We start from the raw sequence: 67,469 nt of genomic DNA on the forward strand, positions 1-67,469 counted from the left end.
GTGAGAGAGCACGAGAGCAGGGTGAGGGGCAGAGGAAGAAACAGACTCCCCACTGAGCAGGGAGTCTGATGCGGGGCTCGACCCTGGAACCCCGGCATCATGACCTGAGCTGAAGGCAGATGCTTAACCTACTGAGCCACCCAGGTGCCCCATTCCTGTGATATTTTTAACACCACCATTAATAGTCCACTGTCTGGATACCTTCATTTATTTAATCAGGCCCCTATTTCAGGACATTGAGGTTTCCTGGGGTGTTTTTTTTTTACACTGTTGAACAGCACTGCAGTGAACCCTCAAGCCAAGATTTAGTGTTCTTCTTGGTTTGCCACTTGAGTGGTTTCTAAGTGTTATCCTACAGAAATCTTGTCCTCTGCCTACAGCTTGAGATTTTATCTTTTATAGAAGCAATACAGAGGTTACAAGGGAGCCTTTCATGGGGTGGTGGAAATGTTTTATATCTTGATTGTGATGATGGCTACATGAATATATACATTTGTCAAAATTTAGCAAATCTATACTTAAAATAGGTGCATTGGATTGTATGTAAATTATACCGTAATAAAATTGATTTATAAAAAAAGGACTACTAAACTTAGTAGTAGAATTTTAAAGATCTTTCTCCTCACCAGTAAAAAGGAAGGGGGCAGTTGAGTTTTTAATGAGGAATAGAGGGTGTTTATTATGTAATAAGGTAAATTTAAAAACTTAACACCAGGTACCTATTGAAACCAAGGACTACTTTTCAAAAAAGATGCTATATAAAATTCTCTCTTTTAGTTAAGATCACAAGTGACTAAACCTGGGAACCCTTCTGATGTTCTACTCAGTCTGATAAGGAGAGAAAACAGTTCCAGAGGTGGAATTCCATCATGGAAATTTTCCTGCTGCCCCTTGTCATCGAGGTCCAGCATAGGGCATCATCAGCCGACTGATCCCCATTCTGCCTTTTACAAACAAGGAGAATGGTTGATGGCAGTGTTGTGCGTATTTTCAGACTACGTGATCCATCCATGGTGGCTGAAGTTACCTGTTTGCTTGTGGTGCACAAGGCAGAGGGAGGGTCAGGTCTCACCCCAGGATTCAGGTGCAGCTTTACTGTTGTGCAGGCTTTTTTCCCAGTCTCCTGTTTCCATCCCATAGACAACCTAGGTGTCTGGATATCAGTGGCTAAGTTTTTTTGAAGTGCTTGCAAAATTGGCTTATTGGCAAGAATTTATCTTCAGGGTCTCCATCCCTTATTTTGCTTCATCCTTGAACTAATGTCCTGGAAGCAACAAATGGCACCTGCTTTTTAAAGTAGTCTTGGGCGGGGCGCCTGGGTGGCTCAGTCAGTTGAGCGTCTGCCTTAGGCTCAGGTCATGATCTCAGGGTCCTGGGACTGAGTTCCTCGTCGGGCTCCATGCTCAGCAGGGAGCCTGCTTGAGATTCTCTCTCCCCCTCTGCCCTTCCCCGCCCCCTCTCTAAAATAAATAAATCTTTAAAAAAATAAAATAAAATAAGGGGGTCTTGGGCCTCATGCTTGAAGGAAGTTGGAGTCAATGAGCAGAGGGGTGTGGCTCCATCAGCATTGTGGCCTCTTCTGGGATCAGCTTCTGAATCCACATGCCTACTTGATTACAGTTTGGGCTTCTCAGATCAGCCCAGTCTTGACCTGTTTTTCTCCCCTTTTAAAGATAAAGATCTGCTCTGAGCACACATGCATTTCCCTTCCGCTTACTTGATTTACCATGCTTTAATGTAAGACCATGTTTTACAGCATTTTTGATTTGAATAACCTGCTGTCCCACTTTTTTGTTGAGTGTTCTAAACAGTTATTTAAACTTTATTTTTAGTTCTGCTGGAGAAGACATAAACTGTTCATTCTGATGTTGGTTTTACTAGAAAAGGGAAGATTAAGATCACATGGGGTCCACCAGTCCCAGTTAATTCTCAAAAAAATAGATTTTATTTTCTTAAGAGTTCTTTGGTCATTGCTTTTTGTTTGTTTCATATGAACCCAAACTTAGCAAGCCATATTTTCCCTTTAACACATTTCTTTTATACAGATGTCTTTTTCCTTTGTCACTTGTGTTTTTAACTCCCAGCAAGTAAATAGAGCCACTTACAATCAGCGTCTTTCTTTCTGTGCATATGTCTCCTCACTGTATTTGTAGCTTTCAAGCGTTGCTGTGCAGGTGTTTCTCATCTCTGAGGGGCGTGGCTTTGCTTGCTTTCAGGCTGTGATAATGCCATCATCATTTGGAATGTGGGGACCGGGGAAGCCCTTATAAACTTGGATGATATGCATTCAGACATGATTTACAACGTAAGCTGGAACCGGAATGGCAGTCTGATCTGTACAGCTTCCAAAGACAAGAAAGTGAGAGTAATCGATCCTAGGAAACAAGAGATTGTTGCTGTAAGTATGCTTAGGACAAAATGCCCCATCTTGGTAGCACTTCAGTGAACTTTGCTTGTTAAAAGGCAGGCTGTAGAGGCCTTACCCCTGGTCAGTGGAGCCTCGTTGTGTGCAGACGCCAGACGCTGAACCGTGAATCCGAAGAGCCTTGTACAGGCTTCTGCCTCCCAGCCACTCTTCAGAGTTGTGCATTCCAGCATTTACACGAGTCTTCTCTCTCACTTGGGGACCATTTTTCACAAAGAAATGAAGTTTTCATCAGTTCACTAGAGTCCTTGAGAATTTGCAAGTCTAGATCAGCTAACCTAAACTATTAACTGCATTCCTGGGTTAGTGCTGAGGATTGATCCCTGCCCCTTCCTGCAGCCATCATCAGAGAACCTCCAGAGATGCCACAGGTTGTCTCTTCAGTTCCATGTCTTAGTTTCTGCCACTCAGAGTAGGCCTCACCAGGTCACCCATTGTGACAGAAGATGGGCATTTGGGACTTGAGCTGGGGTTGAAACGGCAGGTGCTGGATCCCAGAGTGTCTTGCATCAGCCCCGGTCTCTGGTCCTGCATTTGCGTCTCTCTGGGGTGTGCTGGTTTTTCGGCAGTTTTACTTCTTAAGAGTTGGGTGGCAGTCATGACTAGTGCTTATTGAGCACTGGGGACTTGCCCGGCCCTGCGCAAAGGGCTTTCTCCACTAGAACCTTCAGGGCTCACAACTAGTGCACTCTCAGTGAACAAATGAGATTAAGGAAGGGGTTAACTGAACTAGACTTCCTTCTGTCCAATGAATTTGGTAGAAACCGTAGGGTATATCCAACTTCAGGTTATATCCTCTTGAGAAACAGACATCTGGCAGAGTCCTTTCATGTTTTTTATTTTTACAGAGCATGGACTTGGGTTGGCAGCAGGGCATGGTGGAAGGAGTGAGGGTTTTGAGTCAACTCCTGGCATCCCCCCCCTGAGGGACCTTGGCCAAATTACATAGTCTCTTTGTTTTCTCATTTTGGGAGGACACACACACACACACACACACACGTGCACGCCTGGTAATCTGAATGGCATGGGGGGCATGGATTGGATCCAGGTATGAGCCCCCACTCTCCCACCCCGCCCCACCTTTACCGCAGTTTGAATATAATATGCCTATGATTCTTGGTCCCCCAGGAGAAGGAGAAAGCACATGAAGGAGCAAGACCTATGAGAGCCATCTTTCTGGCTGACGGGAATGTCTTTACCACTGGTTTCAGCCGCATGAGTGAGCGGCAGCTGGCTCTCTGGAATCCGGTACGCCCCTTCCCAGCCTTTCCACTGGCTTACATTTAAGCTTTCTCTTTTCTGAGCAGGTCTTTGGGTGGGTAAATGGATTATAGGATTCTTAGTGTAGTTTTCTGAACTCCTGCTGGTCTTAAATTGGATGTTACGTTCTTACCCTCACTGGAGACTTATTGCTTAAATGTATTACAAAAATGCATTCCTGATACTCTCAAGTAGTCTGTGTTGACTACGTTTTTTAAAAAGAATGCACAAAGAAGCCAGTGTTTAGAACTTGGGAAACAAGTTCTGAACTTTATTTTTATATGATCAAATGTTTGAATCAAAATAGTCATGCTTAGGAAAATGTCGAGAATAGAATAAGTGAAAAAAAATAACAAAACTGAATATACGGTATGATCTCAATCTGTGTGTGTGTGTGTGTGTGTGTGTGTATGTTGGAAGGAAGGAAGTAGACAAAAGCGGTCATTGTTTTTGCCACCCACTGGACTGTGGGATTATGGAATATGGGATGATTTTTACAGTCTTTCTGTAACTTTAAAGAATGTATATTTACAATAAGAAACATTTCTTTTGAAAAAGGAAATAGGGTGCCTGCCTGGCTCAGTAGAGTGTGTGACTCCTGATCTCAGGGTCATGAGTTCAAACCGTGCGTTGGGCGTGGAGCCTACTTTAAATAAATAAATTTTTTAAAAAAAGAAAAAAAAATCACAAAGGGGAAGGGCTGTCTGTCTCATCTTTGTCTGTCTTGGAATCACAGTGATGTGTACCTTGATGAGGTTGTCAAATTGACAGTTTTCATTGGTTTGGAAAATTGGTATTTATGTGTATGAATTGGTATTTACATGTATGAATATTATGTGTGCATTGTTCAACCTTTCATTACTCTAGGAAATTGCTCGCATAATTAGGGATAAAAGAATGATTCACCTTGTAAAAATGTGTGTGTATACAAATATATATATATTTGTATTTTTTTCCCAGAAAAATATGCAGGAACCAATCGCTCTTCATGAAATGGACACTAGCAATGGGGTGTTGCTGCCCTTCTATGACCCCGACACCAGTATCATTTACTTATGTGGAAAGGTAAACAGTCATTTTAATGTTTCATATTAAATTTAATCTTGTAAGAGGAAAAGTATCCTTCAGAGATATAGTAGATGGGCAATGCATTACATCATTTTAATATTTTGATTTATCTTATTGTGTGTATGTCTTAAGCTTAAATAAGGACCAATGATTTTAATGTGTTTTCGGTCTGGAGACTGGACCCTTTGAGTTTGTCATTTGTATGGTAATAACATTCTGTGTTCAGGACTTCTGACTGCAGCAGGGATGGGGATCTGATGTTGGGGCAAATGCTGACAGGGATATCTTTGCTCAGGCACTCTAATGAAAAAAAGAGGACACACTGATGTTCCTTTCACCTCTGGTGCCATGTGATCCAGGATTTTAGATTGCTCTGTAATGGTATGACGAGTGAGTAACGAGGTAGCCACATCTAATGCTGAAATCCACCGGGTAGCCCTATATTGGCATGTAGGTACTTATCACCACATGCCATGAGCTTTGTGGATAGGAGCTTTTGAAGGCCTCAGAGATTCTGCAGGGTGTTTTTCTTGTTCCTGGAGTTCCAGCATTAGGGCCCTGGGCTTGAAAGTACGTGGTCTGCCTAGTTTCAGGAGGTGACAGTTGTTACAGGAAGACCCCACACTAAAATCAGAAAGCCTACCTTCCTGCCTTATGATCTCTCTAATTACAGGGTTACCAGCTTGAGGAGGAGGAGGAGGAGGAGGATTTCATTTTAGTGGACAGTAACCTTAATGTTCCATATTCTTTTGTAGGTTCTGTTTTCCTTAGAATTTTTGTAGTTGAAATAAATGAATTAATGCAGCTGGAGCTGTTGATATATTTCCCCCAAACCTGTTAGGTAGCCCCTTGCTAGGTAAAGCCAGAGATGTTTCACTTCTCATAGTTGTCATAGATCAGTTGCTTAGAAACTGGGATCTTGTCTGTTTCCTTGAAAGTCATTTTACTTCAGATGTTCACAACTGCCATAGAGTACATCAAAACAAATAACAGGAGTGGTTACCCAGATATTATTAACCCGAGGTGGAAAGTTAGAGTATGCAGGAAACAGATAGTCTGTGTTTAGCTTTTTTACCATTGCTTTAGATATTTACACCATTGAAACGAGTGGAAACCATGCAAAATGAGAGACTTGTAAACAAGGCATAATACTGCCTGGTTATTTATATCTTACACACACACACACACACACACACACATTGCTTCTAGCAGGCAGCCTTGCCTTCGTTGTTCAGGTTGGTATAACTGTGTGACAGTTATACTTGGAGAGACTAGCATATGCTTCAGATCTCCAAAAACATCTGACTTTCTAAGCAAAATTATCGTAGAATTTGACACACTGCTGCGAGATAGCACTACCTTCTAAAGTTAAAGGATACTCATGTTTTAGTAAGTATCTTAATTATGAATTAAGAATTACTATGAGTTAATAATGAATTACTAATGATTAAGAACATTTATTCTAAATGTTTCTTAATTATAAAAATCTTACTTTTATTATCATCTGATTGTCCAGTGTTAGTGCCCTCGGGTCTGTGAACACCACCATTCCGTTGCCAGTGAGAATCAGCCATTGCCTTCTCTGCAGTCCCACTAGACTTTTGTTTGTTTTTTGAAGTTGAACTGCAATTGCAGTTGCTTGGCCAGAAGTGTTAACATTTTTGCCCTGACTCCGACTTGGTGTCTAGGCTCAGTGGAATAAAATTTGAGCCTTCAGTAGGAGGCAGAGGAGACCGTTTAAAGGACAGGCTAGCATCTGATAAGTGAGGGCTGGCTTTGCCAGGAAGAGAAACCATCGTATCCTCTTCCTCTGAAGAGAAAGCAAAGGTTGGCCACTGAGGCGGAGTCCCGGTTAATGCTGGGCTTAAAGGGGAGAGAGACCCCACTTCAGCCAGATGCTTCAGGTAACATCCAACGCAAACTTGTCTCTGATTTCTTGTAGGGTGACAGCAGTATTCGCTATTTTGAGATCACAGATGAATCCCCGTACGTCCACTACCTCAACACATTCAGCAGCAAGGAGCCTCAGAGAGGGATGGGCTACATGCCCAAGAGGGGACTTGATGTTAACAAATGTGAGATTGCCAGGTAAAGAATGGGTCTGGTGAAGTCTTCACATTGTTTGTGCCCTGCACACCACACAAGAACAGTACATCTACCAGTCATGCCGTGGAGCCAGTCTCTGCCCTTTGTTGTGGTGTAGAATTGGTGTCTCCTTTCCTGCCCACACTTAGGAACATGGAGTTTTATTTACTTTTTAAAAAGATTTTATTTATTCATTTGAGAGAGAGACGAGAAAGCACAAGCAGTGGGGAGCGGCAGAGGGAAAAGGAGAAGCAGACTCCCAGCTGAGCTGGGAGCCCGATATGGGGCTCGACCCCAGGACCCGGAGATCATGAGCTGAGCCAAAGGCAGACTACTCAGGTGCCCCGGGACATGGAGTTTTAGAGCAGTGAAGAACCTTTCAAAATCATTTAATTGAACTGTGTCCCTCCCTATTCTTCACACTACATAACCTGCAGTGCATTGGGTTAGCCGAGGCGTATTGCACACTTAACTTATATAGCAAAGCCTTCATCTCTTGTCTTCAGGCTGAGACTGTGGCCAGTGTTCCCTGGGAGGCAAGCAGGGAGGGCCTGCCCTTGGGATGGAAAGAAGAGATGGTTTTTCTGCCCTGTGGGGGGACAAATACGTTCCAAACTGGATTGTAGACCTCATGGATCCTAAGTTAGAGAAGCCAAAGACCAATAGCTGGGTGTTGGGTTAGCTTGATTTAGGAGGTTCAGCTGTGTTATATAATTCCTGCCTCTCTATACTACTGTGGATTTAAAATTCTATATTGCATAATGCTAGTGGTCTTCCTAAAGGGTAGGCTTTTTTGTCCTCCTGGTTAACAAATGATAGTTCATGAGACTCACGAATGACTGACCATTTCTTTCTTTTTTTTTTTTTAAACAGTTTGGTCATGTATTTTTTTTGTTTGTTTTAAAGATTTTATTTATTTACTTGACAGAGACACAGTGAGAGAGGGAACACAAGCAGGGGAGTGGGAGAGGGAGAAGCAGGCTTCCCGCTGAGCAGGGAGCCCGATGGTGGGGCTCAGTCCCAGAACCCTGGGTTCATGACCTGAGCCAAAGGCAGATGCTTAACGACTGAGCCACCCAGGCACCCCAATGACTGACCATTTTAAACAACAGAATGACTAGCACTATCAGGCCTAGTCATACTGCACATTTGTATAGCACTACATTTCTTTCTTCTTCTTTTTTTTAATTTTTAAAAATTTATTTTGTTTATTTTAGAGAGCGCACGTGCAGGGGGAGGGGCAGAGAGAGAGGGAAAGACAGAGCTCTCAAGCTGACTCCCTGCTGAGTGCAGAGCCCGACGTGGAGCTTGATCTCAGGATCCTGAGATCATGATCTGAGCCAAAATCAAGAGTCAGGCACTTGACCAACTGAGCCACCCAGGCGCCCCACAACACTACATTTCTATGGACATCTGCCTAACTATGCTGTCCTGGTCACACAAGTAATGAACACATCTTTAAAAATAAAAATAATTTTTTAGAAGCCCCTTTTTACATTAATTATTGTAAGTTTCTTTTTAAAATACATTCAGTTCTCTATAACTGGAGCAGTGAAGGAAAGAAAGCTGTCACAGATAATTCAAAATTATGGTGTAAACCAATCTCATCAAAATGTGGTTCAAAATAGACTGAATCCAAACTTAAAGATTGCCTCCAGTATTTGGGAAAGCCTTTATTTTACTGTCATCTAAAAGTTTAAGAGACTTACAAGCATAATCCTTCAGGATCCTCCTACGTATGAAGTGTTTCTTGAGCATTCGTTAGACACTGGGCACTGTGCTAAACAGGCCGCCACACGCAATCCTTGAGCTGGCTGTCAGTCCCGGTGCAGTCTGTTTTACCGCCAAGCTGGCTGCAGAGGTTCCCACTCTTGCCACGTTTTGGATAATTTCAAATTTTTCTTGAGTGTTAGACATGATGTGGTTTGCTTGGATGCCAACATTTTAATCTTAAGATTGTTTTCTTTTCCTTTTTAAAAATCCTATTTATGCTGACAAACGTTCAACTACCTCTAGTTGGCAGAAGGCCTGGCATCCAAGTCATAGAAGCTATTAATATTAGGTGTTTGTTCTCTCCTGCCTGCTGACTTGGTCCCTTTTCCAGAAGTGAATCATCATCGGTGGTGGTGTTTCCACCATGGCTGGTCAGCCCCCAGATGACTGGAGTTGGACCATCCTCAGAAGTATGAACTTCTGCTCCTGGTTCTTGTTTCTAGTCCACCATTTCCTAGCATGGTTACTCTTGACTTCTCTTTTCTCACCTGGAAAATGGGAACACAAATTGTACCTGCTCCCCAGGGTAGATCAGCTAAGGTTATAGGCAAAGCATTTTGTGTTCATACAGCAATGTAGAAGACTAGTGGTCAGTCATGAAGCCTGTTACCTGGCCTCCTGTTTTCACTTAATACAACTTTGCCTTTATTTCCCCCTTGAAGATTCTTCAAACTTCATGAGAGGAAGTGTGAGCCTATTATCATGACTGTTCCCAGGAAGGTAAGTGCCCAGTTTCCTAGGCAATCCATGTTTAAAAATATTTTTTAAATTCCAGGTCTGTCTTCTTTAACTAAGGATTTTCCCAAAATGTCTCTTGTAGTCCGACCTTTTCCAAGATGACCTGTATCCTGACACAGCGGGGCCTGAAGCAGCGCTGGAGGCAGAGGAGTGGTTTGAGGGGAGGAATGCAGAGCCAGTCCTCATCTCCTTAAAGCATGGATACATTCCCGGCAAAAACAGGGATCTCAAGGTGGTCAAGAAGAACATTCTGGATAGCAAGCCCACTGCAAATAAGAAGTGTGATCTGATCAATGTCCCTAAGAAAACCCCAGACATGGCCAGTGTGGTAAGGCCTGCAGGAGGTGGAGGGTGTGCTTGGCTGGCTCGGGGCTTTGATTTACCTTTTTTTTTTTAAGATTTTTTTTTTTAATGAGAGAGAGAACACGGGCAGGGGCAGAGAAAGAAGCAGACTCCCCACTGAGCTGGGAGCCCGATGTGGGGCTCGATTTCAGGACCCTGGGATCATGACCTGAGCTGAAGGCAGCTGCCTAACTGACTGAGCCACCCAGGCACCCTGGGCTCAGGGCTTTTAGTGAATGAGAACATGTACTATTTGTAAGGACCTTCTTGGTCACATGACATTTGTGAGCTTGTGGCCACTTTTGTCTCCTTTAGCTGTGTTTTTTTGTAAGGACCGGGGTAGAAGTCAATCTATTATCATCTCTGAGAGAAAGAGTGAGCGAAAGAGAGAGCGCACAAGCCAGGGGCAGAGGGAGAGGGAGAAGCAGACTCCTTGCTGAGCAAGGAGCCCGATGCGGGGCTCGATCCCAGGATTCTGGGATCATGACCTGAGCCAAAGGCAGACGCTTAACCGACTGAGCCACCAGGCGCCCCTGCTTCGGTATTTTCTTAACTGTTTCTCCCCAGTGTTTACAGTCATGTCTCACTGGGGTAGAAATGAAACACGAGAGTGTGGGGCCACAGGTGCTGGAAAGAGAGGGTCCCAGGAAGGGGAAAGAGTGATAAGAGGGTTCAGGTGTTGCTGAGTGTTCCAGAGACAAGTATCTGGTGGTGAGTGAGACAGCAGCAAAGATGATCTTGGGCCTCTTGGCAAGAACTGTTTCAGTGGAGTGGTGGGAACCAAAGCCTGATGTTGGACACCTGCATGGCCCCCGGGGGTGCTGCTGCTGAGAGAGCAGGGTCTAACTAGGGAGGACAGGGCATGGGAGAAGGTGAGTGGAAGGAAGAGCCAAGGTACCTGCAGGAGCTGGTGCTTTGGCCGTCATTGAGGAAGCCACGTGAGGCGCCGTGGCCTGTAGGGTTTCCAAATGAATTGCCTCCACCTGGGACAGACTAAGGCCTCTTTGGAAGAGTTAGCAAGCAGGGCAGGAGGGGTTAGCTTCTAAGAAGGATCCTCCCTGGGAGATGGTGGGAGCTCTGTAGCCTCTGGAAGTTCACCCCTGACCCAGGTCACATAGAAGCTACTCCTGATGGCATTGCGTGGGGTGGCTGGGCTGTGAGGCAGGCCTGAAAGAATCGGTCCTGTCCCACAGTTTGACTGTGTCCTGAGTCAGTCCAGGTGAGTGCACAGGCACGGGGAATGGGAGTAGCGCTGCGGGACCCTGGTTCTGCTGTGGGCGGCAGGTGGACTGACCAGCAGGCAGTACTTTTCTCGGAAGGCCCAATTTGGTGGCTGTGGCTTGCCACTTCCAAAGTAGAAAATTAGATTATACTGTGGTAAGCTTCGTTTATTGTGTTTTAATAACCTCTTCCCTCTCCACTCCCCCCTTTCTGGTTTCCTTAGCACAACGAAGCCAAGTTGGATGAGATTTTAAAAGAGATCAAATCTATAAAAGACACAATCTGCAATCAAGATGAGCGCATTTCCAAGTTAGAACAGCAGATGGCGAAGATCGCAGCCTGAAGGTCCACCCCCCCCACCCCCAAAATGGGAGCAGGAACTTGTGCTTGGTAGCTGGTTGTTGGCGTGGTCCCAGGGAGGGCGAAAGGGAGGCACTGCCATTCGGAGACATTCTGTGTCACATTTGTCAACCAGCGATAGGCCACATTCCAGTAAGAACTCAATTCGTCTCTCAAATTTGCAGAAACAAAATGTGATTTAAAATAGCTGAGCTTTTTATCAGAAAGCTTTTTTGATGTTTTAAGTGTTATGTGACTTGTCGAACTTTTAAAAGACAAAAGTGCTACTTTTAAAATCCCAGATATTCTGAATTTTAGAAAACCAACCAATTCTGATTCAGTGTCATGCCCAAGTACCTTTTTTTTATCAATAGGGACCAATGCCACATTGCTTTTTATATTTCTTTTTTTTTAATGTTGCCAAAACCAAAAGTAGCTTTCCCCCCCCCTTGTATTTTACTACTTTGCAGTATTTGTGTGTGTGTGTGTGTTTTTTTTCCTTAATTTGAAAGGGACAGCACTGTGTATGTTTATAAACTAAATGAAGATAAGATATTATTTTGTATACACGTTCATCTGAGAACAATCAGAGCAGTAGCCACATGGTGCTGGCTCGTTTGCAGCACAAACCTGGTCATCCTCATGACTGTACAGAAGGAAGACTTGAAAAATCACGTGGGTTCGCATCACCACCCTCTCCTTTCATGGAGTCTCCTGATCAAAAAAGCTCCTATTGTATTGTTTCCTTTCTTCCCTTTCTCTTTTCTAGAAACTGGGTGGTTGTACCAGAATGGAATTTCACTTCTTGGTTATCCTGTGCTTCAGATGATTATAATCTAACCTAAACTAGCATGTGTTTCTGCAGTTTTGTTATACACATAGAATCTATTGCATTGATCACTTTAAACATCATGTTTCAGGTTTCGGTCAGTACTTGACAAGGGTTCCCGGGACAAGAAGCCACAGAAACCACTGTGGAGTGCTCCTTCTTGCCCATTTCAGCAGCTTGCCTAGCTCTTGAGTACAGTAGGGGACGAAGACCTGGGGAACCTGGAGGGGAGTGCGTGCCCCCCGTGATCCTCTGCTCTCGCGCACATCCCATGCCGTTCCTGTGTTGTGCTGGAGGCAGGGGTGGTTCTCCCTGCGCCCCTGGAGCCCCTGTCCTTCCCGCGGTCTCATGGATGCAGCCGCCTCTCTCAGGGCTCCCCCAGCCAGTCCTTCTGTCCTCCCTGCCTTTCAGCCCTCCCCACATTCAGCTAAGAGGAGGCCAGAGAGTGCTATTGAATATTGAGGGTGAGGAGAGTGGTCTAGCATGATGCCAGACCAGGAGCGCAGGCCTCTGCTGTAGCTTTAATGTGTACTAACTCGTCCCTTTGTGCTCGCCACACAAACCAGCCTGCCGTGCCCCTCCAGCTCACACAGAGGCTCCCCAGACGCAGGGGCCAGCGACTGAGCTCTGAATACCTGTTCCATTCCTAGGTTAGCTCGAACTTCTCTCCCATTTCCATGTTCTCATTTTGCATGCTTGAGGAGCAAGATTTGAGCAATCTCTGGGAAGGGCTGAGTGAGTGTCTGTGTTTGAACATGAAACGTCTAGTGCCAGTGGGCCCACCCAGGGGCTCACGTGCCTGTTCCTGCCTGTGTGGGACAGGACTGGCGGGGAGCATCTGCAACAGGGAGCCCGGATGGAGGTGGAGGGTGGCGGCAGTGGGTTGGAGTGCACAGCCGAGCTGGGGCTAATGTCCGCATAGGAAAGGTACCATGTTTTTACCCAGTATTGGGATTACTGTCTACACAACTTCCAGGCATCTGAATGTTTGATGTGGTTTTGTGTGTGTGTGTGTGTGTGTGTGTGTGTGTGTGTGTTGGGAGTGGATAGTGAGATGTAAGGAAAACAATCACAGTGACTTATATTCAAACCTGTACATGTTTCTTTATCAACGTAATCTGCTGAGGATCTTCATTTTTAAGATTGAGAAATGTTTTAAGGTTCTGAAATCAAATTAAGTAAACAAAACTGTTGATGGTGGTGGAACACCGTAGGGAATGTGGTTCAAAGAGAAGACAGAGCAAGGAGAAATTACCCTGATCTTAGTGTGTAGCTTATGACTTATTTAATGAATGGATGCCCAGCCAGGCTCAAAGTCGGCGCCTGAAGCTTTGTGGATTATTCTTCCTGTTGTGTCGTTTTTTGTTTTGTTTTGTTTTTCTTCTTTTTCTTTTTAAAGCCGTGCTATCCCAGAGGAAAACCAGTGAATTACTCCTAGATCGGCTCTTATAGAGCGGCCATAGTCTTCTGTCAAAACACTTGCTTCCATTTTCAAAGATAAAAAATCATTGATTACAAAACGGTGTCCGTGTTTATTTCACATCTCAGCTGTCTCTGAGGCAGCCCACAGCCTCTCTGACTCAGTGGAACCCACCAGGCGGCTGTTGCTCTCTGAGGGTGAGTGCAGGGGAGGTGGGGGTGGGCCGCTGCGCTCCAGCACGGGGGAGGTCAGGCGGGGTATAGCGGAGGGAGGGCTACGTGCCGGGTTCGTGCCGGGTTCCAGCGGGCCTCCAGCCTTTACCAGGGGTGGGATCTGGGGCAGATCTCATCTTGAGGCATCCCTTTCCCTGCTTTGAAGGAGGGATACAAATCCCATGTCGTTGGGAAGAGGGATACCCGCACCTGGCCACACAGAGAGCTCTTGCTACTGTGCGTGGCTGACAGTGTGACCAGCTGAGTCCCTGACCGTGCCTTTGAAAGCATTGTTTTCTTCAGTACAAGCGCAGCCCTCTCGGCTTAGCTGTGATTTTTATTCCAACAGAGGGTTTTCAGGGTCATTTGGACTTCATGGTCTTTTTAGCTTCCCTTTTTACACCAAAATAGCATCTCATGACATTTCAGTGATTGTAGCAAACAATCCCCCACCATTTGGTTTTTCCAAAGGTTTGTAAACATAATGAATAACTGGCACAAAGCTCCCCCTCCTCAAGGACATTCTCCTAAAGTTGCTGTAGTCCGTGAGGAGGACGGCAGCTGGGTTTGTGGTCAGCCTGTGCGTGGCTGCAGGAAGTAGGGTGGGCAGATGCTGTCTGTGCCCCTCCAGGATGCCCACGGTCAGGGGGCAGGCGCCTGTGGGAGGTGCTGACGACCGGCTTTCTCTCACTCCGGCGGCCTGCCTTCTAGGCCAGAAAACCTAAAGGTCACCATGTCAGCCCCAGACGGCCAGCCAGGCCCCATTGAGGGAGGACTTCCGTTTTTTTTTTTTTTAAAGGCTACTTCCCTTGTCGTTCTTGGTGTTCTGTGTCCAGAAAAACTTTTTGTTGGCTCTTAAAAATCTGTTAACTCTAAGTGGCCCTTCTCTTTCTGCTAGCACGTTAGAATGTCCTGAAGCCAGCAGGGGGCTCGAACGTGAGCCATGGCCAAGGACACACACCTTTTCCTCCTTCAGACAGGCAGTGCTGGACAGTGCCCTTTGTTAAAGTCCTTTCCTGCAAGGCTGGAGGGGGTGTATGCTTATTGGCACAGCTTTTCCGGAGGGCAGTGGGACAAGATACATCTGAAGTCTTCAGCGTTCCTACCTTTTGGCCCAGGGTTTTCACCTCTGGGAATTTTGCCCCAAAGAAACCAGCGGGAGATCTATTCAGGAATTAGCAGAGGAAAAATTAGTTTAGCAGGGTTAATTAACCAGCCCAGGACAGATTGCTTATGACAAGCCCTCTTAAGGATATGAATACATACAGTATATATTCACTCGTTGAATGCAAGTTTTGTTGTTGCTATGTGGAGGTACCGGCTGTGGGTAATTTTTATCTAATAGATTTTACTGAATTTTCTATTTCCCATAAATGTCCTTATTCCCAGAGAGAAGTTATTAAAATTAATGTTTGAATGATGAATTAATGATACATTGAAACAAGCATCCTAAATCAGTGGGGGAAGGAAGTGGTGCAGTGACATTAAGTAGCTCTGGGGGGCAGGGACTCCTTAGAGCCGCCCAGCGGGACACCAGTGTATGTTCCTGATGGAGTTAGTAGTTAAATGGAAAGAAATTTTATTTTCAAGTTTAGAAGAAAAAGTCCTTTTCTATCTAGACTTTAGTTTGGGGGAAACTTTTTAAATCACAAAGGAAAAGCTAGATTGGCTCCATAAAAATCAAATTACCTAAGACTTTAAAATGTCAAAAAAAGTGAAGGTCATGGAAGCTGGGAAAGAGATTTTCAGCCAATATGATATAAAGCAATATACTTTAATATGCTTAATCTCAGTCCCAGCTGCGAGCTGTATTTGAAGTGGAGGTGATCTCACCTCCCTGGTGGGCTGTGTCCAGCTGTGAGGCCGAGAGGGCTGATGTGCCCCTATCGGCCTTCCTTCCTGGCCCCCAGGAGTTCAGTCTATCACAGAGGTGGAAGGAGATTGCTAGGCGACACTAGTCAGAATGAGCTTTTGTTCCCCGATGGCAAGTTTCTGGAAAAGGTACAAGGGAGATACTGCTCCAGATTCAGAAGTACTCAAGGGTAAGGTGGCTGCTAAGTTTGTTAGGTTGGCTGAAATGTGGAGAAAGGGGAGTTTGGAGAAGCTGCTAGAATCTGCAGTTCAGTGTAGCTTTACTGTATGTACGGAAATGCAGCCAGGTAAAACATGTTAAGGGCCCGAGTTAGTGTGGGGTGGGGGGCGTGTTTGGGTGAAGGGCACAGCTCGGGTGACCGGGTGACCAGAAAGCTCTGCCCATCCCCTGCCCAGGGAGCCTGGGGTTGGGAGGCAAGTGAATCACTGCAGTATGCTCGACTCAGGAGGACGGAAAACCAGGTCTTTTCTGTTACCAAAACCACGGGGTGCTTAGTTTTTTGTTTTTTAAGTGGAGAAGCTTTCTCACACTGGTCTTAATATTTTTGGAAAGGATGACAGCGGTGGGTTTGCAGCCCCGCTGGAGAGAGATGATTCAGACAAACGCCTAGCAGGCAGGTGGTGGGGTGTGGGGAAAGCTTTGGGTTGAATGAGACCAGCAGTCACCAGTGTTGCAAAGGGAAAGAGAAGGAGCTCATCTGGTGCCAGGTGCTGCGTGCGCTAGGACTTCAGATACAAATAAAGTACCTTTGCTGCCAACTGGTCTGGGCGATGCAAATAGATTACAATGTAAAGAGGTCACACAGTGCCTGGGGGCCCTGAGGGGCTGTAGGAGCTGAGGGGGTGGGTTGCCAGATGAGTCGAGCCTCACCTCCACTGGGTGCCTCTCTGGTCCCAAACAGCGGCCCTGCCTTCATTATAGTCCTGCTGTCTTCTCATTACTTCTCTCCACCCCCACCCCCACCCCCACCCCCTCCACACACATTAGTCATGATTCTGTCATCTTGGCATTCAGTGGGTAAATACTTATTTTTTCAGTGAGGGTATGAAAGTCCTGGAGAAAATTGTAGTTGAGCAAATGACCAAGTGGTCCAGCTGTGTTCGGTGTTAAGACTGAAGCTGTGTGCCCTGATCGAGAAATCAACCATCAGTATTTTAAGCGACAAAATCCAAGCTTGGGGGCTGCACTGAGAGATCTGAGAACTGGGAAGTTGCCCCATAAATAACAGGAAGTTGTTGCAGGTTCATTTCCGTGCCAAAATGATACTTGGGTTGTAGAAGGTAGAAAAGGCACCTCACGGTTAACAAACTGCAGGACTGCATACGGCCACCCTCAACTACGGTTCCCCAAGACAGTAAAATGAGTGCCCACCGTGGCCAGTTTCTGCTAAGGGCTGTGGATGGAAATGCCACAAAAGATGGCAAGGAAGAGAATCCCATATAGCTGTCTGGGCACCTGCCAGAAACTTCCCCTCGTAGAGAGAACAGACCATTGTCTGAACAGCCTTGTAACTGGTTCCTCTACCACCACCCACCTGTTCCCTTTTTTGCTTTCAGAGTAATGGTTTCTAGAACAGAATCTGTCAAGATCTCTGAGGGGGACAGAAGTGGGTCCCCTTGTCTCCAGGATAAAGTCCATGCTTTTCAGCCTCCTTTATGAGAGCCCCCTTGACTTGCTCCCTGCCTCCCACCCCACCTGATTCCCATCTCTTTTCTCATACCCCACCATGAGCTGTCAGCTACTCATGTTGGTTGTAGCTTCAGAATATGCACATATTCCAAATGCTGCTCACACTGCCACTGTTAACCCACTAGTCCATGTCCCTGTCATCTCTGATGTGGACTGAGCTTCTGTGTTAGGGTTTTCCAGAGAGACAGAACCAATAGGATGTGTACGTATATAGAAAGATTCATTATAAGGAACTGACTCACAGTTATGGGGACTCACAAGTCCCAAGGTCTCCTGTCAGCAAACTGGAGACCCGATGTTTCCATTTGAGTCCAAAAGCAGTGAAAGAAAACAATGATCAGGGATAGTCAGGCAAGGAGTTCCCTTTTAACTCCCTTTTTTTTGTTGTTCTTTTCTGGCCCTCACCTGATTGGGTGAGGCCCACCCACACTGTGGAGGGCTATCTGCTTTCCTCAGTCTAGGGATTCAAATGTTAATATCTGGAAACACCCTTACAGACACACCCAGAATATTTGCCCAAATAATCTAGGTACCCCATGGCTGAATAAAATTGACATAAAATGTACTATCACATCTTCCAGACCAAGCTTCCTGCTCCCTGCTTTAATCTGTTCTCAACACAATGGCCAGAGTGACCACGTAAGGTATTAAGGCAGATGTGGGCAAACTGAGGCCTACAGGCCAAATCCACCCTGCTGGAAGTGTCTGTAGAGCCCACAAATTAAGGATGGTTTTTCACATTTTTAAATGGTTGGGGGAGAAAAAACTTAAAAAAAAGAATAGTGACAAGTAAAAAGTATGTGAAATACAAGTTTTAGTGAGCATAAAGTATTGGAACAAAGTCATTCCTATTTGTTTACGCAACATCAATGACTGCCCGTTACACCTTCAGAGTTGAGTTGCAACAGAGACTATGACCACAGACCCTAAAATATTTACAATTTGGCCCATTAAGAAAAAGCTTGCTGACCCCCATATTTAGAGTCAAAACCCCTTATGGTTTCTCCTCCCACTCAGAATAAAAGCTGGCCTCCCCATGTTTGGCTGGCCTCACTGCCTCCCTGACCTCCTCTCCTTTTGTCCCCTTGTTTTTGGGAGGCTTCCTACCTCTGATATTTCCATGCACAGCTCTCTCCAGACCACCCATCCTCCCTCCTACCCCCAGAATCTGCGAGGCTCACCACTTCGCTCTCCCTCCCCTGCCATCTTCCCCATATCACCTTATTTCCACCAGATCTAGCAACTTCAATTGAGATTTTGACTGTCTCCCCCAAATTGAATATAAACTCCACAAGGACAGGATCTCATTTCATGCACTGTTATCCCCAGGATCTGGCAGGTTGTTTTTAAAAATATTTGCTAGAGTGAAACTTCTTGCAAGACACGTCTCTAAAGGCAAGGGAAACAAAAGCAAAAATGAACAACTGGGACTTCATCAAGATGAAAAGCTGCACAGCAAAGGAAGCAGTCAACAAAACTAAAAGGCAACCCACGGAATGGGAGATGATATTTGCAAATGACACTACAGATAAAGGGCTGGTATCCAAGACCTATAAAGAACTTACCAAACTGAACACCCAAAAATCAAATAATCCGATTAGTCAAGAAATGGGCAGGAGACATGAGCAGACATTTCTCCAAAGAAGACGGACAAATGGCCAACAGACACATGAAAAATTACTTGACATCACTTGGCATCAGAGAAATACAAATTAAAACCACAATAAGATACCACCTCACACCAGTCAGAATGGCTAAAATTAACAAGTCAGGAAACAAATGTTGGCGAGGTTGTGGAGAAAGGGGAACCCTCCTACACTGTTGGTGGGAATGCAAGCTGGTGCAGCCACTCTGGACAACAGTATGGAGGTTCCTCAAGAAGTTATAAATAAAGCTACCCTATGACCCAGCAATTGCACTACTGGGTATTTACCCCAAAGACACAGATGTAGTGAAAAGAAGGGCCATATGCACCCCAATGTTCATAGTAGCAATGTCCGCAATAGCCAAACTGTGGAAAGAGCTGAGATGCCCTTCAACAGATGAATGGATAAAGAAGATGTAGTGTATAAGTACACAATGGAATATTACTCAGCCATCAGAAAGGATGAATACCCACCATTTGCATCTACATGGATGGAACTGGCGGGGATTATGCTAAGTGAAGTAAGTCAATCAGAGAAAGACAATTATCATACAGTTTCACTCATGTGGAATGTAAGAAATTGCGTAGAGGATCATAGGGGAAGGGAGGGAAAACTTAATGGGAAGAAATCAGAGAGGGAGACAAACCATGAGAGACTCTTGACTCTGGGAAACAAACAGGGCTGCAGAAGGGGAGGTGGGTGGGGGGATGGGGTAACTGGGTGACAGGCATTAAGGGGGACACGTGATGTGATGAGCACTGGGTGTTATACGCAACTGATGAATCATTGAACCCTACATGTGAAACTAAGGATGTACTGCATGTTGGCTAATTGAATTTAAATTAAAAAAAATAAAAATATTTGCTAGGGGGGCGCCTGGGTGGCTCAGTCGGTGAAGCGTCTGCCTTCGACTCAGGTCATGATCCCAGGGTCCTGGGATTGAGCCCCACATCGGGCTCCCTGCTCAGTGGGGGGTCTGCTTCCCCCTCTGCCCTCTTCCCTCTCGTGCTCTCTGTCTCTCATTCTCTCTCTCTCAAATAAATAAATAAAATCTTGAGAAAAAAAAATAATACTCTATTGCATATCTGAAAGTTGCTAAAAGAGTGGGTCTTAAAAGTTCTCACAAGAAAAAAAAAATTTGTGTGGCAATGGATGTTAATTACTTATTGTGATTATTTCACAATATACACAAACAGTATAATTATTATGTTGTATACCTGAAACTAATGTGATATTGTCAATTATACCTCAATTAAAAAAAAAACAACTTTTTGGGGCACCTGGGTGGCTCAGTCGTTAGGCGTCTGCCTTCGGCTCAGGTCATGGTCCCAGGGTCCTGGGATCGAGCCCCGCATCGGGCTCCCTGCTCAGCAGGAAGCCTGCTTCTCCCTCTCCCACTCCCCCTGCTTGTGTTCCTCTCTCTTTGTCAAATAAAATTAAAAAAAAAAAATCTTAAAAAAAAAAGTAAAAACTAGAAACATTCGCTAAGTAGATGAATGAAAACAGACATTTTGGGGACAGGGACACCTACTGGCTTGTCTGCATGGCAGTCCTTTGCTTCCAGAATGTGACCCTCCCCTGGCTGGGCCAAGGCACCGTTTGGAGCAATCTTCCGGGGTGTCAACTGTGGGTTTCCCTTTACAGAGGCCCGGGAGTTGGGGACACTGGGGAGCAAGCAGGCAGAGCAGGTGTGCAGTGGTGGAGAAAAGGCTTCTGGGTCCCTTTAGTTCCCTGAATCCATGCATGAGATCCAGCTACGTTTCTTTTTTTTTTTTTAAGATTTTATTTATTTATTCATGAGAGATAGAGAGAGAGAGAGTCAGAGGCAGAGGGAGAAGCAGGCTCCCCGCGGAGCAGGGAGCCCGATGCAAGACTCGATCCCAGGACCCTGGGATCATGACCTGAGCCGAAGGCAGACGCTTAACCGACTGAGCCACCCAGGCGTCCCTCCAGCTACGTTTCTAACCTCAAATTCCATGAGCTACCTCAGGAATCCTATTGCCACTTAAGCCAGTTTGAGATGAGTTTGCACCCAAGGCTCCTTCCTCATGCCGGTATTCCTCCTTCATCAGAGCCCCTCGAGGTCTGAGATCCAGAGTTCTCCATCTCTGTACCATCAGGCCCAGTGGCCGTCAGAGGCATTGATCCTTCAACTGCCACTATCGGAAAAACCACTGAGTCGGGAGCACATTTCTCTATTTGATTACCCTCTGGCCTTCCAGGTCTGGGACCAGCCCCTACGCTGGCCACTCTCCAGCACCCACACTGACGCAGTGAGCCCCGGGGAGCCCCTGTTCTCCTTTACGCTGGAGGAGCAGCTTCACTCTGCAGGCCTTCATCCCAGAAGCTGCTCCCGGGGCTGCCCAGAGTGACAGCCAGAATCCAGGGCTCCCCGAGGTTCTGTTTCCATCTGAGAAGGGGAATTGCGTCCCAGCTGCGGTGGGCCCCATAGTGGCCATTTCCCCTTTAGATGGTTCAAATTGGCAAATCACAGCCTGTGAGCCCTCCCTTCAATCAAAGAGGATGTGTGTTTTGGGGAAGGGGGGAGGGCAGACCCTTGGGTATGACCCCTCCCCTACCACCTCCCTTTCATTAAAGCAGCTCTGTCCTCCATGAGATCTTTGCTTTCGTTTGAACAAAGGACACCCACGGTGGATAGTTTTCCAGCTGGACACCTGTTTGGTAGGAAGCTGTAGGTTTTGTGGTCTGGTCTGGCCAACCTGGACTCAAGTCCACCTGGGCCCTTCCCTGAGCCTCAGCTTCCCAGGAGGCAGAGTGGCCACTTTCGAGGGCAGGCATGATTCTAGGAGATGTGACCCAGTTTTTCCTACAGTTTTCCCCATTTTCAGGGAAATGGGCATCCTGGGTGCGGGGGGAGGTGCGGGCAGGGGCCACAGTGAGTTCCCAGCAAATTACAAATAGATGTTCAGATCTCAGCTATACCTAGCCTGTCAGGTGGAATGCACGGTTGACCAGCTTACGCCTGGTAAATACCAGGTCAAAGTTAAGCGTTGCTGGCTTTCCTCTGTCTCTACATGGCAGCGGTACTGGTCACTGGTGTGAACAGTTCCCTACTCCACTCCCCACGCAGAAGCAACAGAGGAGTGAAATGCAAGCAGACAGGCCCCCCGCCCAGCTGGGGTGAACACCCTCACATGGCAGCTACAAGCATTTTCACCCATCGGCTAAGGTAAGCAAAACTGCATTTAGTGTACGGACGACCATTTAGTAGTGTCCAGGTATAGGAGGTGGCAGATTGCTCAGATATCAGATCTTTGGTTGTCCAAGTGGGGGGCCCAGAGAGCTTTAAAATGGGGCTGCTCCAGCAGCAATGAGTTAGTGAACCCCCTCGGAGCCCATGTTTGCCAAAAGGCACCGGGGTCCATATGGAGAGGAAGCTACCCCTCACCGGCTTTGCTGATGGCCGTTCCAGCTCCACACCTCCACAGCGGTTCACATCCTGTTGGAGAGTGGTGGGGAGCATTGCATCCCCTTGGACCAATCGTAACGGGCAGTGTCTGCCAGGACGGTTTTTATATTTATTCAGCAAACATCTACTGTGATTCAGTTTAGGTTCCATAATCAGAGAGCCTGGGTTTAAACCCTGGCTCTCCCACTTACTAGCTGTGTGACTTCAGGCAAGTTACTCAACCTCTCTGGGTCTTGTTTTTTTTTTCCATCCCAAAATAGGAATACTATTAATACCTCATGAGGCAACTGTGACAAATTAAATTACCAATTTGTTTAATTGTGACAAACAAATGTGTCAAGAGCCTAGGACAGTGCCTGGCATGAAGAAACACCTGGTAAATGTTAGCCATTGTTATTCATATATGCCAGGCACAAAACAGACATGGGTTTCTTCTGGAGCTTCCAGGGAGAGAGATAAGTATCAAGGAATGACATGCATGTTGGAGAGGGGTGCAGTGTTCTGAGATCTCAGAGTAGGGTCAGGCGTCAGGAAAGGCTTTTCCCGAGGAGATGGCACGTGAACTGGATCTAAATTGTGAGCAGGAGTTACTCAGGTGATGAGCAGTAAGGAATGCTCCAGGCAGAAGGAATGTACATGCAAAGGTCCTGTGTCAGGAGGAAACATAAGAGGAGCTAAAAGAAGGCACTGGAGCAGAGAACAAGGGGGCATGTGAGTGAGATGAAGGTGGAGGGGAAGAGGGGTCAAGGCATTGGCCGCCATGTCAGGGATTTGAGTCTTTATTCTAAAAGCCATGGGTTGGGGCGCCTGGATGGCTCAGTTGGTTGAGCATCTATCATGGGCTCAGGTCGTGATCTCTGGGTCCTGGGATCGGGGCCCCACGTTGAACTTCCTGCTCAGCAGGGAGTCTGCTTCTCTCTCTCTCTCTCGCTCTCTCTCTTTCCTCCCCTCTGCCCCTCCCCACTGCTCGTTCTCTCTTTCTCTCTCAAATAAATAAATAAAATCTTTAAAAAATAAAATAAAAGCAATGGGGAACCATTGAATCCTACGTAGGGAGAGAGTTCCTGCACTTGGAGCAAGGATTATACATTGAGGGCTAGGGTTTTGCTCTCAAGTTTTAGGATAGATGGACTCAGGGAGTCAGAGGTGAGGCGATTGGGCTCTGCCTACATCTGTAGCCCAATCTACTGTTAGACTTTTATTATTCCTTGCATTGTTTTGCACTAAGCATTTGTGGCTCCATTTTCCAGATGAGACAATCTCAGAGAGGTCAAGTGAATTCACTAAAGCCACACAGCAGGCAAGGACTCAATTCTCCTCATTCTCAGAACCCTGCTTTTCCACCTGGCTACATTCAGTGGCCCAGGATGGTGGCTTTTGACTGGGCCACTAATCTGGAGGCTCCCAGAGGGCAAGGACTGTATGTGTCTTGTGTGCGGCTCATCCCAGTGCCTGGCACACAGGGCTCAATAAATGTGTCCTGCCCTAAGAAAGCCAGCGACATAGTTTTAAGGGGACCCGTGTTTCATTCTGCCCATTCGCGGGGACCCATTCACTTCTTCTTCCAGTTTGGTTCTCCCATAGCCAATGTCTCTCATTTTCCTAGGTCAGGAGCCAGTAAACTGCAGCCTATAGGACAAATCTGGCCCTCTGCCTATTTTTTGCAAAGAAAATGTTATTAGCTCACAGCCACACCCATTTATTACATATGGACTATGGCTGTTTCCATGTTACCACCACGGAGCTGGATATTTGGGACAGATCCACAAAGCTGAAAAGATGCGGTCTCTGGCCCTTAACAGAAAAAGCTCCTTGATCCTGTTCTAGGGAAGGAGTCGCCCTCTGGGGGGTTAGTCTATGATGTCTGAGTAGGTTCCTAAACCCCTCCAGAGTCAGGCTGAGGAACATTTGAGGAAGTGACATGACTGGCTCCTTCGCTATGGCCAAAGGGCCTTGGTAAACCACAGCTGGAAGCCCCGGGAAACACAGGGCTGGGGCGTGGGAGGGACCGTCCCCCAAACACCCTAGGAGGGTGGAGACAGACAGAGGGGGTAAATGTCAAGTCATCCTGAAATCTAGGGTGTCTATCAAGGCCTTGCGCTGCTTAAAATCTCTGTTTCCTCATAGTAGAGCTGACATTCATGTCGTTACTTACATTTTTCTATCTAAAAATACAGGGCAGGAAGATGTATGGGAAAGAGAAGGGCCGCCCATCCTTGGGCCACCCAGAGATGAGCGCTGTGAGCATTTCCTTCGGTACCTCCTCCGAGCACCCACCCACAGCTGAAAGTGCCGTTCACACATCCTTATACCTGCTTTTCCACTGATGAGGTGTGAGCGCTCTGGACGCGTTCAGCGTGCATGCGACTTTCACGCCCGGATCACGCTCTGAGGGGCAGGTTTCCATTAGGACGGGACTTGTATGTTTTTTCCGGGGTTTCTGAAGGCATCCTGGGAGCCCTTTTTTGGGCTCCGTCTATAGAAGTGGAAACCCGCTCGCTTTGAATGCTTGACTCTCATAGGTGGTAGGGGTCATGAGATGCGGTTTTTCTGGTCTTCGAACAGACGACAGGAGCTGGAATCCTCGTAGTGATATTTGCTGCTCAAGTCTTACCTTGAAATCACCCACCTGCCCCTGAGTTCTTCCCTTCCCTTTCACAGACAGCTGGCTGGTGTGCAGGGAAGACTCACTGCGGGCAGGTACTGAGCCAGCACCATCGCAGGCCAGGGGGTGAGACAGGGGGCTTCTTTTCCGGCTGCCTGGGCCTGGCTCTGCCCCCTACTCTGTGTGTGACCTTGAGCAAGGCACAGCCTCGCTTTGAGCCTCAGTTTCCCCAAAAGACTGCTCTGAGCGTTATATGAGCTGATAATGCACAGCATCTGGCATGTGGCAGAGGCCAAGGAAACGTTAAGCATTGTATTACGGGAGGAAGCCGAGGCTCGAGAGAAGAGACTTTTCCAAGGTCATGCAGCTCGTAGGAGGCCAGTTATCAGCCCCCTGGCCTTGAGTGTTGTCCCCTGTAGGGCCCTGCTCCTGGATGGTTTTCAAAGCTCACAGATGGCATAAAGGACCAGGGGCGGGTCTGTGGTATGGTTTCCTTTTCCCCAGGTTGTGCCCGACCCTCCTGAGAAGCAGCTTTGTGGCTGCATCTGGGACAGGGAGGAAGGGATGCATCTGGGGGATGTGGGACTCTGCGTCTGCTTGCTCCGGAACCGCCCCCGCAATTCTCCCACCTCAGTGCTGCAGGTGGGGTAACAGCCTCCGACGCCGCCCCATTCAGAATTTAGCAAATGACCAGCTCCCCCTGGCCCCATGGCCTGGAAGGGGCTGGCCCCCACTCTAGGGTGACCAAGTCATTTTGGTTTGCCAGGGACTTACCCAGTTTTAAGCCTGACCCCAGAGCCCCTTCAGTCCCAGGCAGACTGGGAAGGTAGGTCACCCTCCCATGTCCTCTGTATCTTTAGGACCTCGCCGTTGGTTTCAGAACTGTGGATCTGGTGATGGGCTTTGGTTCAGGATGAGCTGGATTGGAGGGTGAGGGGTGGGGGCCCAAGGCAGTCCCCAGCAGAGGGACTGTCCTGTCTCCAATGTACTTGTGGACTCAGGATAAACCATCTATCTGGAATGCCTATCACCTGAGAGTGGCCTCCAGCCCCGGCAGGGGTCTGTTCAGTTTCTCAATCCCTGCTCCTGAGGGCTGGCTATTTCCAAACCTGCTGGGGGAGAGTGGGAAGTTCTAACATTCTCACCCTTTTGGGGTCTCAGTGTTCCTGTCTCTATATAGACCGGGGGAGTTTTGGGCCGCTTCTAGAACAGAAGTTCTTTTTTTTTTTTCTCTAGGATTGTATTCATCCATTTATTTGAGAGAGGGAGAGAGAGAAAGCACAAGTTGGGTGGAGGGGCAGAGGGAGAGGGAAAGGGAGAGGCAGACTCTCCACCGAGCAGGGATCCCGACGCGGGGCTCGACCCTGGGATCATGACCTGAGCTGAAGGCAGATGCTTAACCAACTGAGCCACCCAGGCGACCCTGGAATGGAGGTTCTGTCGTGGTGAACACCCACTGGGCCTCCTGTTATCATTTTAAAACAACCTGTATGTAAGGCAGTGTGTGAACCCCTGTCTGCCTATGTCCCGCACCCCACCTTGTACAGAGCCACAGGCCAGACCCTGGGAGATGATGCTTTCCTTCACTGTCTTGAGTGTTCTGGGCTTTCTTATGTCTCCGGGCCTTTGGCCATGCTGTGCCCTCTGCCTGGGATGCCTTTACTTTTCTCCTGGGCTGCTCACCCAGCCCACCCTTGTCATCCTCTGTGCCACTTCTTGGAAGATTCTCCTGACAAACCCCTCTCCTGCCCAGGAAGGGGTAGGGGCCCCTCCCTAGCTCACCGCAGGGTGACATCCCTGTGTGTAATGGTCTGTTCACTTTTTCACCTGCTGGCTTCCCCACCAGATGAAGAGCTACGGGAGGACCAGAGCCTGGAATTGCTTGCCTTTTGGATCTCAGAGCCCCCAGCCTGGGGTGCCAGGGTTGGCAAAACGAACGAGTCAGCATGGGGAAATAAAATAAGCAGGTCTTGCCCCGGTGGAATTTGCCATGCAGCTCCTCAGAGCACTTACTGCTTGTGGCTAAAAGGATCACCTGTGCACCTAGAGATGGATCCTGAAAGAATGGCTGCATCATATTTGCAAACCTCAGGAAAGTCTGTGTTCCGTGGCTTCTCCCACCCTGATTCCCAACTTGGACAAGGATCTAGAACCATCCTTATTTGCATCTGGTCCCTCCCTTCCTTCCAGGGTGGGCTCCCCCTCACCCCTACTTCCCATCACCGTGGGGTCATGCCTCTCAACCAGCCCTTCCCAGAAAGCTTGCATGTGGTTTTTGGCATGCACGTGGTTACCAGAACCCAAGAGGCTCAGCAGGTCCCAGGCTCCCACTACCCACCCCGTCTCAATCCACACTGCCACCAAAGCTGTCACAAACAAGGGGGTGTGGGCCGTCACGTGGCCGCGTCTGAATAACCACATTCTCGCTTCCTTCTTTCACACAGGCTGTTGAGGGTTGGCGGGGTCCGGGGTCCACAGCAGTGCTCTGGCAGCGTGGGCCCCATCCCGGTCGCTAAGGGAGAGAAGCCACTTCTCCTGGGCCCACGAGGCAGCTGTTGCCTGCTCTGCTGAGCACGGTAAGTGCCCGCTTGCCAAACCACGGGGAGTGGCTGGGAGGCCTCTGGGACCAGCAGGCCCGCCTGACAGCAGAGGGCCGGCCCGGCGCAGGACCTGAGCTCCGAACCAGAGCCCCGGGGGCTGGGGATCGAGGTCGTGGCCTTATTGGGCAGTCTCTTCTGGATCCTGCTCCCTCAGCTTCTTCCATCCTACCCTCCCCATCAGGCTGGCCACTGGGCTGCTGGCTTGAAGAAGGGGGAGGGGCTCTAACTTTGAAAAAACTCAGAGAAACCAGGAACATGTCCCTAAAAATCATGCTGCCTCTCTTTTCGTGCGAGGCACAGGGAGGTGAAGGGACTTGCTCAGAGCAGAGCTGGGGTTAGATCTGGGTGATCCCAGAAAGGGAGAGCGGGTGCAGGATGTGTCTTGAAGCGCTTAGGCTAGGGATCCATAACAATATTGTCTCCAAAGTGATGTTCTTCATGCTTTTCATAAAGTTGAGAAAATGACTCTGGTCTGTAGCAAATTATGTAAATACTAGAATTAGGATACTAACTAATATTGCTAGCCAAAGAGAAAATAATCATCATAATTAGAATACTCTTAGTAATTTGTATTTGGGGTGGTTTAGGGGCATAAAGGGGAATGAGAATGGCGGGCGGGGGATGGTACCTAAAGCAGTGACCTCCGACGCTCACACGCGCGCACACACGCACACACAAACACCCATGAACAATGATCAGGACTCCGGTCGCCTGGAATTCTCTTCCTCTTTCCTGGACCCTCTTGTTTTCTTCTTTTCCCATCTGTGTCTTCGAACCCCCTGAGACCAGTCCTCTGGGTGGGCAGGGAGCCCAGGGGGTCACTCTCCTGGCCCCAGGCCCCTCAGCGGCTTCCTCTGGGGCTGGCCTGGCCACACCCGAAATGGTAGATGCCTCCGTCACCAGGCTTGGCCAGAGGCCAGGGGAGACTGAAGCCCGGATGGCGGAAGGGGCCGGGCTGCCAGGCTGAGCGCCTCCTGGGAAGCTCGGCCAGGCAGGAGCAGGGCCTTCCGAGGGGCTGGGGAATCACCCAGGAATGCTGTGCTTCCCTTGTGCAGATGAGAAAATCGAGGCTCAGAGGGGAGAAGCAGCTGCCCATCGTGGCCCGGCTGGGAGGTGGCTGGCGTTGGACTTGCTTCCCTGGCCCTCATCTGGCTGCAGGAAACTCGTGGAGCCCAGGGTGACCCCAGCCATGGTCTCTCGGTCTCCTTTGCTAAGCTTGAGCAAGAGGATGGTGGGGGGACACGGGGCCCAGGCTAGAAGGAGATAGGATGGCTGTCTGTGCATCTGTGTGCTGGTCCATCTGCCTGTCTACACAGACAACTCTTCAGACAATCCTCAGTTGTTAAACTAAAACCAGGTGTAGGTCTCTTTAAATTCATTTGTGCAAAATGACTTGCCTCCTCTGTACCAGGCTAGCAAATTCGGGGTCCAGAAGGTGAAAGTTGTTTTGGTTTGTTGTTTTTGTTTGTCTGTTTGTTTGTTTTTGGTGGGGGCAGGGGGCAGAGAAAATCAGCCATCACTGGGGCTTCTGTTCCTGCAAAGGCTATGGAACAGTAAACAGGTGTATCTGCGGTATCGCGGTTTATAGGGATGGGTGGTAATTAGGTAAAGGGTTCCTTGAGGGGGGTCGGGGGCGATGATGAGAAAAGGTCGGGAAGGGCAGGACGGCAAGCCCAGAGCAAGAACCCGCGTGCTGGTTGCTTCTGTCCCATTCATCAGTCCCCTCCTGCAACGGGCCTTTCAGAAGCCCCTGGGAGGCAGGCCTGTCGGGGCTGGGGACCCAGTGGAGACTGCCCTGCAAAAGCTTGCAGCCTGGTGGAGATGCTGGTGGGGCAGCCACCGTGCCCACGCCCCACTGGGCCAATGTCACAGCGCCAGCTAAGTGCCTGCCTGTCCGCTAAGCCCTGGGTAAGGGGTGTGAGCAACAAGACATCTGTGGTTCCTGTCCTTTTGAAGTGCGTGGGCCAATGGGAATGGAGTTTTAGACAGTAAACAACATTTTAAACGGTTTAAACAATGGGAACGACTAATCATGCCTGAGCAATCCAGGATGGCTTCTTGGAGGAGGCACCATTTGCTAAGCTCCGGAGAATGGATGATAGGAGGCTGTGACTGTGAGTTGGATCTGGAGCGAGAACACCCAGGGGCAAGTTGCTGAGCCCTCTCTTACTGGGTATGTGACTCTAGGTGCCAAGTGGGTCTCGGTTTCCCCATCTTTCACATGCGGTTAGTAGAGGAGGTGCTAGGGCCTGAGTGAGCTAGTGATTCATGTATAGCTCTTAGATCAGTCCCTGGAAGATGGTCTACACTTGATACCTGTGATTTGCAAGCTAGGGCTGTCCTGGGGCTTGCCATGGAGACAGTTTTCTAGGGCTCTCTCTCCCGGCCCTCTCTGACTCAGAGGTACGTCAAAGCTGTTCCGGGGTCGGGGATTTTTCTGGGATATGGCCCTGAATGCAGAATGACAGAGACAACAGCTGGCCATTATTGAGCACTTACTGTGTGCTAAACACTCAACCTGAACCAGCTCCCTTCAACCCACAACAACCCCATGAAGTGTACGTGCTATCATTGTCCTTTTATTCCAGATGTGGGACCTGTGGCTCAGAGAGGTGAGTTCAGGTGCCCAACGTCACACAGCTTATGCGTGCCAGAGCTGGGCCTCGATCTGGTTTGATGCTGGACCTGATCCCGAGTAGGGCCAGGGCCTGTCCTGGCCGCCAGGACTGAGAACAGCCCTGGGGCCTGGGGGAGGAAACCTGGGCCTTGGTTTGACCTACTGTTGATTTAGAGCCTCCCCTTCTCTTGACCGGCTGCTCAACCCACACCCTGAGATGCTCAGTCTTTCTGGTCCTAAGCTTTCAAACTCTTGAGTGCTGGGATTCCCAGGATCCAGGATTCTGACTGTCAAGTCCCAAGCTTCTTGGAGTTGCCACAGTGCCTTTCCCAAGCAGGGTGGCCGCACGCAGCCGAGCCTGGAGCAGGGTATGGGCCCCCGCCAGGGGCCTGCCCCTCCACAGCCTGGGTGGGGCCCCGGCGGAGCAACCAGGTTTTAGGGTAAAAGACAGGAAACGGGCCGTATCTGACCTACTCCGTTAGGCGAGCAGGAAGACAGATAGGACGTGGCAGCTCTCTGGCCCTCTCTCAGAGCCCCTCTCCTGTGGTAAGTGACCATTTTCCTGCCTCTGGGGGGAGAAAGGTGTAAGGGGGGGACTTCACAGCTCTGAGGAATTGCCTTCACTCTTCTGAGCCTTGCTGTCCTCATCCGTATAATGGGAGTTGTAGTAGCTGGTGCTGGTGTGGAATGGTCCAGCCGCAGTGGTGGCCTTCTGATACGCCGTGCTCATTGCATTACAATACATTTCTCTTAGCAAATAGTAAAGTCCATATCCCACCTGCCAGCCACAGCGCTTACATTCCAGCCCTGTCCTTGCCACCTGCACGGCCCCCTCAGATCAACAGAACGCCCGGGAGCCGGATTTTCCTCCTGCCAAGCAGCCTGGCTCGTGGCTGGGGTCTCCGTGGTCCTTCTCCCTTGAAGCCCGTGGGGTGGCAGGCACCAGGCTGGGGTGACCAGCCAGCCCAGCTTGTCTGGGACTGAGGCAACAGGACAACGGATGAGGGGATGATTTTCAGCACTAAAAGTGGGAACACCCTGGACGAGGTGGTCGCCCTAAATAGACCTGGGCTGGGAGATGGGGCTTTCCCGATGTGCCCTGTCTTATCTCCACACACACGGGGGTCTCTGCTCTCAGGCAGGACCCCACAGCGTCCCTCACTGCCCCTGGGGGAGGTAGGGAGGCTGTCGCGTCCATACCTTCCCTGACTCTGAGCTTTCTCTATCCTCTGCATCTCTGTCCACAGCCCTGAAGAGGCTCCCCCAGTAAAACATCCCTGCTGATGCCAGATATCAGGGACCTTCCCTGCAGCACGCTATTTGATTCTCAGCTCCATTCTCTGAAGCAAGGTTGCCCATTTTAACAGATAGGGAAACTGCGGCAACCCACTCAGGTTACATAGCTGCTGAGTGGTCTCTCCTCCAAGCTGCCTGCGCATGCAGGGGGCAGTGGGGATGGGCACAGGGAGAGGGCAGCCGCCCCTTCCATGCCTTCCTCCCTGCCTCTGGGCTGCAGAAAGTCAGGTCCTGACTCATCAAGGTGCCTCCTCCACCCAGGAACCGGCGGGTGGGGCCTTTTCTTGCCCCCACCCTCTCTGCTTCCAGGAAGTGGCTGAGGGCTCTGCCTTCCAGGAACTGAGAACTGCCCAAGTGGGGGGTGGGGAGTGGGTACAAGTCTTTGTAATTTTGAAATACGGATCCTAAAGTCCACCCCGCCCCACCCACCCCGGGAAAGCAAGGCCAAGATCACCCCCAAGCAGGAACTTCCCCCCTGTACAAAGACGCTCTGCCTCCTAAAGGCAGGTTGGGAGGCAAAGGATGTGCATACGCACATGTGTGTGTGTGTGTGTGATACGTTTATTGAGCACCTACTGCGAGCCTGGAATTTTTGAGTTCATCATCTTGTTGCATTCCCTTAACAGCTCAATGAGATAGATGCAGATTGGTATCCCCATTTTACAGATGAGAAAACTGAGGCTCAGAAATTCAAGGTCATACAGCTTATAAGGGACAGAGCTGGGACCTGAACATCTTTTTGTCTGACCCCATAGTCTGTGTTCTCAATCCTGTGCCCTGAATAGCACCTGGTACATATGGGTATGGGGGCTGACCTTTCTGGATGAGATGGCCTTCAAGGTCCTTCTTTTTTTTTTTTTAAGATTAATTTGTTTATTGAGGTGGGAGGGGCAGAGAGAGGGGGGGAGAGAGAATCTCAAGCAGACTCCATGCTGAGCACTGAGCTGACGGAGAGCTCAATCCCATGACCCTGAGATCATGACCTGAGCTGAAATCAAGAGTCAGACGCTTAACTGACTGAGCTACCCAGGCGCCCCAAGGTCCTTCTTATTCTTATTCTGCCTTCCTTCTCTCAACTGGGTCCCCAACCCCTTCCACAGAAGCAGCAAGCTAAGGTCTCTTCTGAGTCTTTGCTCCTTCTGCCCCCTTAGCTAGGTCAGCTTTCTCCCCAAAGCCTTCCTGAATCTTCACTGGGCTACAATCTGATCTCTGCCACTTGCCAGGTGTGTGCCTTTGGGCAAGTTGCTTTACCTGTCAGAGCCTTACCCCTCCTCCCTCCTTAGTAAAATGAAGACAGTTGTGAAGGCCTGATGTGTCTGATGCAAATATCATAAAGTTTGGTTTAAGAAATTATTTTAAGACAGAATCAGACCGGCATTTTAGAAACCAACATGAGTGAACAGGTGAAGGAGGTCAGGTTGAGCCTAGAAGCTAAGGGGCTTATGAGTAAGTTACAGTCACTCAAGGAAGGATGAGCAACTGGTCTCTGCTCAAAATTATGTGAAGTATGAGGATAAGTTTTGGAAATGACCCAGGCTCTGCCCCAGACACAGTGCTTGGGATTGCACCCTGCTGAGGGTATTATGTCCGAGAAAACCAGGAATACCTGAATCCTGGCCCAGAACACAGCTGTTACTCCCCACAGGATCCTCAGGTGCACTATTCTGAATCCCGCAAACAACCCACCAGTGGCAGGGGGGGCGTGAGGGGAGGGAGATCTGTCAAGAAAACATGGATGTCCACCATGCCAGGAAGAAAGACCAAGGAGAGGAACTGCCCTTTCTGGCTGCTGGTCAGGGGGGGCCGAAGGGTCACAGGAGAATGGGCCCCCAAGCAAATGAGATGCCTGTTAGCTCCCCGAGGGCAGGACCGTTCTGAAGAGATGGGAGTTTTCAGATAGTACAGAGAGTATAGTTGATGGCTCTGGGCCCTTGAGGACTTACAGGAGAGGCTTACTGATGGAGCCCAAGCAGCCACCCTTTGCTGGAGCTGGTGATGGGGACAAAGTGCTAAGGGCTTCTAGGCTTTGCTTGTATCAACCTCACAATAAGCTATGAGGTAGGTACTGTCATCCCAGTTGTGGAAGTGAGGACAAAACCAAGCCGGGACACCGAGAGAGGATGGGGAAAACTGAGAACCTGAGGGACAGGCCAGCACTGTCCTGTGTATGGTGGGAGCCAAGGCGAAGGAAAGTAGGAGAGAGGGACATGGAGAGACGGGTCAGGAACAGACTCCAAAAGGCCCCAAAGGCCCAAACAAGCAGCTTTATCCTGTCGACCTGTGGTCTACAGACTCTTTGGTTCATGGACGCCATCAGCAGACAATATATGTACATTGATCTATCTATGAATTGTAAGCAGGTACTCCAGGGCTCATGATAGATTATAAATGTGTGCAAAACTAGAAATCACAAAAGGGTGACATAACAGTCTAACTAGAAGCTCTAATAGTTTCTTTCTATACCCCAGTGGACTGTCTTGCCCACAATTTTGAAGTTTTAATCACAAAGGGTAGGGAGGCAAATACAATTTCTTTGCAACATATAAGGAGAGTTGTGGGGCCCTCTGGATGAATCTATTGATGTTGATAAATAATAATAGTTGCAATTTGCTGGGCAGCTCCCGTGTACCAGGCACGCGCTGCGTCATGAGGATGCTTAAACGCTAAGTGCCTGGGCCCCTGGCTGTCGCTGTCCACATGATTGCAGTAGAGGGCGCTTGGCAGGCCCAGTGGTGAAGCTATCCTCAAGTCCCTCTGTCTGTGTCTCCTGCCAGGTGCCATGCCTCTGCAAGTCCTCCTGCTTCTGATTTTGCTGGGTCCTGGCAGCAGCCTCCAGCTGTGGGAGCTAGAGAAGGATGGAGCCCAGGAGGCCCCAGACGCCCCGCTTGCCCGGGGCCGGAGACAAGTGGATGAGGACCATGAAGTGGACTCATATGACTATGTCACAGAAGGCACAGAGCCTCCAGAAATGCTTACACATGAACCTAGGTCTTTGGCCCTGACCCCTAACATTCTGGCTGAGTTGGCAACACTGGGGCATGGAACTCCTGAGCCAGCTACTCTGGAGGCGGCCACACGGGACTCTGCTGGCCTGGACACAGGAGGGGTGGCCCTAGGGAATCTGAGCATGGAAGTGGTCACACAGGTGATTCCTGTCACAACGGACACACTGACCAAAGAACCAGCCACTACATTACCTCCCATCACAGAAGCTCAATCCACAGAGGGGGCTCCATCCACAGAGCTGGCCACCACTGAGGCCCCGTCCACAGAGCCAGCAGCCACAGAGGCACCGACCACACAACCTGTGGCCACAGAGGCCCCGTCCATGGAGTCTACTGTCATGGAGACCCTGTCTACGGGGCCAGAAGCCACAGACGCCCTGTCCACGGAGCCCACTGCCACAGAGGCCCTGCCCATGGAGTCTACTGTCATGGAGATTCTGTCCACGGAGCCAGAAGCCACGGATGCCCTGTCCACGGAGCCCACTGCCACAGAGGCCCTGTCCACAGATCCAGCCACCACAAAGGTCCCATCCACAGGACCTGCCACCATAGGGCGCCTAACCACGGTCCTTCTTGTGACCTCTGATCCTCAAAACAGCACCACTGTGGCAGGAGGCAATTTGCTTGATGTCCTCACCAAACGATGGGAAAATCGGCAGCATCTCTCCCCACAGAGCTCTGTGGCCCCCATCCCCACAGGGGCCCTGGACCGCATCCCCGTGAAGCAGTGCTTGCTGGCCATCCTCATCCTGGCCTTCATAGCCACGACTTTTCTCGTGTGCACAGTGGTGCTGGCCGTCCGCCTCTCCCGCAAGAATCACATGTACCCAGTGCGCAATTATTCCCCCACCGAGATGGTCTGCATCTCATCCCTGCTGCCTGAGGGGGGCGAAGTGCCCACGGCCACGGCCAATGGGGGCCTGCCCAATGCCAAGAGCCAGGGCCTAAAGGCAGAGCCTGCGGAGGGCCGAGATGGGGACGACCTCACCTTGCAGAGCTTCCTCCCTTAACTCCTCCGTTCGTCCATGAGAGCAGGACCCGGGCCTCCTGGCTCCCTCCAAGGCCCGCCGGGCCACAACCAAGCACCCAGGCTCTGTTCCAGGTCTGGGTTTCCTTGGGGCCCCCTGGGGATGGGGACCTTTAGAACAGGGCCCCTGGTTGGCCCACAGGACCGAAAGCGGCTGAATTCTTGCAGCCAAAGCAGGATTGGTGAGCCAGACGCCTTGTCCTCCCCCTCCAGAGGAGGCCAGAGAGATCCCTCCACCTCCCTGTCTCCCACCTGTCTGGGCTCCCTCTAATGCTCCCACTGCTGAGGTCTCATCCCCATGCACCCAGGGAAGACCCAGAGGCTTCTGGTTGCTGTCACTCTACAGGAAGGGGGCATTTGGGGGAGGAGTGCTGGGTTCCTGAGGCCATTCCTGGTTACCCCCCCCCCTTGGGGGCAGCTTGGGTTTTCTTGGGCGTTTCCCCAGGGAGCCCAGGGTGAGATCCTGGCCTGTGAGGTCTGGGGTATACTTGGAGAGCCCAGGGCTATACCCTTCTTTGGGGCTGTGTGGACCAACGAGCTTCTTCCTGGGGACAGAGTAACCCCTATCCTGCCCTCTCTCGTCTGCGCCTGTGCCTACATTTTAGGGAGGGCTCTGTCTTGTTCACTGAATATCCCACCCCCCAGCCCAGGGCCTGGTACAGCACAGGCCTTTAATAAATATTTGATAAACAAATGATGGCTGAATGTTTCAGGGTATCAGGGTGCCTCCTTCTGGTGGGGAGTTGGTCCTTTGCTGTTCACCCCCAGCCCCTTCCCGGAAGCTCCCTGTATAGGCCTAAAGTTGACTTCAGTGTTGTCTCTTGGACACTGGGAACATCTTGGTACATCTTTGGGCAGCTGGGGATGGTTTTAGGCTTTTGGGGTGAGAGGGAGGCTGGTCCCCGAATCCACTTTATTCAACATCCCCCATGACCCAGTTCTAACCTACAGAATTTGGCGCCCTCCCCCACCAAATCTCAGACAAATATGCCCTCTCAACGTCAGGGCCATCCTCCCTGGAAACCCACCCTGACCTCTGCCTTCTACAGGGGGCCTGTCTCCCATTAAACACCCACTCCTCACAGGGCTGAGCACAGCTGCAGCCTACGAGGCTTTTGTACCAAGTTTGGGGCCAGCAAACCTTTTCTTAAATGGCCAGACCAAAAATATTTTATGTTTTGCAGACCACGTGGTCTCAGCTGCAACTTCTCAACCCCGTTCTCGGTCCTCGTAGATCTGATGTGGTGACGGACACTGTGTCACAAATGAATGGGGTTGGCTGGGTTCTAATAAAACTTTATTTACAGACAGACGGCAGGCTCTCTGTTTGCTGACCCCTGATTTAAGCATTGGGTGAGCAGATGGCCCGGTTTGCGTGGGACTCTGTGATTTTAGCACTAGGAGCCCCATTTGGGGGCAACTCCGCAGGCCCAGCAAGTCGGGATGGTTGGCTGCCCTATTCATGCAACGCTCACCATGTCCCTGCATTACCGCGTTCGGACCCACGCTGACCCTGTGCCAAAGCTTCGACGGTGGCTGAGCCCGGATTCAGACCTGGGATCTTCTGCCTCCTGAAGCTTTTCTGTCCCTTGGGTACCGGGAGAAGGAGCTGTTGCTACAAGCGCTCTGTTCTACCTTTTGGGACAGGAATACGCCTCATCTTGGTGGGCTTTTTCTCTTCTAGAAAAATACCTCCCGCGGCCTCTTTGGGAGCCACGGATCCCTTCACTTCAGGGTGTGGCCTGCAGACAAAGTTCAAAGACAGGGTTGAGTCCCGGTAGGTATTGGCTGCAGCTGGAGAAGTGGGGGGAGACAGGGGACAGGCAGGAGGGAACGTGGCAGGCCATGGGGGCAGAGTCAGTGAGAAGTGGAAGAATGTCGGCCCCCGGCCCCCTGACTCTCTGGAACCAGCGTGACACACAAGGAAGGCGTTCGGGGCGCTTTGGTGGGAGAGGGGTGTCCACCCTGGGCTGGGGCAGCTGACCCTGGAAAAGGCGGGATCGTGCATTAAGAGAAACGTGCGTTTCCTCGCCCTTTGGAAGTGATGAAAAAAATCACACTGGGGACTTGACATCCTGGAGCTGGGGACCCAGAGGCTGAAGGACTTGGGGGACATCTGAGCAGTCTCCGTGGGGCCTTGTCACCCCATCCTTCTGGGCAGGGAACAGGTCCCCGGGTTCTCCCCCTCCGCTGGAGGACACTGCAGCCCCAGGGGGCTCCCCTTTGGCGGCTTTTTCCAAGGCCTGGACCTAAGTGGGCGTCAGGGATGACAGGTGCTTGATGCGGCCACCAGAGGGCGCCCGCCACCAGCTCTTGGAGCCGTTGAGAGGCCGGCCCTTCCCAGTTTTTGAGGCGCAGGGATTGCTGAGCCAGGGACCGGCTGCAGACCCAGAACAACGGGCTCCTTGGGTACATTTGTACCCAGGCGGTGATCTGTGGTGCTTGCCAATGTCCTTGTGGTAAATACTCCCAGGGCTGATTCTGAGCCACCAACTATGGATAAAATAAATGATACAACAAATAAAAATCTTCTCAAGAACATAGATAAAAGCAGAATGTAGTAAAATAATTAGGAAGTGATGAGTGTTGAGTATTGGAGGTTTTTTATAACTTAACTTTGACACAAGTGGCTTACAGATTCTGAAAATCTAACAGTGGGGCCTGGGAGACGGCTATAGGCTGACTCCTCTTGCCCCCACCTCCCCTCGACCTTGAACATCACCGCCTGCATCACCCATTCACCCATTCGGCACATATATTCTGAGCACGAACATCTGCAACATCTCCCACGAGTCCCCTCAAACAGCCTGGGAAGGAGGACTCGTATTCTCCTCATTTTACAGGAGCAACTGAGGCCAAATCACCTGTCTCAGGTCACACATAGGATCTGGGACTGGAACCCAGGCCTGAATCAGAAAACCCCGTTCCTACCACAGTGTTGTGCGGTCCTTGAGGTCCCAGCAGGGTTCCAGGGGGAATCCCGTGCCCCAAACTCTCCCTGCTGCTGACCTGTCCTGGCGTCTGGAAGTCCCCAGCAGTCACGCTTGCAGCTCCTGGTGGCTGAGGGAAGGCGCTGGTACTGGGGAAGGTGACAGGGTCGAAGCCAGCTCCCTCCTTGCAGAGAGCAGGATGCAGTAAAGCTGCGGTCCAGGACACAGAGAGATGGCGGGGGGCGGGGGGCCCTGGGCATTTAGCGCACGTCTAGCCCCGTGCCGAACGCTTCAGCTGCAGGATCTACTCGGGCCTCACAACCACCTGGGACGTGAGTATAATTATTATCCCATTTTACTGCTGGGGAAACTGAGGTTCAGGAGGCTAATTCACTTGCGCCAGCAGGGTGCATTGCTAAGAAAGCAGATTCTGCTGACTTCAGCTCTGGCGGCAGCGAAGGAAGGACGGTAGACAGGAAATCAGGAAATGGAGGGGACGCATACTAAGTTTACTCTAGGTCTCTTGTGTCTTCCGGGCTGGGGTTGCCAGCCCTGCAATGGTTCATCCGGCAGCTGATCTGGGCAGAGCCTCCTCAAGCTTGCCTTCTATATCCCGCCCCATCTGCCACTCAGGCCATATAACTCGAATGTCATGGTGTGTCCAGCCTGTGCCAGGCACCATGCTAGGTCCCGGGGATGCCATGTGGGGCTCCTGGCCTGGAGGGAGAGCGATTCATCAAATGATCACCTAGAGAAATAGGAGATCGTGGCTGGGCCCGGAGCCCCAAAGGAGGGGTGCTGGGGCTCAGAGCATGTGCAATGTGGCCGGACCTTGGGGGTGAGGTGGGGAAGGGGTCAGGACAATGTTTGAGGCTGGACAGGTGCAGAGTTATTGAGGGTGGGTGTAGAGAGGAGAATGTTCCAGGCACTGAGGACAGTATATAGAATGGGGTGGGGGCGTTGGGAGAATGGAAGAGTCTAGGGCGGCGGGAAGGAGCCAGAGTGGCTGCAGGGGGGCGGGCACGGCTGTTTGAGGATAAGGGGGCCTGAGCCAGCGTGGTGGGTGCACGAGGTGAGGAATCGAGAGATAACTGGGAAGCAGGAAGTGTAGGAGTTGGTGATGCATGGGCAGGGTGATGAAGAGAGGGGAGGAAATGGAAACCTCAAGTTTCCTACATGGGTGTGTCATCAGTGGAAGGAGCAGGTTGGGTGGTGGGATGGGCTTTGGCCCTGGAGAGTCTCCAGGGTCTGGTGAATCTCCAGGCCAAGTGTCAGAAGGCTGCTGGAAAAGACCCTCCACATCATTAGCCATCAGGGGAATGCAAATGACAGCCACCGTGAGATGTCACCTCACGCCACCAGAAGGACTACCATTCAAGACCCACAGTGCCACGTGCCGATGAGGATGCGGAGAAGCTAGAACACTCGCATGTTGCTGCTGGGAATGCAACAGGGCGCTGCCACTTTGGAAGCCAGCGTGGCGCTTTCTTACGAAGTTAGACATGTATTCAGCATACTGCATATTTGCACCAAGTTGCACATCCAGGCAACTTCAAAATCCCTTTCGTAGGTGTTTCTGCGAAAGAATGAAGATGTGTGTCCATGCAAAGACCTGTATGCAATGTTTATGGCAGCTTTATTCATAGTAGCCAAAAAGTGGGAAACAATCCAAAGATCCATCATCTGGTGAATGGATAAATGAACAACGGGACGCTACTCGGAATAAAAAGGAGCAAATGGTTGGTACATGCACCAACGTGGACGAATCTCAAACACATGCTGAGTTAAAGAGGCCAGACACAAAGGGCTATGTGTATACAATGATAAAAAGTCCAAGAACAGGCAAAGCCAATCCAGAGTGGTAGAAATCAGCCCAGTGGTTACCCTTTTGAGGGATGACGTAGGAGGGGCTGGAAGGAGGCTTCTGGGGTGATGGGGACATCGTGCTCCATCTTGGTCTGGGTGGTGGTCACATGGGATCGTCCTTTACTGAAGCTCACTCGACTCTTCTCGTCCGACTGGTGCATTTTACTGTGTGGGAATTGTGCCCCAGTGCAAGCAGATGAACAAGCAGGCGGGCAGTGGGTTCCTGAGCCTGGGCCTGCCTGTGGGTCTGCTCAGGTGAAGGAGCATGCCTGAGCGTGGAGGGCTTGGACATCCCCAGAGAGAGGAAGAGGCCACAGCTCCTGGGGCCACCCCCCACCCTAGCTCCTCCTTTCCTTCAGTGGCTCTACTGTGTTCGGACACCTTCAGTGACTCCCTGGTGACTGAGGAGAAAAGAAGTTTCCAATCTTGTCATTTGCTGGCCATCGACCTAAATGTTTCATGGTCCAGACAGACTGACCTCGTCACTCGTCACTCGCCACTCCTCCTCACACATGCTTCCTGCCTCTGATCCATCACCCCTTCCACTGCCTCTCCCTGGGGCTCAGCTCCCCCAGGCCCCGAGCACTTTCTGAGCTCAAGGTTGATCCAGCCATGCCTCTGGACTCCCTGTTTGCTTGTCTCTCGTCTTCCCGGTTCTTTGCCCTGAGCTCTGGGCACAGAGATCAGTCTGGCTGGCCAAAGGTAACTCTAGGTTGTTCTCCTCCTTTCCGGGCCTCCATCTCTCCATCTGTGAAATGGGTATCGGCGTGTCTGCTCATGCCACTGAGTGGCCACTGTTTGCTCACCTGTTCCTCCCACTCAGGGGAGGGTCTTGTGGGTCTTTCATGCCCTAGAAGGCTCAGCAAGGGACAGAATTCAAGATGATGCTCAGTCCGGGCCTGGCCTTGTAGTCTCTCTGAGCCTCCGAGTCCTCATCTAACACAGGCACGGTCAAGTGCCCCTGGACCGTGAACGGTCGGGGTACCGGTAACCTTCACAATGGCGGGAGAAGTAACAGCCGCAGCTCCCTCCCAGGTGCCAACCGTGAGTTTACTCTGTGCTGGATTTGTTGTCTGTGTTTCCTCATTTCATCCTCAGCTTGTGAGGTAGGTCCTATCTGTAATCCCGTTTTACAGAGGAACAAACTGAGGTTCAGAGAGGTTCGATGACTTGCCTGAGGCCACACAGCTTGAAAAATCACAGATCCGGGATTAAACTCTTAGACTTGCTCGGGGGGCACCTTGAGGAAGGGCTGGGAATTCCCTGAAATCTCCAGAGCTCAAAACCACACCCTTGACCTGATCGCCCCTTGGCCACAGAGCGGAGTCCACCCCGGAGGCCAGCCCACAGAGGAGGGCGGGAGGTGCTGGGAAGCGGCCACTGGGCTCTGCCCATCCTTGGTGCCATGCTGTGCTCGGCAGCTGCAAAGGAGCGTGGGACCCGAAGCTATGGGCAGGAATGGGATTGCCCGGAAGAGAGTGTGGTCCTTTTCCTTTTTTAAAAAAGATTTTATTTATTTATTCATGAGAGATAGAGAGAGAGAGAGGCAGAGGCAGAGGGAGAAGCAGGCTCCCCGCGGAGCAGGGAGCCCGATGTGGGACTCGATCCCAGGACCCTGGGATCATGACCTGAGCCGAAGGCAGACGCTCAACCGACTGAGCCGCCCAGGCGTCCCGAGTGTGGTCCTTTTTCAACACGGCACCGCTTAGTAATGGCCAGGATGCTCTCGGTCCCCACAGAGCGGGCAGAAAACAGAACGACAAACAGCTCCTGTGGGGACCACCCTTTCCTGTGCCTCTCCCTGTGGGCAGCTCATAAAAGCTGAAACCACTGTGTGCAAGGCGGTGTGTGGATTCAGGGTCCCAACGGGGCCGGCCTTGAGGACAGGCGTGCCCCCCCCTCGCAGCTGTCAGCCTCGGCCTCTGGCCCCCACGCTCACTCCTGGGAGGCGGCGCACTCGCAGGCAGGGACATGGACTCAGCCTCTAGCATGACCCCGGCACAAAGCAGGTGACTGGACAACCTGGTGGGATAGGCATGAAAGTGTTTTTGAAGGACAGCAGGGAAAAACGCCCATGATGGAACATCATGTGGACTCTGAACCTCGGTCTCCTCCTCTGGCAAATGGGATAAGAACAGTATCGCCCCGCCGGGGGTGTCGGGAGGCTGAATGAAATGAGGCTGGAAGCGAGGAAGTGCTCAGTAGATCACAGCTATTAGGATTATCGAGAGTGGAAGGAAGACCAGAAGGCAGTTCACCAAATTGTTGAGAGGCTAGCCACCCGGTGTGCAATGATAGCTGAGCTTTCTTTGCTTCTTTCAGATTTTTTCTGTTTTCTTCGTATTTCTCAACAAATAGAATAAAAACCATAAGTGCTGGGAACTCTGGGGGTCCCAGCCTCCCCGGCTGGTGAGTAAACCATCAACTTACTGCTGCCCACACAGGAAGGCTTTGAGCCCGCGGTCCTCACCTGGGGGCGACTTTGCCCTCCCCGGGGGACATTGGACCTGTCTGTGGATACTTTGGTCGTGCTCCTGGCATCGAACACGTGGTCAGGGCTGCAGCTAACCACCCCCTCCTTGCAGTGCCCAGGACAGCCCCCCACAGCAAAGAAGTGTCTGGTCCAAAAGGCTGGTAGCACTTAGGGGGACACACACTGCTATCCCTACTCGGCAGTGAGAGACGCCCAGAAGGCCCCTTCCCAGAGGTTTCTGGAGACGCAGAGGGGTTTCTGTGTGCCAGCCACCTTGATTAGCCTCCTGGAGGCTGGGAGGCTGGGGCTGGGGCTGCCCTCACTCTTGCCACCCAGGAGCTTGCAGAGCTGCACCCCCATGCCCGAGGTCAGCGGGCGGCGGGATGGGCTCAGGGCTGCCTGTCCCAAGAAAGGAGAGAGAAATGGGCCTCCGGACAGGAGACCGGGGTGCCGAAGTGGTACAGACACAGGGCCCTTTGCGAGGCACATGAACCCTGCCAGGGCAGCCACGTGCCCGCGAACCACCCTCCCCTCCAGCCTCAGCGCTGGTTCGGGCTGCCCCCGTGCTCCCTGGGGGTGGTTCGTTCCTGAGACCCTGTTGTCCGGCCCCTGGGCCGCTCCGGAGGGAGAGGCTTCATGTGATTTCCTGCAGAGTTTCAGCAAATCACTGGGTTCAAATGAACACGTAGGACAATAGTCTCCCTCTCACTGCGCTCTGGCCCCATGAGCCTTCTTGCTCTTTCTTCTTCACATGCTCCTGCCTCAGGACCTTTGCACTTGCTGTTTCCTCTACCTGATGTTCTCTTCCCAGATGTTCACATGGCTGGCATTGTCCCATCCTTTTGGTCTCAGCTTGGTGTCCCCTCTTCAGAGAGGCCTTCTCTGCAGCCCTGCCCATAGGTCTTCATTCCCACAACCCCCTTTTCCCTTCAAGGCGCTGATGACTGCCTGTAGTAATGTTGAGATACCGATTTTTGCTGTGCAAGCTCGGGGGCCCCTGTCCCTCACATTCACTCTCCCCTCATCACTGCCCAGTGCCTGGCAGTAGAGGTTCAGGGGACATTCACTGAATGAACACACAAGCAAGGGAGGTTTGCGAGGGCGTGGGGAGGGAGGCAAAATGATGGGACTGACAAAAATGTAAGCACCGGGGGCGGAGACCAAGGGAGCGTCCGGTGTAGGGCTTGGAGTCAGGCAGTCCTGGTTCGAATCCCAGCTCCACTGCGTACCGGTTGCAGGACGGTGGGCAACTCTCTAACCTCTGGGGGCCTCAGCTTCCACACCCGTGAAATGGGGAGATGAGTCGGTGCTAACCCTAAGGCCGAGGGAGGTGACCACACATGTGGCCGGCACACTGTCGGTACCCAGTTACGGCCCATCGGGGGGGAGATGGTCCCTGGCTTCGGGGCAGACCTGGACCCCCTGAGCTGCACCATGGCGGCCTCCCTGGCCCCCTCAACCTTGAAGCCCATCCCTGTGGTTTGGGGAGCAAACCCCCGCCCTGCTCAGCTCTCTGTCTTTTGGCCTAAAATTAGCTCACAAATTCCTTGGCTGCCTGGCCAGGGCTTTCAACCGACAATTCAAACCAGATGTTTCCAGCTGTCGGGGCCCATCCCCCCTGGCCAGCGCCCGCTTGTGTCCCGGCTCAGGGAGGTCTGGCTTAACCCCGGGGGAGAGCAGCCCGCTGCCCGCACCCAGGAGCCCCAGCTTTGTGGTGGGTGCAGGGGTGTGGAGGGGAGCCCCGGGCCTGCATGCACACCCCTCCAAGGATGAGGGCACCCCCTGCCAAACTGACCTGCTGGCGGATGGGGGTGGGGGGCGGGGCCAATTGCTCTGCCCTTTCCATCCAGTAGCCTTATGGAGCGCCTACTGTATGCCAGGCTTCTGTGTTTGCTGCGGTCCAGATGGTGTGATTCCCATTCTCTGTCCCTTGTGTCACTTGGTTGCTGTTATTATTAGTAGTAGCATATTTATTTAGTGCCCGGTGCCAAGGCTCATTGATTCCTCATAATAATCCCGGGGATGTGGGTTTTTTTTTTTTTTTTTAAGATTTTATTTATTTATTTTTTAGAGAGCGAGTGAGAGAGAAACAGCATGAGAGGGGAGAGGGTCAGAGGGAGAAGCAGGCTCCCCGCTGAGCTGGGAGCCCGATGTGGGACTCGATCCCAGGACCCCGGGATCATGACCTGAGCCGAAGGCAGACACCTAACCATCTGAGCCACCCAGGCGCCCCGTGGGGTTTTTAAATAATTATTTTTATTTTATGTATTTATTTATTATTATAACTGCCATTTTACAGATGAGGAAACTGAGGCCCAGAGGGGTTGAGTAACCTAGCCCCAGGTCGCGCAGCTTCAAAGCAGCGATCCCAGAGGTCCCTGAAGGGCAGGTGGTCTTGGGTTTTACCTCCTTGCCATCCCCCCCACATGGCCCTTTCCCCCATGGCGGGCGGATCTGGGTGTTGTGGAAGGGCTCTCTCTGTGAGGATGCCCTCGGGCCCGGCTGCCGAAGATGAACCCAGGGAAGCTGCTGGGAGCAGGTGGCTCAGCAGGGGCCCCCACCAGCCAAGTTTCCCATCCCAGCTGAGTCAGAAGCAGGTGGTCAGGGCGGAAGGAGCCACGGGGAGGGCTGGGGATCTGTGTGGCTTTCGTGGGGGCCTCATATGGAGCTCCTTCTCCTCCCCAGAGATGAGACCTCGAACCATCTCTTAGTGTCCTTGAGTGTGTGTTGGGGTGGGTAAAGAGGAGAAGAGCTTGATGCAAGGAAAGGAGAGAAGTGGTGGAGGGTTTTGCACACACAGGGACCCATGGTTGGCCGTCCTCATCTCCAATATTAGCCCAAACCCCTGCCAATGCCCGCAGAGGCCCTGTGATCTGGCCCTGGTGCCCTCTGACCTCACTTCCTCCCACTGTCCCCTCACTCACTCTGTTCTGGCCACACCAGACACTTTTCTTTTCCACTCCTTGAAAATGCCAGGCACCCCCCACCTCAGGACCTTTGCACTTGCTCTTCCTGCTGCCTGGAATGCTCTTCCTCTGATCGTCTCTGACTCAGTCTCTCTCACCTTCAGGGCTTTGCTGGGACGTCACCCTGTCCCTGACTTTTCTCCCGGCCAGACCACATAGATATTACTAAGTTACCGCTTTAACTGTCTTCCTTGTCCCACTGGAATGTCAGCTCCAGGAGGACAGGGATTTTCATCTGTGTTGTTCTCTGCCATAGCCCTAGGGCTTGGGAAGCGTCTGGCATGTAGTATGTGCTCAGTAAGTATTGAGAGAGAGAGAGAGAGAGAAAGGAAGGAAGGAGGGAGGGATGGAGGGAGGGAAAGAGGAAAGAAGGGAGAGAAGGAAGATGGGACAGAAGGTCCTAGTGTACAGCGAGGGGGCAGAAAGGAAGCAGGAGAAATGTGGGGTGATGTACTGATGTTTGGGTGACTTAGGACCCCCTGAAGTTCAATCCCAAACCTCCCCACTTCTCCCTCTCAGCCAGCATCCTTCTGCTCAAAGTTGGGCAGGGCCCCCCATTTCCAACAGTGCTGCAAAGGAATTCAGAAGCATCTTCTCAATTCCTTCCCGTGATGGCGATGGCATAGCAGGTGGGGCAGGGCAGCGGGGACTCCTGGGGAGCGACCTGCCCAAGGGCACCCAGTGGGCAGTCTGCGGAGGGGGAGAGCGAGACCTGGTGCTCGCAGCCCGTGTTTACATTCCTGCCCTCCTGGATGGCTTCCCTGCGGGGCTGACACCACGTGGGGAAATGTAAATGTTTACAAGGCAGCCCACAGCTGGCCCGGCCACCGAGGCCCCAGGAAGCCAGAGATCCGACAGGCTCCCCCTGCCCCCCTCAAAAAAAGAGGGATCCAGAGGTCTCTCTCTCTTTTTTTTTTTTTAAGAAAACTTTTAATTGAGTCACAACTTAAGTAAAACACACAAAGCTGAAGCGTGCACCTTGATTTTTCCATACGCACACACCCACGTAACCACCACCCAGGTCTAGATATTGGACATTTCCTTCTAGCCCCAGGAGGTCCCTTTGTGCCTCTTTCCCGCCCACAGCCCCCCAAGGATAACCGCTCCTCTGACTTCTATTCTCTAGCTGAGTTTTGCGTTTGTTCCAGAAGGTCAGGTGAATGGCATCACCCAGAGTGTGTTCTTTGGGGTCCAGGTCTTTCGCTCGGCGTGTTTATGGGACTTCTCCAAGCTGTATGTGTCCCGCCTCTTCCCTTCATTGCTGAGAAGCACTCCCCTGTATGGACGTCCCACAGTCTGCGCATCCGTTTTTCTCCTGGTGGACACTGGGGTTGTTTCCAGATTTTTTGCTCTTACGGATTAAAGCAATTACGGACACTTTTGTCTTTGTTTAGGTGTGTGTTTTTATTTCTCTTGGGTAGATAGACCTATGAAAGAGATTGCTGGACCATCCGAGAAGTGGATGGCTAACTTTGTAAAAACTGCCAGACTGTTTTCCAAAGAGGTTGTGCTGTTCTTCTCTCCCATCCATGGTGGGTGAGGGTCCGGTTGTTTGCTGGGTGGGGGTGGACAAACAAGGGGAAACAAGTGGAAATTTTACTGAGAATCACTGAATGACAGAGCTTGATGACCCATCCTGATGCAGGAAGGGAAACTGAGGCTCTGGTCACACAGTGTGTGAGGAGCAGAGCCAGGAGCTAACGCAGGTCCCCCCGTTTCCAAGCTCTAACTACTGCCGGGTCTTATCAGATCAACACCCAGTCTTGTTTTCTTGGAAGAGGCCTCATGCCAAGCCCTTTCCACCACAGGGCCTTTGCGTTTGCTGTTCCCTTGGCCCGGGAAACTCTTCCTCCTATTCCTTGAGAGCCTAGTTTCTCTTATCCTGCAGGCCTCAGTTCAGAAACCTCCTCAGAGAGGCTGTCCCTGACCACAGTTGCTAAAATAGCTGCCCAGGCACCTGCCCCCACCTGCTTCTAAGCTACTCCATCTTTCTATCTCCTCGGTAGCATTCCTCAGTGTGGGGTTATCTTCCTGATTTGCCAGTTGACCTGTGTCTCATCTGTCCCCCCTGCTAGGAGTTCCCTGAGGCAGGGGCCTGGTCTGTCTTGTTCCTATGCAGGAGCTGGTGCAGAGCAAAATAATGTCCGTGTCTCCCCTCCCAGGCCCTCAGTTTCCCCATCTGTGAAGTCATTCAGCCAGTACGGGGCGTTTTTTGAGCACCTGCTGTGTCCAGGCACTGGTACTGGGGATAGCTTAACAGAAAAGGCCCTGATTCTGGACCCAAGAAGCTGACTGTCTAGAGTCCTATGTCAATAGTCCACGACGGCCCAGTGTGCTCAGCGCTCCGAGTGGGGAGCCTTGTGGTGCAGGAGCGTGGAGGAGGCTGCTGATCTCCTTCTCCAGAGGATGGGGTCAGGGAGGGCTTCTTGGAGGTAGTGACGATTGGGCTACAAGACACACAGAGGTGTGGCCAGCAAGGGGGGCGTGGAGGACAATGCGTTACGGCTCTCTGTGCCCAGTACACATCCTGGCATGCGTAGGTGCTCAGAAAATAGCTGCGGAGTGAGCAAACCTCTCTAGTTCACAGGTGGGGAAACTGAGGCCCAGGGAGGTTTCACGGCACACCTAGGGCTCTGGCCTGCCCAGACGAGGCGCATTCTGCCTCTTTGGAGTCCCCCACCAGAGGCCACGCCATGGGTGTTCCTCTGAAGGCCAGGACTCTGCTGTGATGGGGCCACAGCCCAGGCCTCTCCAGCCGCATGAAAGGCTTGGGATATTTTTGCCGGGAGGCCAGGCCCCAGTGGCCTGAGGGCTGGGTAACCAGAGGTGGCTCTGAGCCCACCAGAGGCTAGAGCTAGGGGCTGCGGTGGGCCAGCCTGCCCCGGGCTCCGCTGGGGAGGACCTTGGCAGAGCCTTGAGATGTGGGGGGTTCTCTCCCCTTCTCTGCCTCCTCGGCCATGGCTGTCCAGCAGGGCGGGGGCATAGCTCTTAATTGTACGGCGGGCACAGGGTGGAGTCTCTGAATGGCTTCCAGGCTGGAATTAGAGGTGGCAAACGAGCGGCCTGGCCTGTTCCGCGCCACGGACCTGCCCGCGCCCCTTGGAGCCGTGGCAGCGTGGGCCATGGGGATCATCTGGGCTGGGATCATCTGGGCTGGGATCATCTGGGCTGGGCCCCACAGCAGGTCTTGGGGCTGGAGAATGTAGAATGTGAGGCCCTCGGACAGACAAAGAATGGCAGGAGCATGAGGTTGTCAAAACCTGGGAATGCAAGAGGGGAGCTCATAGTGGTCATGCACACATCAATAAGCATTTACTGAGCACCTACTGTGTGCCAGGCACTGTCCTAGATGCTGGCATTTGGCAATGCACAAAACAGACCCCGCAGACCTGGCTCACCTACTCCCAATTGATAATAACCTTCAGGAACTGTTCTGAAGGTACTGGGTGCCATCTACCTCAGGGCCTTTGCACGTGCTCTCCTCGCTGCTGGGAATTCTCTTGCACCTTTGCCTTCCTGAATACCTCCTCCTCATCTTCATGAGCAGCTCTACCATTACCTCCTCACGGAGGCTCCCGTGAGTTCTGGGACCAGATTAGCCTCCTACAGCGCCAGAACTGCCCCATCCCAGCTCTTAGCGCAGCGTGCAGTTAGATATTCATTTGTTTGTTTACTTGTTTATTGCAGGTCTCCCTTCTACTCTGTAAGCTCTCGGCCTGTGTTTGCTCGTCACTGTCTCCCAGAGCCTGGCATTGGCTGGGGATAAAATAAATGTCAAGAGAAATTTGTAGAATGAATGTTAGAGCATTGGAACCTCAGTGTCGGCAGGCTTGCGGCAGACGTCTAGTCCAACCCATTCAGTTGTGGCCCAGAGAGGGCCAGGGATTTGCCCACCCCCCACAGTTGATGCATGAGCTGGGGCTGGAACTCAGCGATCCTTTTTTCTCCCGGGGGGACTGACATTTTTGCTGTGCTCACACTGTGGGTTGGGATGTCTGGCTTCAGGAGAGCGTGCATGTCTTTGTGTGCATGCGCGTGGGCCGCTGACCCACTGGAGTCCTCAGGTCAGCCAGAGATCCCAGTTTCAGGGGCTACTACTGGCTTACCCCAGTTTCCTGCTTGAGCCACTTGACTACACCCTGCCTCACTTTGCCCACCTGTGAAATGGGCCCCCCCTTCCCCGCCGACTCCTGCTCTAGCTACTCCATTTGGGGTCCCGGGTCAGGCCACGGATGTTCGAGTGTCAGAGCCAGAGTGAGCATTGACATGGTTTGATAGGACTTGCACGGGGCAGATGGAGGCCGTACAGGGGCCCTACTGTGGGGAACGGGCCCCTTGGTGGTGGGAGGTCACTGGCCTGGCAGTTTCATTTCCAGATAAGACACAGTGGTTGGTGAAGAAGAAAGGGCTCTGGATCCCCACATGCTGTTGGATCCCAGCGAGGTCACACTGCTGTGAACCTCAGTTTGCACATCTGTCCAATGGGCTTTGCTTCTTTCTCCGCCTCTCCCCAAGCACTCATGGAGCCTGCTGGGCCTGAGGCTCTATGGAGGAGAGGAAAACTCTGCGCTTTGGAGGGTGGATGACTCCAGCTCTGCAGGAAACAAGTAATAATATTCAATCTCAGTGCGGGAGACAGAATATGACCCTTTTGCTGGAGATGTCCCCACCCCCATCCCTGGAACCTGCTGATCTGAATATGTCACCCGGAATGGCAAAAGGGCTTTGTGGATGGGATTAAGTTAAGGATAGTAGATGGGGAGATCATCCTGGGCTACCTGGGTGGGCTCAATATCATCCCAAGGGTCCCTGAAATTGGGAGAGAGGTTGGGAGAGAGCCAGAGAGACGGTAGCATGAGGACTCCGGCTGCCGCCGCCCAAGGAAGAGCCTAAAAGCCGAGGAATGCAAGTGGTTTCTAGACTCCCTCCGCCCCGAAGACTCGGGGATGCACGGAGCCCTGCCAATACCGTGCTTTCAGCCAAGTGAGACCCATTTCTAATGTCTGACTGCCAGAACTGTAAGATAATAAATGTGTGTTGATTTAAGCCGCTGAGTTTGTGGTCATTTGTTACAGCGACTGTAGGAAACTCATACACTTGGCATCCAGGCAATTTCCTGCCTTCCAGCCCCTCTGACTTTTCCCCGCAGCCTTGTGAGCAGTAGAGATTCTCTGTCCTCGGTTTACAGATGACAATACAGAGGCTCTGTGGGAGGCAGGACTCGGTGGAGGCAGGATTTGAACCCATGTCTGTCTGCCTGCCGCCAAAGGAGGAGCACAGAACAGGACCCTGACTCAGGCGGGGAGCATCTGGGCCATCCCAACTGGGGGCAGGCTCTGTCTGGGAGGGCTGCGGCCCCTGCCTCTTGATTTCTCAGGGTCAGAGTCCCTGTAGCCCTCAGACGTGGCCGAGGGGCTCCTCCCCCCCCCGGAGCCCCGGGTTGGCCCCTGGCCATCTCGAAAGCAATACAGCTGCTTCGACATGTGTGCGGGCGGCATCTGGCACCTGGGGGCTTGTGTGTGTCCATCGGTGGGCGGTCGTCTGTTCCCTTGAGGATGCAGGGTTTGGGGGTGATCCCGAGAGAAAATGGGAACTTCTCTGGTTTTATTTTCCAAACAAACAACTGTCCCCTCCCCCTTTTTGGAGGTGAGTAGGGGTTGCTGGGACCACTGGAAGGAATGACAGCAAACTGGAGTCCTGGTTCCTAAAGGGTGGGCCGGAACTGTGGATTCACGCACTGCCCCCTGCCCTGTACCTTCCGTGGCTCCCTACTGCCTTGTGGAAGAGTGACGTTCTGACACTTTAGCCTGGCTCTTGCTGACTGCCACCCTCATTACCTGCTCCTCCCTCTTGTCCACCTCATGCTCCAGCCTCAGATAATTACAGTATGGCATTCCGGCCCCTCTGCCTTTATTCCACCCGGGATGCCTCTCCCGAGTCTCTTGTTCAGACTCTGCTCGCTCACAGCCATGTCCTCCAGGAGAACTTCCCGGCCTCTTCCTCTCGGGACCTCTGCCTGCTCTGGGGTTCCCTGAGCCCTTGGCCTGACTGCTCTCCTGCTATGGACCGCTTTCTGCGTGAGAGCTGCTCGGGGGCTGGGTTGTGTCTGATTTGCCTCTGTAAACCTGACTGGCACGGTGCCTGGCACACTACAGATGTTCATTAAGCATGTGCTGAATGAACGAATGAAGGGGCGTGTGAATGAATGAATGCAAAGGGCCGCTGACCCACTGGAGTCCTCAGGTCAGCCAGAGATCCCAGTTTCAGGGGCTACTACTGGCTTGCCCCAGTTTCCTGCTTGAGCCACTTGACTACACCCTGCCTCACTTTGCCCACCTGTGAAATGGGCCCCCCCTTCCCCGCCGACTCCTGCTCTAGCTACTCCATTTGGGGTCCCGGGTCAGGCCACGGACGTTCGAGTGTCAGAGCCAGAGGGAGCCCAGAAAGCTTCCTGCCCACCCTGGCAAATGAGCTAACTGAGGCCCAGACAAGGGAAGGGCCCGATCGGGGTGGGACAGCGGGCCCCAGAGCTCCGCTCCCGGCCGCAGGCCCTGACCCTCGGGCCGCCGCTGCTCATGCTCTCCCTGAAACACACTCCGCTCTCACCCTGCACCCCAGCCTCTGGAAAACCTGAGTCACAGGTGGGGCCGGGGGGGGGGGGGGGGGGGGGGCTGTTCCTGCTCACGTCCAGGCACCCCCTCCCCACCCCCTCCACCAACCTCCCTGACCTCGGCCCCTGCGGAAGGGAGGCAGGCCCCCAGCTCGCTGTTCTGGGGGGGAGGTGGGCGCTGCAGGACAGCCCCGTCTGTCTGTCCGCAGGGGCCAGCGCTGGGGACCCCGCGTCGGGGAGGAAGTGCCCCATCTGGCGTTCCGCAGAGCTGGAGGGGCGCCTGCGGGAGTGGGAGCTGGGGGCAGGGGGGGCTCGTGTGTGTGGCCGAGCGCAGCCCCGCCCCTCCCCTGTCCCCACCCCAAACTCTCTTAATGGAAGCAAGCTGGCCCCGCGGCAGCCCGGGGGCGGGAGGCGGGGGGCGGGTCCGGCGGGGGTGGGGGCGCCGGCCGAGCAGCGGCGACTGGCACTCCGGTCGCTTCACCTGGCGGGAGCGCCCAGGCCCTGCGCGCGGCCAGACGGACGGACTGGTGAGTCCCGGCCGCCCCTCGGCCCGGGAGCCTGGGGGCGCTTGGGCTTTGGGGACTGGGGGCCTGCCGCAAGCCCTTTGGGGGCGTCTCTAAGTTCTGTGCCTTCTGAGCGTGTGGCGGGTGCTGTGGGATCCGCGCTTGGGATCCGCGCTGAGGGTTCGGGCGGCGGAATGCGTGTGCACCTTCCCTGCGCCCGGCGTGCGGGTCCGGCCGCGCGTGTGCGTGTGTGTGTGAGTGTGAGTGCGCGTGCAGCTGTGGTCTGACGGGAGGGGATGTGTTCTCGCAAAGTGGGCACCAGGGTGGTTGTCCCGGGGTCAGCGCGGAGGGTCGCGTGGCCCGGGGTGTTCCCCCCGCCCCGTCTGTGGTCTGTGGGGGACCGGGTGTGTGTCAGGGGGTTGTGTCTGTGGGCCCGCGTGGCCAGAGATTCAGCCCGTTGTGGGTCTGTTGTGCGCCCTCTGTGTGTCCGTGCTGCTGGGCTGTGCAGACTTTCTGGGGTGTCTGGGCCTCGTGGGTCCCTGTTGCTGTGTGTGTGTGTGTTGGGAGACAGGTTAGTGTGTCTGTGTTGTGTGTCCGTATATTGTGTGTCCATGCTGCTGCTGCTTTGTGTGGATGTGTATTTTGAGCCTCAGGACTCCCGGGCCCTCTCCGGGCCTCCCTTCCAAGGGGCCCGAGTCCCTGTCCTTGGCTGCCCTGGGGCCGGGGGGGTAGCGCTTCAGCCAGACCCTCCTCCCCCAAAGCCACTAATTAAAGCCAGGTTTTCGTGGGCTGCCCCTCCCCCTCGGGCCACCAGTCTCCGGGTGGGGGTGGGGCAGTGGCTCTGGCCCCTCAGCCTCCGTCCGAGACCCTAGGGGTAGATTTGCATCATCTGCATCATCACCTTTAAAACCACAAACCCCGAGTGAGATGGGCTCTAGAGGGAGGCCCAGCTCCAAGCTGCGGGTCCTGCACCATCCTGTGGGGCCCACGAAGTGATACCTCCTCCTCATCTGGCACTGCTGTTTTTGTCCTAACAGTAGTCCGGGGAGGTGGCCCTTAGCCCCATTGCACAGATATGGAAGCCGAGGCTCACAGAGGTGACGTGCCCGACCCCAGGACACGGAGCTGGGCGCTGATTTCCCCTGGGGTTATTCCAACCTGCTCTCCCCTGGTTGTGGGACCCTGGGCCGGCCATTCCCAGTATCGGGCCTGAGTTTCCTTTTGGCTAAAACGAGAGGGGTTGGCTTGACCCCAGCTCCCAGTGGCCTGTGAGTTTCTGAGCCCTGGAAAACATTAGGGCTCGGGAAGCAAGGCTGATCGTCTCCCGGAAGGCGGCGGGGACAGCTGATGGGCAGACTGATCACTTCGGGGCTGTCCGGGCCAGCGTGCCCACTGTACAGAGGGGAGACTGAGGCCCACAGAGGGCAGGGGCTCCTCATGCAGGTCATGCAGGGCCACACAGCCATTGCCTTTGAGGCCCAGCTGACCCCCGATGCTTTGCCTGCTCCTTTCCTGGGGAGCCAGGCTGAGGGGTGTGGGGGACCTGAGAGTCGGGGTCTCGGCCTCTAAGAGCCAGTGATCCTTTGTGTGGCCTCTTTCCTTACCGTCTGTCCCTGACCCCAAGGCTCCGGGGAGAAGGGGGCACTTCCCTCTGTCCAGCTCATTGTCGTGTGTGTGTCTGCCTGTGTGTCTGTGCAGACACACACACGTGCCCGTGTCCCGGATTCCTGGGGGGCTAGAGCTGAGCTCTCACTCAGCAGGGTGGAGAGCTTGGTCACTGCCCGGGGTGGGGGGGCGATGAGCCGGTCTAGACACTGGGTGAAGGTAACCATCCGCCTGCCTGGTGGGAGGACGGGGTTCGTCCCGGGCTCTGCTGGGGTCGAAATGGAGCTGCTCTCGAGCCCCGACCTTTCCTGGGTGCACAGCTACCCTGTGCCGGACGCTTTCTGCATGTCGTCTCCCCCGGGCCGTGTGGCTCTGTGGTCAGTTCCCCGCCGACCCCCCAACTTACAGACGGGGACAGTGAGGCCCAGAGGGAGCCGCCCGCGGAGCGGGACCCAGCTGGAGCCCCCGGGGCCGCTCATAGTCGCCCTCTGTGGGGAGAAGCCTCGGCCACCACCACCAAGTCTCTCTCAGGCTTGACTTGCAGGAGGGCAGGGAGGTGACCGGCGGACGAAGACCCTGAAGATCAAAGCCGTCTGCAGGGACGTTCGATGTGAGGTGCCGGGAAGGCCCCTCCCTTCCAGCCGACGCGTGGTGTCATCCAGGGGTGCCAGCTCATTTGGGGGCCGGCCCCGGGGCACATGAGAGCGCGTGTGCACGGTGTGTGTGTGTGTCTGTGTGTGTGTGTATGTGTGGTGTGTGAGTGTGTGTACGTTTGTATGTACGTGTGTGTGGTGTGAGCGTGTGGACTCTCAGACTCACCCAGACAAAGGTTCAAATCCCAGCTCCGACAGGTACATCTGTGTGTCCTTGGGCAAGTCACTGTCCGTCTGGGGACCTCCAGCCCCTCAACAGCGTTGGACTCTAGGGTGGAGCTCTAGGGCTGCTCTAGGGTTGAGCCCGGCAAAGGGGGTGGGGGCTTCCCCCGCGATGAAAGCACAGGATCATCAGCTCCCCCCATTTAAACCGAAACTCTGAGTAGTTTTGCCTCTTTTTATGTCCTGGAACTACCTTTGGGTTCTCCTGGTCATCTGAGCCAGTTTGTCCCAACTGACGTCAGTACAATTAATTTCAATTAGTGCTACTTAATTGGGAGGCCTCAGGTCAGTTGGAAGAAGCCGCTCAATGTCCTGACATCATAACTACCTCACTCCCCAAATCCCCACGGTGACCCCTGAAGCCAGGACTGCCAGCCCTTTTAGGAAGCAGGCCTTGAGGACTGGGCACCCAAGGGGACACACAGCCCAGGTGTTGGGAACCTGACCTCCGCCTCCAGCCCAGGACCTCGCTCTGTGGCCTTGGGCCTGCCCCTCACCTCCGGGCCCCTGTCCCCCATCTCGGTCCCCTGAGAGAGGGTGTCAGACAGGGGATCCCAAGGCTTTTCTGTCCTGGCGCTTCAAGCCCCTCCCGGGTCAGGAGGGGTTTCTCAGGGACAGACAGCCCACGAGGGTGCAGAGAAAGGGGCTCCTGGGTTTGTCTGAGGGCCCAGCCTCCCTCGGGCTGGTGGGGAGAGCCCGTGTTTTAGGAGCTGGCCTCCTCCGCAAACCTGGACCATGCGGAATGTATTAGTCAGCCTGGCTGTCTGGGCCAGATGGGGTCTGGGGGTTCATGTCGGGAGCAGCCTTCCAGCGCGGGGAGGGAGAGAGGGGTGGGGTTCATCTGGTTCCCATTTAGTGGTGGCCGTAGGACTCGGGCTCCAGCTTCGTCTCAGGCACGCGGGTTCTCCCCACCCCTTCCTGGGCCTCCAGGCCCTGCTTTGCACCTTGAGGTGAGGGTGAGCCACGGCTCCTGGCATCCAGGCCCTCTCCTGAGCTCAGGGAGTCTGAAAGCTTCAAAACCTATGAGTCTCCCAGAGAAGGGGACCAGGACCAAGGAAGGGCCGGGAGATGCTGGGGAGGGTTCCCTGGAAGAGGAGGGGTCAGCTCCCTCCGTTGCTCCATTTCTTACTTTCTCCCGGCCCGACCCAACCATTTCTCCCTCCGTGCCTAGCTCCAAACCCCCACTCTTGCCTGACTTCACTCCTCTGAGCCTCAGTTTCCATACCTGGAACCTGGGGATAATAATAGTGCCTCCCCCATTGGGTGGTTCTCAGGATTCAATGACATTCTACGAAAGAAACTCAGAATAGTACCTGGCCCGTGGTAAGCGATGAAAGGGTAAGTTATTATTAATTCAGCCAAGTCAGTCAAGGTGCATTTATGGAGCACTTACGGTATACCAGACATGGTATGAAGCCCTGAGAGTGCCGAGGTAAATGAGAATCAGTCCCTGCCCTCTAGGACTTCAGGGTGAAGTGGGGTTCCTCGTGGGGGGGTCCCTCCAGGGGCTCAGGATGAAGTGGAGGGGCAGACAAGAACCCCACGTGTGAACGAACGGGGTCCACTATATGGTGGGCAAGGGAAGAGGCCCGCTAGAATACGCTCTGTGTCCCCCGGGGCCCCGGAGTTCCACCCCGACCTCTCTCCTGCCTCGCTGCCCCACAGGTCTGGGACAAGATGGTGTCCATGGTGGTGCCGAGGCTGGTGGTATCTCTGATGCTGCTCCTCAGGGTCCTGCCCGCGGTGGCCTACTCCGTGCCCCTGCACGCTGCCTTCCTGGAGGACACAGGGGGCAGCGGGGAGGCCGAGGGCTCATCGGCCTCCTCCCCAAGCCTCCCGCCGCCCCGGACCCCGGCCCTCAGTCCCACATCGGTGGGGCCCCAGCCCACGCCCCTGGCAGGCCCCAAGCCCCCCACCAACTTCCTGGACGGGATCGTGGACTTCTTCCGCCAGTACGTGATGCTCATCGCCGTGGTGGGCTCCCTGGTGTTCCTGCTGATGTTCATCGTCTGCGCCGCGCTCATCACCCGCCAGAAGCACAAGGCCTCGGCCTACTACCCCTCGTCTTTCCCCAAGAAGAAGTACGTGGACCAGAGTGACCGGGCCGGGGGGCCCCGGACCTTCAGCGAGGTCCCCGACCGGGCTCCCGACGGCCGGCCCGAGGAGGCCCTGGATTCCTCCCAGCAGCTCCAGGCTGACATCCTCGCTGCCACCCAGAACCTCAAGTCCCCCGCCAGAGCCGCCCCGGGCAGCGGAGATGGAGCCAGGATGGAGGGCAAGTCAGAGGGAGAGGAGAGCGGCGGCCGGGAGGCGGACCAGGAGGCCCAGGGATGTGGGAGCCCAGCGGAGAAACCAGGGGTGCTGGAGGAGCTGGGCACAGCGGTGGCGGAGGGGGCCCTGGAGGCCGGCCAAGGCCAAGGTGAGCCGGAAGCGGCTCCTTTGTTAGCCCAGGAAGCCAGGGGAGCCGCTGGTCCCCCCGAGAGCCCCTGTGCTTGCAGTGTCGTCCCCAAGGTCTAACAGGCCTCTGGGGCTGCTGGCCCCGACTGTCGGACTCCTCGTGGTCACCTCCATGGGTGTGGAAAGGCCCTTGACCCTTACTGCTCCCCGACACCCCCTCCTTGGCCACCCCCTGCTGCAGGCAGAGATGCTGGTCTCCAGCGTACCCCAGGAATCTCCCCGGGTCCCAGGACCATTTGCCCCTGCGGCCCCAAACACAACGTCTCTGGGGAGGGGGGGATGGGAAGGATCCCCACTATATTCATGATACCATATCCCACGAAATCAGCCCCGTCACTTGGGCAGACATGCCACGGTCCCCCGGGATGGTGCCAACATTGCCGCTTTTCCATGGAAGTAGGGAAGACAAGTCAGAGTAACTAGGAGTTTGGGATGAGGGTGACTGGGACCTGCCGAGGCCCCCCCAGCCCCCCCTCCCCACCCGGGCGGGAGCAGTTAAAGCTACTGCAGAAGTGGGTCTGGGGAGTCAGGAAGCTTCCGAGAGGCCCGTGCACACATCATGACGGATCCCTACGTCAGCATGTCCAAGGCTGGGTTCCCCGAGCTACTCTGTGGAAAAAGGATTTTGGGGGCCAGTGAGTTGAGGAGACACTGCCTCTCCACTCCCTGCAACCCCCCCTTAGAGCACCCCAGGGCTCTGCAAATACTCTAGTAGAAGCCCCTGTGGAATCTGGTTTTGCTTGTTTTTTTTTTTTTTTTTTTTTTTTTTTACAGCTACAGAATAAAATCTTGCAGAGCACACTCTGGAAATTACTGCCCCAAATGTTCCTGAAGGTGCCCCCCAGTTTGTGGTTGCTCTGGGGTTAGGGCTGTGGGGTCCGGGGGCTCAGGCCCGCTCAAGTTCTGCCAAGCATCTCTGCCTGGGGATGAATTTCTCATCCCGTTACTGCTATGGGCATGGGGTGAATGAATCGAACCTTTCTTGTCAGGCCCCCAAAGCTGCCCAGAAGCTGGGGGGGCAGTGTGTGAAGGGGGTCCCACTCTGGGGGGATTCTGAAGGGGTAGGGGAAGGTTTCTAACACCCAGCCTGGAGCAGGGGGGCCCTAGCCCCCGACCCTTTGCTTACATGCGTGTCTGGTAGCCTGAGCTCACAGAATTCTTTAGCCTTCGACAAGGGAGCCTGAGCTCCGTCCTGATTTGGGGAGGCTCTGGGTGGGGGGCGGTCCTCTTCCTCATCCCTCCGTCTGGGCTTCCCCCAACCTCTGCACAATTTTTTAGGTGCTGAGATATAGCAAACCAGCACAATAAACCTTTATTCTGGCCTGAGCGTCGCTGCTTTTCTGAGGGGGAATGAGTCTGCTTGGGGGGGGGTGGTATTTCTTCTGGGCTGTTCCATGGGGTGGGGCAGCTTTCTGGGGGAGACACATCAGGCAGGCCCGAAAAGCTGAATGAGATGAGGCAGAATGAGATGATTCGTGAAAAGAGGGCAGAACGGGGTCCCCCATGGGAATGTGGTGGGAGCTCTTGCCCCCAAGGCTGAGCTCAGCCCTGGACTTGCGGCCACGGAGACCCGGCTTCCAAGAGCAGTTCTGCTGTGCACTGTGGCTGCAGGAGATCCACCCGCCTCCCTCTCCGGGAAACATGAGCCCAGTCTCCCGTTTCAGCCTCCCGTCTGCTGGCAGCGTGGCCGAGGACTAGAACCGGGCTCACGGACGGTGCCCCGCTCCTGGCACCCTTGGCCTGGGGTTGGAGGCGGCCCTGGCCTTTGTGTCTTCGCCCCGCCAGGCTCTTCCTTGCCTTTGATGGCAAGTTCCTGGGGGCCACTGCTCCCCCTCCTCCCTGGAGCTGCCAGCTGGAATCCAGATGTGGCTGCGTTGGGAGCACGTGCTAGATCCCTGGGTGAGGGGGGCAGGGAGGCCATCCCCCCACCCCCAGCCCCTCCCTCCGCTGACCCCACTTCCCTTCCAAAGGGGGCCGGCTTTGGGTTTCATAACACACAATGGCCTCTGTCTCTCGCAGCGGGGAAGGGCCCTCCCTTTCTCAGCCCAGACCCGCTCCCGCCCAAGAATGTAGGGAAAATCCAATATGGATACCTGAATGCTGTGTGGCTCTGGCCAAACCACTCAACCTCTCTGTGTATGACAAGCTGTCTTCTAGATCCTGAGCTCCTGCAGGGTCCTAGATGATTGGGTGTGGCTGGGGTACGCATTAAGCTTCCCTATAACAGGTTAAACTCAGGTAAGACAGAAGCAGATGTTAGAGATTCCTGGGGAGGAGGCAGGGATGACTTTTGCAATCAGCAGCTCCCTGGTCAATGGCTCCCCATTAATGGGCCTGCCAGAGGACATGAGGTGAGCGGCCTTAGTTATGGCCTGTGTCCCTCGGGACTGATGGGGTTGGGGACTCAGGAGGTAGTTGGAGCCCAGAGCAGGCATCAACCTCCCCCTCACCTTTGAGCTTTAACAGCTACTATTCCCTCTGCCTAGGATGCCCTTCCACACCCCCTCCTTGTCCAGTTAACTCCCCCTCCTCCTTTAGCTTCCAGCCTAGCTGTCACCTGCCCTCCCCAACAGCCCCACCCAGACTCTCTCCCACACTCCCCTGGGCTCAATACTATTAATAATTGCTCGCAGCTAATGAGCACCTGTGACGCACCAGGCACTGCTCTAAGCCCTGAACATCATTTACTCATTGAGACTCCCAACCCGAGCAGAGGGATCCTGCTGTTATTCCCATGTCTCAGAGGGGAAATCAGTTGCCTAGGTCACAGAGCCAGCATCCCCGCCCCATCATCTGATTCTAGAGTGACTTCTCCCTCGGGCTCGACAGCTGCTTGCATGAATGAATGCGTGAATGAAGCCCTTGGGGAGGAGAGAGCAGGGCCCCACTCCTGCTTAGAGCCCCTCTAGGGTGGACACACATCTGGCCAGGCACCAGCGGAGGGTGAGCTTTGGGGGGAGATGGGCTGGGGGTACGTGTGGGCTGGGGCCAGGTGAGGGGGAGACCTGGGCTGGAGGGTGGGGGTGTGGGGGGGTCCGCGGGGTGCTGGAGGGACCTCTTCCGCGTGCCCTTTCTCTGATCAGCCCAAGGGGCTGGGTGTTTGCTGGCTGGGGGTCACATCCAAGGCAGGAGGACGAGGGGCAGAACTCATGTCTCCAGGGAGCTCTGCACTAGGCACATGGTCTTGCACCCTCTTGGGGTGGTTCGGGTAGTTTGGGCCCTGGGGGGAGACTGCCTTTGTCAATGCCCGCTCTACCATTTCGTAGCTGTGTGGCCTTGGGCAAATGTCCTCACTTCTCTGGGCTTTCGTTTCCATGTGCATAAAGAGATGATCCTACCCTACCTGGCAGGGGTCTCAACCTGCACACTGGGATTGTCTGAGAGCTTTGTTATGTCGTACCTCCTGGGCTCCACCCAGACCATTTATTTATTTATTTATTTATTTAAATAATCTCCCCGGGTTCGAACTCACGCCCCCAAGATCAAGAGTCGCATGCTCTACCGACCAAGTTAGCCAGGTGCCCCCCTCCCCCCAAGGCCGATTAAATCAGAGTGTCCAAGGGTACGGCTGGGCAACGGTCACTGCCTGGGGGGCTGTTCACCACTGTCCCCCTGGCACGGGGCACGGTGCCAGGTACTGAGGACGCACCATTGGCACAACAGATCTGAAGCTGTATTTGAGTGGAGGAGACGAAAACGAATCAAAGAATCATCTAGATGCAACCACAGTGATTAATAACAGGAATGGCCGCCATATATAAATGCACTATTATACATGTCTGGTGCTTTACTGATGTTAGTTTTTACGGCTTTATGGAGGTATAATTGGCACACAATAACTACACATATTTAAAACGGCAATTTGATAATTTGGGCATACGAGTATACTCATGAAGCCATCGCCAAAGTCAAGATAATGGACATGTCCGTCACCTCTAACCGTTTCTTCGCACCTCTTTGCAATCTCTGCTGGCTGTTTCCCCCCCACCTCAGTCCCTAGACCACTACTGACCTGCTCTCTGTCCCTACGACTCATTTTTATCTTCTGGAATTTTATATAAATGGAACCATATAGTGTACTCTTTTTATCTGGCTTTTTGCATGCAGCACGAATGTTCTGAGATTTATTCATGTTATTGTACGTATTAACATTTCACTGCTTTTTACTGCTGAGTAGTATTCCCTTGTATGGATGTACTGAAATTTGTTTATCCATTCACCTGCTGATGGACGTTTGGGTGGTTTTCCAGCTTGTGGCTATTATAAATAAAGCTGCTTGGAATTACTGATGTTTGTTTATTTTATCCTTCCAACCTTCTTAATGAGATGGTCATTATTTGTCCCCATTTTACAGATGAAAACAACAGACTCAGAGAGGTCAAGTAACTTGTCTAAGGTCACACAGCCAGGAGTGGGAGCATTGAACCTTAAAGTGGGAATGTTTGAGCTCAGTTACTGTAGGGAACTTGTGAAGCTCAGAGGGTCTCAGAAATCCTGCTCTAGACCAGCCCCCCCCATTTCATATGTGGACATCCAAGGAGCATACTGGGACTGGGGCCCATCCAGAGCTGACCAGGAATCCGGGTCTCTGGTGGGCGGTCTTGTGCTGTGTCTAGCTCTGCTCTGCTTCAGCTCTAGCTCCTCATCTGCTGTTGGGGAAGAAGCAGGCCCATGTGGAGTGGGACAGGGATTTGTCATTTTTTTTTCGGGCGGTTTTAATTTCAGGATTCCTCCGGCTGCTCAGAAATGGCAGGAAGGATTTGGCACTGGCTCCGGGGCCCCACGGGGGTTCCCCCGCAGCTGCTCCTCCTCCCCAAATGGGTCCAGGGTTTACAGCGGCAGCTGCAAAGTATAAAATAGTCCTGCTCGTAAATCCGCTCTTGCCAGGGTCCCTAATGCCAGAGGCCTCTGCAGTGCCCAGCGCGGGCATCCTGCCACCCACTGGGGCCCCACAGGGACACCTGGGGTGCCCTGGAAGGCTGGAGGGTCCAGGTCTGTGGGTGGCCACCTGCAGCCTCTGCCATAGGGTTTGGGGAACCAGACTCAGCGAGGGGGTCTGCAGGGGGGAAGGGGGACTGAGATTGTACAGGGGTGGAGGATTGGGGACAGCAAGGAGAGGGAGAGATAGTGGGACACAGAAATAAGGAACCAGGAGACCCTCCTAGCTGCATGACTTTGGGCAAGTCACTTTGAACTACAGGCTCTTCACGTATAAAGTCCTGGGACCACAGCCCTTGCCCTGTCTGCCCCCACCCCCCAGAATGCTGTGAGTGCACTTTATAATGTGTAGGATGGCGGGGCGTGGTGGTTAGGGGTACAGGCTTCACACGGCCTGGGTTGAAATCTCAACTCGGCCACTACCCGGCTGTGTGAACTTGGGCAAGTCACTTCACCTCTCTGGGCCTGAGTTTCCTCGTCTGTGAAATGGGAATAATGGCTCCTACGTCAGAGAGGCGGTGGAAGGTGAGTTCATTCACTTCCAGTGCTTAGAACAGGCCCCCCCATGGGTGCTCAGTAAATGGGAGCTGCTGTTAGCTACAAACTGTGAAGTGCTGTGCCCGAAGAAAAGGGGGAAATGTCAGTCTCCAAGTGTCTCGCTGTTCTGAGCGTCACCTCTTCTTTCCAGATCATAAGGTCAGTGATTCTTAGACGCTTGAAACTTCAGCGTCATCACATCTTGTCTTGGGGGCGGGGCAGGGCAGAGGGTCCTGGCAATGTTGGCAAAAGCAGAACAAGGCCAGCAGCCAGGGAAGTCCCGTGAACCCCAAGGAAGGGGTGAAGGATGGGGCTAGAGAGAAGAGAGGCTCGCGCTGCCCTTTGGGCAAAGACCAACCCCCAACCCCGCGTGCTCCTCTGTGGGGGTTTGGCACCTGATGGAGGCCAGGGGTCCCGTGGAAGCTGTTCCCTGTCTCCCTCTGAGGTGCGGTGACCCCAGTTAGAACTTGGACATTGTCCGGGCGAGTGTGCATGGAGTGTGCATGGCTGACAACGTGGGTCAGGGAGCCCAGGGACTCAGGCCCATCTGGGGCAGGTGCCAGGGCTATTTCTGGGGAGTGGGAAAGGTTGGGGGGGTACCCAGCTAGATTAGTTGCCAGGTGACCTAGAATATCTCCGCTCCCCTCTCTGTTGGGTTCCCATCTATGAAACAAGCCAAATACTTCTCAGCACTGACTCTGGGCAGGAGACTCCTTCAGGCTCAGGGGGGAAGGATGTAAGGTATCTGCATTCTAAAAGACTTGGAGTCAAATCTGAGTTCAATTCCACTTCCAAGCTGTGTGACCTTGGGCATCTTCTGCCCCCCTTTTGGTGCCTCAGCGTCTCACCTGTGAAAGCTCAGGTCCTGCCCTGTTGTGAGACTCAGATGAGAAAACGCTCCTCGAGCTCGGGGCCCCGGGACCCAGTGTGGAGAAAGGGCTCCCTTTCTGTTAGCCTTTCTGATGATCTTTGTCGCTCCTACTGCCAGGAAGCAGCGAAGAGGATGCTGCTGGCCGTTCTGATCTCTGACATTCTGTGGCTTCCCTGCCCAGCACTGCGGGTCAGAGCCCAGACAGAGCTGGGTACCCAGTAGGTGCTCAATGAATGCTGAGTAAGGAGTGCTGAGTTCCCTTCGAGTCGCTCTTGATTGGGGAGCAGAGAGGAAGGGTGACACTGGGAGGTAGGACATCTCTGCACCCACCCTGGGGAGGGTTGAGATGAGGCTCTCTGAAAACCCCCCTCGGCCCCCAATCTCCTATTTCTGTCCTTGGTCAATGTTTAAATCCCACTGTCAGGTCCAGTTTCCATCACTTTTTGAGAACCTACTGTGTAGCGGGCACAGCACTAAGCACTCTCTATACACCGGGTCCTCGCAAAGCTGAGGGAGGTACAGATACCCACCTTCTATGGAGGAAGACAGGGACGCTCGGAGAGGTAAAGCGATTTGCCCAAGTTCACACAGCCAGAAAGTGTCTGAGCGGGGCTTTGAACCTCCTGAGGCTTTTGGACCTCATGGCCAATGCTCTGCCTGCAATCCTGTTCCCGAATGAATGAATGAATGAATGGGTGAGTGCATGAATGCAGGAAACGGGGTTGGAGCAGAGGCCCAAGGCCAAGGCGCCCACACTTCCACGTGGCCCTGCAGCTCAGCTGGGGCAGAAGGTGTCAGCACAGTGGCCGGGTGCCGCAGGGGGGCGCCCGTGGTCTGGCGGCGGAAAGGGGGCAAAAAGGCCTCGGACCACAGCCCCCAGCCCGCCCCCGGCCCTCCGGGCTCACAGAGGGCGCGCTCCCGCTCGCTGGCGCTGGCGGAGCTGGTATCTGAGCTCCTGGCAGCCGCACTGGGCAGGCGCCTTTGTTCCCACGGTCCTGAGTGCGCCGTGGGGGGCCGGCCCGAGGTCACATGGCAGGTGAAGAAGCAGACAGACGGCCCTTGGGACCCCGGCGCCCTTGGTCCTGCCCAGGATGCTGCATGTGTGGGGATTCTGAGAGTCCACGGGGTCTGGAGGTCAAGCCCACAGCCCTGGGGCTCTCCGGAGACGTGAACTTGCAGGTGGGAAGCCCTGGGCAGGCACTGGCTCTGGGTCTGGTGCCCCGGGGGGTGGGGGGGTGGGGGTCCAGCTCTACTCCTTCCGGGGCTGTGCTGCCTGGGCAAGTCGCTTGCCCTCCCTGGGCCACAGCCGAGTCTCTGGCAAAGGGAAGAAGGAGGCTTGCTCTGGATTTCAACCAGCTGGTGGGCTCCCAACGCTGCGATCCTGTGGGAGGCGTTATTGTCAGCACCTGGGGGAAAGCGCTGCAGGATGCCATTTCCCCCAAGTACGAAGAGCCACTCAGTTCTTGGACAAGAAGGTCTTGGGAGAACCTGGCTTCCTCCCCCGCCGCCCCCGCCACCCCCTTTAATCCTTCCCAGGGAGCTCAAACTGCCCTCTCTCCCCGTTTTAAGAGACCCCTAGAGGAATTCGTTGGGCACCTTGGGTTGCCTCCAGCATCTGCGAACACCTCCCTACTGAAGTCCTTTCTTCTATCACACCTAAGTTAACAGGCTGGGCCCGAGGGCCAGTTTCCCCCGCTGCCTGGCCTGCAGCAGAGCTCTGGCTGGAAGGACGGGGCCAGCTATTGGGGAGCCAGTTAGAAACACTTTTGAATTCTTTCCCATGACCTCTCCTAAGATAAGAACTTCTTGTCTTTGTCCAGATTTGATCTTCGCACGGTCTGGGTTTCAGCAGACCGGAGTGAAGATGAACGACCCTCTTGGAGGGTCAGATGGCTGCATTGACCAATGTTGTACGTGTCCTTGCCCTTCACGCCAGAAGTTTTTTTCCGGAGCCAGCCTATGCGTGGATCTTTGAGGATGTTCATGCCGGCATCATTTATAAGTGAAAAAAAAGGGAGGCTGTCTATATACCCAGCAGTGATGCAGTGGTAGATGGTGCTCCTGCCAAGTGAAAGGGTATTCAGAGAGAATTTGCTTTGGGTTGGTGTGGGGGAGGGGGCAAGGGCCTGGAACATGGTGGGGGTGGGTGTCAGTCTTGACATAGTCAATATTTCCCAATTGGCTTTTCATGTAAATGATTTCATTTGAAAAATCGCTATGGAGTCGCTTTGATCAGCTTCCTTTAGCCGATGAGAAAACCATCCCTGCTTGGCGAATTGTTGGTGAAAGTGAGCTGATGGGTCCAAGGTCACACTTGTGGTTTGTGGTCCACCTTACGTGAAGGGAGAGAGCTCTGAGTTCCAGGGAGCAGCCCTGGCGTGATGGGCCTACATAAGCAAGTCACTTTTTTGAGGTGTGAGCCCAGATTTCCGCTCACCTGGCCTTTGTGTGTCCCCAGAATGGAGCCAGTTTGGGGCTCCTCCGGGTAGATGTGGGGGCCACAGCAGGCCCTGGGCAAGCTCATGAGGGGCGGTCACAGATGGCAGAGCTGGGTGGCCCTGTGTCCTCACACATTTCCCAGGAGGTCCTGCATGTGCCTGTCTTTGCAGATGCATGGAGCACTCCTGCCGGTAGGTCCTTCCGGTGGGATTGCCGGGTCAGAGGTACATGCATCACCTTTTCACAGGTGCTGCCAAATGACCGGTCCAAAATGCGGCGCCAGTTTCCATTCCCATCTGGGTCTAGGAGTGCCCCCACTTCCCCACATCCTTGACAACACTGCTGGCGTTCAGTGTTTTCCTGATCTGATAGGTGAGAAATGGTATTCCATTGTCCGGTTAGGTACGGCTGTCTGATTGCTGATGAGAAAGGGGCTTCTCCTTACAGAGTTCTGTGCCCATGAATTACCTGGTTCTGTCCTTAGTCCCCGCTTGTATTGACTGTGTATCTGCTGATTTTCAACTCTTTCGAGCCACAGAATCCTTTGTTCTAATAAACTCTCACCAGGAATCTTAACAGAAGTTGAATAAAAGAAGAGCTGCATTTTGGAAGGGGGATGGGCTACCCAGAGGGCACCTGTTTGCCTCCCTTTGCACGCTGCAGGGGCCCCTAGTGCTCAGGGGAGTGTCATTTGCAAACAGTCGGTACAGTCCCACCACTCAAGCTACAAATGGGGAAACTGAGACCCACAGTTAGCCAGAAAGGTAATGGCTGAGGCAGGTCTCCAGCCCAGGTCCCCTGACTGTCATCAATATTGACTGGTAGAGGTGGAGGGGATGGTGACAGAGGTGGTCATGATGGTAGAGGTAGAGGTGGCGATGGTGGCAGAGGTGGTGGAG

At 53.0% G+C, this 67,469-nt stretch overlaps 3 protein-coding genes across 8 annotated transcripts in view; all 3 read left to right on the forward strand.

Annotated features, from left to right (window-relative positions):
- CORO1C (coronin 1C) overlaps positions 1-13,600 on the forward strand; it is a 116,822-nt gene extending 103,222 nt beyond the window's left edge. For 3 of the 4 annotated variants that reach the window (XM_035017213.1, XM_035017215.1, XM_035017214.1), the window contains 7 exons: positions 2,217-2,398; positions 3,554-3,673; positions 4,646-4,750; positions 6,696-6,841; positions 9,274-9,331; positions 9,432-9,677; positions 11,136-11,749. In XM_035017213.1, the coding sequence (XP_034873104.1) occupies positions 2,217-2,398; positions 3,554-3,673; positions 4,646-4,750; positions 6,696-6,841; positions 9,274-9,331; positions 9,432-9,677; positions 11,136-11,255 (977 nt within the window). In that variant the 3' untranslated portion in view covers positions 11,256-11,749. Of the gene's footprint in view, positions 1-2,216; positions 2,399-3,553; positions 3,674-4,645; positions 4,751-6,695; positions 6,842-9,273; positions 9,332-9,431; positions 9,678-11,135 lie in introns of all 4 variants that reach the window. The other variant, XM_035017212.1, reaches the window with a different exon arrangement.
- Positions 13,601-27,328: 13,728 nt separating this feature from the next.
- SELPLG (selectin P ligand) lies at positions 27,329-36,820 on the forward strand. 3 transcript variants are annotated; one of them, XM_035017216.1, is made up of 2 exons: positions 27,329-27,531; positions 34,243-36,820. In XM_035017216.1, the coding sequence occupies exon 2, from the start codon at positions 34,248-34,250 to the stop codon at positions 35,481-35,483; it is 1,236 nt and encodes a 411-aa protein (XP_034873107.1). In that variant the 5' UTR covers positions 27,329-27,531; positions 34,243-34,247; the 3' UTR covers positions 35,484-36,820. The 3 variants fall into 3 exon arrangements, with proteins under 3 accessions (XP_034873107.1, XP_034873110.1, XP_034873108.1); XM_035017219.1 differs by lacking the exon at positions 27,329-27,531 and adding an exon at positions 29,189-29,728; XM_035017217.1 differs by lacking the exon at positions 27,329-27,531 and adding an exon at positions 30,569-30,718.
- Positions 36,821-52,769: 15,949 nt separating this feature from the next.
- TMEM119 (transmembrane protein 119) lies at positions 52,770-59,111 on the forward strand. The gene is made up of 2 exons (XM_035017220.1): positions 52,770-52,872; positions 56,994-59,111. The coding sequence occupies exon 2, from the start codon at positions 57,006-57,008 to the stop codon at positions 57,843-57,845; it is 840 nt and encodes a 279-aa protein (XP_034873111.1). The 5' UTR covers positions 52,770-52,872; positions 56,994-57,005; the 3' UTR covers positions 57,846-59,111.
- The last annotated feature ends 8,358 nt before the right edge of the window (positions 59,112-67,469 follow it).

Source organism: Mirounga leonina, unplaced genomic scaffold, assembly GCF_011800145.1.
Source record: "Mirounga leonina isolate KUSES-001 unplaced genomic scaffold, KU_Mleo_1.0 Mir_171, whole genome shotgun sequence".
In the NCBI taxonomy this organism is placed as follows: domain Eukaryota; kingdom Metazoa; phylum Chordata; class Mammalia; order Carnivora; family Phocidae; genus Mirounga; species Mirounga leonina.

Coding starts and splice junctions, on each gene's coding strand:
- SELPLG (XM_035017216.1), top strand. CDS start 34,248: ATGCCTCTGCAAGTCCTCCTGCTTCTGATTTTGCTGGGTCCTGGCAGC.
- TMEM119 (XM_035017220.1), top strand. CDS start 57,006: ATGGTGTCCATGGTGGTGCCGAGGCTGGTGGTATCTCTGATGCTGCTC.